Here is a 72,089-nt window from a genome sequence, read left to right as displayed (position 1 = left end):
GACCGAGCACGGCGAAGCGCCCAACCGCAGTGGCGCCATTACTCGCGAAACTGCGCCCAACGTTCCGGCCACCTACTACTCGATGGAGCTCACGCAATAGGAAGAGGAGGGAACAACGAATGTCAAGGGGCATTCTCACCCGAAATTCCAGCGTGGTGATGATGGCACAGGATGACGTGTGGACCCACGACGTCAGTGAGAAATTCCACCGCGACATGGACACCTTTGTGCATGCGGATGCTTCGGTTTGGTTCCTGGCATACCTAAGAAGCTGCCTAGTCCGTGAATGGGGTTTTAGCGACAATGGCCAGGTGAATCCCAATGGCGGTCGCCCTCGGTGGTGGGTGGATCCTCGAATTTTCCCACGAAAGAGAATGTCTGATTCGAACCTTGGAGGTGGTTGTGCTAGGCGGTGCAAGGCGGAAGTCCTAGGGGTCTCGATTTTATCCCAGGGCACGAAGGATTCCGACCCCAGCTCCTCGGACGCTCCGCGCAGACCGTTGCAGCCGCACGACCGGATGAGGAGGACGAGACTGAGTCGGGGTAGTGAGACCCTGTGCTGTGGCGCGTGCGATAAGAGGGTGGCTGGCGTGGAGGTCCAACACGACGACGACACATGCGAGTTCGGCGCGCCCTAGGTAGCTGGCGTTGCGGGCCCACATGTCGGCGCCGAGTTGCGCAGGATATGGGCCACGCGGAAGGATGCCGGCTTTGGGCCCAGTTAGCGCTGGTATTCATTTTCTTTTTTTCTTATATGTTTTCCTTTTCTTTTAAAATTTATGTTTTCAAATTCTATTTTTTTCAAACTTGAACTTGTCTCCCAAATGTGAACACAAAGGCAAAAATACAAGAAACCAGCATGTAGTGCACATTTAATTTATACATTTATTATAATTGTTAGTAGTCCACTTGATCACATTATTTGGACATGCAAAAAGAATAAAACAAAACAAGTGCTCACATAAACCTCTTTTTATAATTCCTTAATACTTGTACATTTTTATAATCCAATTATTTGAGGTATTACAAAAAATCAAAGAAGGTCATGGTACAATATATTTGGAAGAATGGATTTATGCCAGACTATACTTGATGTATCTTCCATGGTGAAGCGCATGGTACGTGAGAGGAGGTGGTGAGATAATGTGTCGAGGATTATGATGTTGATGTCGAGGTAGCGGATATGTTGAACGACTATCATGAGGCACAGTTTGCTAGAGGACGTACGGAGGACGAGCCAGAGCCGACCACAAAGGCATTGTACGACATGTTTGACGCGACACATAAGCCACTTCACGGCCGGACAAAGGTTTCTCAACTGGATGTCATTGGGTGTGTAATGGCGTTCAAGTCGTAGTACAGCATGAGTCGAGACATATTCGATGGTTTGTTGACAGTTATTGGCAGCCTTCTTCCGAAGGATCACATTCTGTCAAAGAGCATGTACAAGACACAGAAACTCCTTTTTGCACTCAAGATGACGTATGAGCATATACATGCTTGTTCAAAGGGCTGCGTGCTATTTAGGAAAGAATGTGTGGAGGCAAAGTACTGCTCGAAGTGTAAATCATCTAGGCTCATGGAGGTAGACTCTACTTATGGACGGAAGAGGCAGCTCGACATCCCCGTGACAATCCTACGCCACCTCCCATTCATACCGAGGATCCAGCGTCTATACATGACCGAGGATGCCGCGAAACAGATGACATGGCACAAAAATGGCAAATGATACAATCCTAACAAGATGGTGCACACATCTGATGGTGAAGCATGGAAACACTTTGATGTCATTCACCGTGAGAAAGCCGAAGAGGCTCGTAATGTACGTGTTGCGCTGGTCACAGATGGGTTCAATCCGTAAGGAATGACTGCTGCCCCGTACACATGTTGGCCCATGTTTGTTATTCCCATCAATCTCCCCCCGGCGTATGCTTTCAAAGATAAAACATATTCGTGTCGTTGATAATTCCTGGACATCTAGGGAATAAAATGGGCGTGTACATGGAGCCTTTGATTGATGAATTGGTCCGTGCTTGGGAGGAAGAGGTATGGACGTATGACCGAGCTAGGAAGACAAACTTCAAAATGCATGTTTGGTACCAGTACTCCATACATGACTTACCGACGTATGGGCTATTTTGTGCCTGGTGTGTTCACAGTAAGTTCCCATGCCCAGTTTGCAAGGAAGCTCTTAGGTTCATTTGGTTGAAGAAGGTTGGCAAATATTCATCGTTCGATAAACATCAACAATTTCTCCCTCCTGACCATCCATTCTGACTAGACATCAAGAACTTCACGAAAGGTGTCGTAGTGACAGACTGCCCACCTGCAATGATGACTGGTGCCAAAGTTCGTCAACAGATAGATGGTCTCGTGGCCAATCCAGAAGGTGGTTTTATTGGATATGGTGAGCACCATATGTGGACACATAAGTTGGGCATGACTCAGATCCCCTATTATGATGACCTGCTCCTTCCACACAACATTGACATGATGCACTCTGAAAAGAATGCTGTCGTGGCACTTTGGGCAACAATTATGGACATTCCTGATATGTCAAAGGATAATGTAAAGGCAAGAGTGGATCCGGCAGTGTTATGTGATAGAAATACTTGAATGAGTTAGAAATACTTGAAGATAATGACATTAATGACAAACTTGAGCCTTCAGATGGTGTTGAGTGTTGACTATGAAATGGTACACTCAGTTTGTTAAAAATATGTGGGGGACGTAATAGACACAAATGAGTTAGTGGTGTAGTGGTAGACAAGCTTATGCATTAGGGGGACGTCACGAGTTTGAGTCTCATGATTTGTGCAAGGCTGCCTAGTATGTCATCATTTTTTTCCTTGGTAGTTCTGCTAGTGACAATGGTTTATAAAAACACGCCAATTCTATAAGTGTTGTTTACCTATAAAAATATGTCCCTAAGATGGTTCTATTAGTGACGAGGTGTTGTTTGTTTATAAAAATACGTCCCTAAGATGGTTCTATTAGTGACATCTTTTACTCGTCACTGATCAGGTTCAATCTGAGACGTGTTTTACACACGTCACTAATTAACCTAAAAATGTTAATAAATGCATGTTTATGACATAGTGTTCTCCGCAATATGCATGGTTGCCCAGGGGCGAAGCTAGCATATAAGGTTGTTGGGGTTAGTAGGCTTGGTCGACAAGGTCAAATAACTTAATGCACAGTGCTAACCAATGATGTTTCATTGTATTTTTCAGAAGTCATTGGGGTCAGCCGACCCCAACAATTGAACGTAGCTACATCCCTGTGGTTGACTAGTAGGGATTATTTTTTTCCTGGGTAGTTTTGCTAGTGATAATGGTTTATAAAAACACGCCAGTTCTATAGATGTTGTTTATTTATAAAAATAAGTCACTAAGATGGTTGTATTAGTAACATCTTTTACTCGTCACTGATCAGGTTCAATAAGAGACATAAAATCTGAGACGTGTTTTACACGTGTCACTAATTAACCTAAAACGTCAATAAATGCATGTTTCTGACATAGTGTTCTCCACCCCCATGCATATGGTAGTTTGAGATGAAATTTTCATAGCTAGGCAGAAGAGATGCTAAAATGAAATTAGTGACCAACTCTTGGTCAAGTGGGAAGCCTAGCTTTTCTAACTTTTGAGTGTAACCAGTCATTTTGATTACTTGTGGCCCAACTGTTGTGCCTTCTAGCAACTTACCTTCGACAAAGGCTTTGGAAATATTGAACATGTTCTAAAATGCCAAGATCATATCATACGCCTCATGGTCTGTCTCAAATTTCTTTTGTAGTTCAGGTTCCATGGGTGCAAGCATAAGGCAACTTACTTTAAGATTCACATCACATGCTTTCTTGTAAGCATTCTTAACTGCAACAGTTGCATCTTCATTAGGTTCCTCTGGTAGTGTGGTGTCTAGAACTTCTTTCTTTTTCTCCGCCCTAAGAACAATTCTCAGGTTACGGATCCAATTCATGTAGTTTGTTCCATTCAACTTATCCTTTTCAAGGATTGATTGCAAAGTCAATGATGGGTTGCTAGGTGCCATTGATCTACAAAAGTAATGCAAAATACTAAGATAAAATATCCATGACAGAGTAAATTATATTAAACATTAATAGAATCTATCCCACTAAAAATCAATATCCCTTCATTGATACTTAGTGGTTCGGAACCCACAACTAACAAGTCTACAAGTGAGCTTTAGCATCACCACTAGAAGACAATGTATATCGATAAGTAACTTCTTGCTAATCATATCACATATGACTCCTATTGTTGGGTGACATCTCTATGTCTTGGCTCCCTACCTTATGCCCTAAAGTTCTAAACCATTAATGTAACACTCCTGGTGTTACGATAACTAAAAGCTTGGCATGTCATCATATGCACTTTCATTAACTTGCTTGATATACATAGAATGCATTCACTAGGTCACAAATTTTCAAAAGTGTGATGATTGTGTATTGATCATAGGACTTAGTTTGAGAACCTGGCTTGAGTTAAATGGGAGTAAATCATCTCTCAATCAAGTGACAAGTTGCTCTGAAGTCTTAAAGTGCTAAAGGCAAGGCCTAGAACCTAGAACAACTTTGCTTTCTAAGGTAGGTCAAGTGGACGAATCATTTGAGGAACTGGATTAACCTCAAAACCCTAAGTGAGATTTGAAAACCTTGCTTGGGATTGTGGATAAACAAAACAACTCCTAAAACAAGGACACTCTGGAATGAGCTTCATATACTAAAGTTGGATTTGCGGTTAAGGAGTCACTTGGCTTTTAGGAGGATGGATTGAGTTGATGAATCACTTGAAGAAAAGGAATCACCTTTGAAACCCTAAACTGTCCCAAAAGTGGAATTCAAAATCTAGAAATAGTTTGGTAAACGTCCATATACCTATTTGGAGATTTCCAAATTGTGTGGAAGAAATTGTAGTAATTTGTAAAAGTTCGATTTTTATTCAAAATTAAAAAGATGAAAATAATAACGATTAGCTAATTTGGGCCATTGTAACTTTTGATCTATAAGCAGTTGGAAGATGATCATTGTAACAAGGTTATAGAGCTACATGAGGAGTATAATTTTGGTTATGTCACCTAGCCCTAAAGCTATTTGGAACTTGAAGAAAAACTAGTCCAACGTAGAGCTAACAAGGTTTCTGAATTTCAGACTTAGTGTAATTTAGGGTCTGAATTTTAGTGTTTGGAGCAAACATTGGGATTTGATAGTTTGGAATCCATGTAGTTTTGGTTAAGGGTCACTATATTAAACTTGTAGAGTAACTATAGGAGAATAATTATTATTAAGTCTAATAGCCCTAAATCCATAGGCTACCAGGTAAAAAGGTGGTCCAAAGTAAGGTTGGCAAATTTCTGAAGTTTCAGATGGTGAACAGTAGGTTAAGTCTAAATTTCAGTGTTAATGCTATTTTTGGGGTTCAATCGTGGCTAATCCAAGAAGCTTTGGACTATGGTTCCTATAGAGAAAATAAAGGCTATATGGTGGTGACCAACTTTATTAAAGTAAGTTTGGTTTGAGCTTACACAAAATTTGGAGTAAAATCTTCTAAAAATGGAATGTCGGGTGGCTGATGACTTGGTTGGTTCAGAGCTAAAACCCTGAAAGTCAGTGTTAAGTGTCTTGTTTAGGGTTGTTTAGTGGCCAATCCATGAATGTTCTGGGTAATGGTTGTGTAGTAAAGTCAAAGACCATCTGATGGAGAACAACCTTCATGTAAGGAGTGTGCCTTGCTACTATATAGGATTTGGAGAAATAAGGTGGTGAAATTTCCCTTGCCAGACTTAAGTTGGGATTGGTGTAGTTAACTGTTGTTGAGGATTTTGGTGTGTTGAGCTCAACTTTGGAGCCTTGTGGTGCCTAATCTGTGTAGTTTTGGATTGTGTCCCTTTAGCAAGTGTAAAGGCCATAGTAAGGGGAGAGCCGAGTAGCATCATGGTAGATATCTTCTGCGAGGTAGGCTTTCCTATCTACCGAGTAGACCTATCATACTAGTGTAGGATCTAGGACACCAGCTAGAGGGGGGGTGAATAGACGGTTTTGACTAAAATCAAAAACACTAGGTAAATTTAATCAATATAACACGATGAATAAATTCTCTAGTGATAACAAGTAAACAATCTATGAGAATCAACTAAGGTGATTGAAAACTTGAGCAACAATATGTAAAACACTAAACACTTGCACGACAATAAGTAATGCAAGAAAGTAAAGACACCGAATTTTATCCCGTGGTATCGGTGATTTGCCGATCACCCCTAATCCACGTTGAGGTGGACTTCAAGCTCTCACTTGCTCCTCTATCAAGACACGACTTGATCTTTTAGCCAAGTGGACAAGAAATCGCTCAATACCTCGATTCCACTAATGTCACCTTTGCCGCTCCGGCGAGGTAGGCGCGAACCCCTCACAATCAACACCGCAGCTCTTCCACAATCTTCTCGGAGAGCTCGACGGAGACAATCACCCAAGCCGTCTAGGAGGCGGCAACCTCTAAGAGTAACAAGCCGATGACGCTTGCTCGGTGTACCACCTAGTGCCTCAAGAATCACCGAAGGATGCAAATGCACTAGGAACCCTCAATCTCTCACTAGAATGCAATCTTAGGCAAAGAGTGTGAGAGAGTGAGTTAGAGGATCACAAATGAGCTCAATGTGTGCAAGGAATGGCCAAGAGAGGTCTCACACACGAGTTACCCTTCTATTTATAGTCCCCCACCAAATTCCAACCGTTATGAGCAAAAAGCACCAGTTCTGCGCACACGCGGACGGTCCGCGCCCTAGGGCCGGACGGTCCGCCGTACGCATAACGGCTATAATTCCCGTTTGAAAACTGTCAGAGTTGTCAGAAAAGGTAGGTCCGGACAGTCCGCCCACCATGACCGGACCGTCCACGACCTGGCAACTTGAAGCACCCGGACCTCTGACCAAGAATAGTTAACACGGGCGGACCGTCCGCCTACAAGGTCGGACGGTCCGAGACCTGAGACAGTACTGTCCGGACTTGTCCTCCGAATAGTCCGTAGTACAAATCGTAAAAATCACATAGTCCCTGTCCAAACCATATTTGGCACTTGCGGACTGTCCGCTCATCAAAGCCGGACGGTCCGCACTATAATTCAGGGACTGTCCCGAAAGCAGCATTCTCTGGTCAGGACTGCGGACGGTCCGGCCCTAAGGCCCGGACTGTCCGCAGTGCAAAGGAACCACATAGGTCCGAAGTGGTCAGACTTCGGACCCCTCTGGTGGATCACGGACGGTCCGCCCTCAAGACCCGGATGGTCCGCGCATCCAAGACTTTCCACTTTTCAAACAAGCTTTTGAAAGAATATTTAACTCGTGAAATTTGAAGCGTTGTTAGTCCTCATGCAAATGCAACCCCTAGATGCTCTATGAGGCACTAAGTTTTACACAGATCAAAGTCATTGACCCCTCTTAATAGTACGGCTATCTAGCCTACTAATCCGGTCAAGTATCTTCTCTAAACTCCTCAAGACCGGCAAAAACGAAACCTATGTTATACCTTTTCCTTCACTTGATCCACAACCAATGCGTATGAATCTCCAATATTTCCTGTTCTATGTGGTCCAACCCTGCATTCTTATTTCTCCAAGAATTGTTAGCCCACAAGAAGTTGTTATTAATTACCAAAACATCACCAAGGGGCCTAGATGATTCACAATCTCCCCCTTTTTGGTAATTGATGACAACACTTCATAATATATTAAAGAGAAGTTTAGTTTTTCCAAATCTCCCTCATACCTTAGGTATAAGATGGATTTTGGAGATGAGTTTCGTAGGACTTATCTTGATTTGAAGTTCTGTCCGAGAGATAGATAAATCCCAATTAAAACTTAGAATGTAAGAAAGGCTCCCCCTATGTGTGTGCAGGATTATTTGAAGCTGAAGATATAACACACATAATAGATCGAAGTTTTGATGGAGACCTTCCTACAGTCATGGTTATCGAGTCGAACAAGAGATATATGTAGAGTAAGCGCAGTAATTATAATCACTCCTCGATAAACCATACATAGCGTAATTTGAACTAAACATAGTTCAATCCACAGAATATTACAAATAATTGTCCACAGGCATGAGACATAGAGTTCAAAGTTCAAATAGTAGTAGCTAGTACCAAGTGCATAAGACATAAAATAAAGCATGCGACATAAAATGGTAAACATGCACATGCACGGTTTCAATGTTCACATAGACCAACTCCCCTTAATACCCTGAATGTGACAACTGCTCTTCTCTTTCTTCACTTCTCTCCCCCTTTGGCATCAATTGCCACAAAGGAGAGGCTTCACTGATCACTCGGTGGAGGATGCATGTTGTAGTAGTGAGTGCTAAAGGTGTCAAAAAGAGAGGAGAACTGGCCAAAGTCTTGCTGGAGTTGTTGCTGCCTTTGACTGATCGCATGCATGCTGTCATTTGTAGAGAGGTTGTCAAATTGACTAGACAGAGCTCCCATGTTATCCTGAAAACTCTGCTGCATATTGTTAAGTCTAGTCATTATAGGATCAATGACATTAGTTTGAATGTGATCACGAAATTCAGAATACTCAGCATTGAGCGCATCCCAGTTACTATCAAAACTGGATTGTATGACATCCAGACGTTGATTCATATGTGTCATCATTCCCTCAAAGCGAGTATCAAGATGGGTCTGAAGCCCTTGCTGCATATTTTGAAAATATGGGTCAAAGTAGCCTGGACCAGGCTGTCAATACTGCTAAGGCTGAGGAGGAGGTGGAGGAGGAGGCATCTGCTCTGCCTCAGCATCATGAGCTGCTGCTGCATCAAAACTAGGGTCTTCCTCATCATCTGGGAAGGGAGTGAGTGGCCTGGTGAGGAACCCAATTTCATTTTTAAAGGGTCTAAATGGTGTATGAACTATCTCGCAGGGCCCCTCAAATCTTGTCTTTGCTTTGATGAGAGCCATAATATATGGTGCATAGGCTAGTGTTGGGGACCATAATTAGGGGTACCCCCAAGACTCCTAATCTCAGCTGGTAACCCCCATCAGCACAAAGCTGCAAAGGCCTTATGGGCACAATTCAGGTCAAGGCTCCATCCACTCAAGGGACACGATCTCGCCTCGCCCGAGCCTAGCCTCGGGCAAAGATAGCCGACCCAGAAGGATCCACGTCCCACCCGAGGGTCTCCTCAAGCAACGGGCGCACCTTCGACTCGCCCGAGGCCCAGCTCGGGCAGGCTTCGCGGAGAAGCAACCTTGGCCAGATCGCCACGCTAATCGACTGTATCGCAGGAGCATTCAATGCAAGGATCGTCTGACACCTTATCCTGACGCGCGCTCCTCAGTCGGCAGGGCCGAAGTGACCGCAGTCACTTCGCCGCTCCACTGACCGACCTGATAGAAAAACAGCGCTGCTTGCCCTACTCCGATAGTTGTGCCACCCACCAGGGTGAGGCTGACAGCAGCCATGTCCAGCCTCGGGCGCCATAGGAAGCTCCGCCTCGCCCGACCCCAGGGCTCGGACTCAACCTCGACTCCGAAAGACGGTCTCCGCCTCGCCCGACCCCAGGGCTCGGACTCAACCTCGACTTCGAAAGACGGTCTCCGCCTCGCCCGACCCCAGGGCTCGGACTCAACCTCGACTCCGGAAGACGGTCTCCGCCTCGCCCGACCCCAGTGCTCGGACTCCACCTCGACCTCGGAGGACGGGCTTACGCACAGGCTCTCTCTCTCTCTCTCTCCCTCACGAACGCTTGTAACCCCCTACTGCAAGCGCATCCGCCCTGGGCGCAGGACAACACGAGGCCGCGATTCCCCTTATTGTTTCCCCCTTGTGCTCCGTCTCGTGCCGACCCATCTGGGCTGGGACACGCAACGACAATTTACTCGTCGGTCCAGGGACCCCCAGGGTCGAAACGCCGACAGTTGGCGCGCCAGGTAGGGGCCTGCTACGTGTTGACGAACAGCTTCCCGTCAAGCTCCAGATGGGTAGTCTCCAGCAACCTCTCCAGCCCTGGACGCTGCTCCGTTTCGGGAGTCTTGAGTTCATGTCCCTCGACGGCAGCTATGACATGATACTCCTTCCTCCACCACGCGACAACGATAATGGCGGTCGTCAGCCCGCCCGCCGGCGGCGGAATCGACGACGTCTTCCCCACGTGGCGGAAGAGCAACATCCGGGTCTGTCCCGTCACCTTCCCCACCGACGGAGGAGGAGGCAGGGCAGCCATGGCCAAGCAGGAGGCGGCACCTCGTCGGCTGTCGAGCGAGTCGACGGCGCCGGCGCCCCAGCGGGGGACACGTCGGGCGTTGACCTCGCGTCTGAGTCGAAGATGAGCGTCGTTTCCCCGCAACACGCCAACCCCAAGCAGACGGACGACGCCAGCACGCTCGCGAAGGGCTTGCTAGGCGTTAGCCTCGTACCGGAGATAACGGTGCACTCCGTCCCTGACGCGACTTCGTCACCATCCGTCGATCAAGAGGTACCATCCGTTTCCCATCCTGTGCCTTTTAGATTCAGCTTCGACCCACCGAGCGATCCCGCTTCGGTGGACGCTTTCATAAAGGCATATCCAAACCTTCTGGGGTACCATATGCGGTCAACCTGGGACCGACTGATGGCTGTCTCGACCTATGGGCCCCCAGGTTCTGAGGAAGATGACGAGCCCGACTCTGGTTGGGATTTCACCAGGCTTGGTGACCCCAGTGCCATACGGGACTTCATGACCACATGTGACTACTGCCTCTCCGATTGCTCCGATGATGGCCACAGCCTTGACGACGAGGACTGTGGCCCAAGTCGTGAATGTTTCCACGTCGATCTAGGGGGACTCGACGAAGGCAACCACCTTGGTATGCCGGAGGACGGCGATCCCCCTAGGCCTGCGCCTCGCGTTGACATCCTTCGGGAGCTAGCTATGGTCCCAGTCCCTGCGGAGGGTCAGGATGCATAGCTCGAGCAAATCCGCGAGATGCAGGCCAGGCTCGACGAGGAAGCAGGACAACTTGTGCAGCTTCGGCAAAATATCGGGCAGGAGTGGGCAGGCCGAGCACCGGCCGGAGAAGTGCGTCATCTGGCCCAGGATGTCCAGCACCGCATCGCCGACAATGCCAGGGCAATGCTGCCCCCAGCTTCCAGTGGGGTCGGCCAGAACCTGGCTGCAGCAGCAATACTACTCCGAGCGATGCCGGAACCATCCACCAACGAGGGGCAGCGTATCCAGGGAGAGCTCAAGAATCTCCTGGAAGATGCCGCGGTCCGACGGGCCGAAAGCTCTGCCTCCCGAAGGCAGGGATACCCCCGGAGCATCACACCGCGACTTCCCGATTCATGCGGGAAGCCTCGGTCCACACCGGGCGCACGCGGAACACAGCGCCTGCGGCCCCGGGTCGCCTCGGCAACGAGCACCACCGCCGCGACCGTCGAGCCCACCTCAATGATAAGGTGCGCCGAGGCTACCACCCCAGGCGCGGGGGATGCTACGACAGCGGGGAGGATCGGAGCCCCTCGCCCGAACCACCCGGTCCGCAAGCTTTCAGCCGGGCCATACGACGGGCGCCATTCCCGACCCGGTTCTGAACCTCGACTACCATCACCAAGTACTCGGGGGAGACAAGGCCGGAACTGTGGCTCGCGGACTACCGGCTGGCCTGCCAGCTGGGTGGAACGGACGATGACAACCTCATTATCCGCAACCTTCCCCTGTTCCTCTCCGACGCCGCCCGAGCCTAGCTGGAGCATCTGCCTCCTGCGCAGATCTCCAACTGGGACGACCTGGTCAAAGCCTTCGCCGGCAACTTTCAGGGCACATACGTGCGCCCTGGGAACTCTTGGGATCTCCGAAGCTGCCGCCAGCAGCCGGGAGAGTCCCTGCGGGACTACATCCGGCGATTTTTGAAGAAGCGCACCGAGCTGCCCAACATCACCGACTCGGATGTCATCGGCGCGTTCCTCGCCGGCACCACTTGCCGCGACCTGGTGAGCAAGCTGGGTCGCAAGACTCCCACCAGGGCGAGCGAGCTGATGGACATTGCCACCAAGTTCGCCTCTGGTCAGGAGGCGGTCGAGGCCATCTTCCGGAAGGACAAGCAACCTTAGGGGCGCCAGCCGGAAGACGTCCCCGAGGCGTCCGCTCAGCGCGGCGCGAGAAAGAAGGGCAAGAAGAAGTCGCAAGCAAAACGCGACGCCGCCGACGCAGACCTTGTCGTCGCCACCGAGCACAGGAACCCTCGGAAGCCTCCCAGAGGCGCCAACCTGTTCGACAAGATGCTCAAGGAGTCGTGCCCCTATCATCAAGGTCCCGTCAAGCACACCCTTGAGGAGTGCGTCATGCTTCGGCGCTACTTCCACAAGGCCGGGCCCCCGGCGGAAGGTAGCAGAGCCCATAACAACGACAAGAAGGAGGATCACAAGGCAGAGGAGTTCCCCGAGGTCCACGACTACTTCATGATCTACGGTGGGCAAGTAGCGAACGCCTCGGCTCGGCACCGCAAGCAAGAGCACCGGGAGGTCTGCTCGGTGAAGGTGGCGGCGCCAGTCTACCTAGACTGGTCTGTTAAGCCCATCACCTTCGACCAGGGCGACCACCCCGACCGCGTGCCGAGCCCGGGAAAGTACCCGCTCGTTGTCGATCCCGTCATTGGCAACGTCAGGCTTACCAAGGTCCTCATGGACGGAGGCAGCAGCCTCAACATCATCTACGCCGAGACCCTCGGGCTCCTGCAGATCGATCTGTCCACGATCCGGGCCGGCGCAGCGCCCTTTCACGGGATCATCCCTGGGAAACGCGTCCAACCCCTTGGGCAACTCGATCTGCCCGTCTGCTTCGGGACTCCCTACAACTTCCGAAAGGAAACCCTCACGTTCGAGGTGGTCGGGTTCCGAGGAACCTACCACGCAGTGCTGGGGAGACCATGCTACGCCAAGTTCATGGTTGTCCCCAACTACACCTACCTCAAGCTCAAGATGCTGGGCCCCAACGGGGTCATCACCGTCGGCTCCACGTACCAACACGCGTACGAATGCAACGTGGAGTGCGTGGAGTACGCCGAGGCCCTCACCGAATCCGAGGCCCTCATCGCTGACCTGGAGAGCCTCTCCAAGGAGGTGCCAGATGCGAAGCGCCACGCCGCCAACTTTGAGCCAGCTGAGGCGGTTAAGTCTGTCCCTCTCGACCCCAGCAACGACGCCTCCAAGCAGATCCGGATCGGCTCCGAGCTCGACCCCAAATAGGAAGCAGTGCTCGTCGACTTTCTCCGCGCGAACGCCGAGGTTTTTGCGTGGAGTCCCTCGGACATGCCTGGCATACCGAGGGATGTCGCCGAGCACTCGCTGGATATCCGAGCTGGAGCCCGACCCGTGAAGCAGCCTCTGCGCCGATTCGACGAAGAAAAGCGTAGAGCCATAGGCGAGGAGATCCACAAGCTGATGGCTGCAGGGTTCATCAAAGAGGTATTCCATCCCAAATGGCTAGCCAACCCTGTGCTTGTGAGAAAGAAAGGCGGGAAATGGCGGATGTGTGTAGACTACACTGGTCTAAACAAAGCATGTCCGAAAGTTCCCTACCCTCTGCCTCGCATCGATCAAATCGTGGATTCCACTGCTGGGTGTGAAACCCTGTCTTTCCTCGATGCCTACTTAGGGTATCACCAAATCATGATGAAAGAGTCCGACCAGCTCGCGACTTCTTTCATCACACCTTTTGGCATGTACTGCTACGTTACTATGCCATTCGGTTTGAGGAATGCGGGTGCGACATACCAAAGGTGCATGAACCACGTGTTCGGAGAGCACATTGGTCGAACGGTCGAGGCTTACGTCGATGACATCGTAGTCAAGACGAGGAAAGCCTCCGACCTCCTCTCCGACCTTGAAACGACATTCAAGTTTCTTAAGGCGAAAGGCGTAAAACTCAATCCTGAGAAGTGTGTCTTCAGAGTCCCCCGAGGCATGCTCCTGGGGTTCATCGTCTCTGAGAAGGGCATCGAGGCCAACCCGGAGAAAATCACGGCCATCACCAACATGGGGCCCATCAAGGACTTGAAAGGAGTACAAAGGGTCATGGGATGCCTTGCGGCTCAGAGACGTTTCATCTCGCGCCTCGGCGAAAGAGGCCTACCTCTGTACCGCCTCTTAAGGAAGACCGAGCGCTTCACTTGGACCCCCGAGGTCGAGGAAGCCCTTGGGAACCTAAAGGCGCTCCTTACAAGCGCGCCCATCTTGGTGCCCCCCGCTGCCGGAGAAGCCCTCTTGATCTACGTCGCCGCTACCACTCAGGTGGTCAGCGCCGCGATCGTGGTCGAGAGACGAGAAGAGGGGCACGCATTGCCCGTCCAGAGGCCGGTCTACTTCATCAGTGAGGTACTATCCGAGACCAAAATCCGCTACCCGCAAATTCAGAAGCTACTGTACGCGGTAATTCTGACGTGGCGAAAGTTGCGACACTACTTCGAGTCTCATCCGGTGGTTGTGGTGTCATCCTTCCCCCTGGGAGAGATCATCCAGTGCCGAGAGGCCTCGGGTAGGATTGCAAAGTGGGCGGTGGAGATCATGGGCGAGACAATCTCATTCGCCCCTCCAAAGGCCATCAAGTCCCAAGTTTTGGCGGACTTTGTGGCTGAATGGGTCGACACCCAGCTTCTAGCAGCTTCGATCCAACCGGAACTCTGGACCATGTTTTTTGATGGGTCGTTGATGAAAATAGGAACGGGCGCGGGCCTGCTCTTCATCTCACCCCTCGGGAAGCACCTCCGCTACGTGCTGCGCCTCCATTTCCCGGCGTCCAACAATGTGGCCGAGTACGAGGCTCTGGTTAACGGGTTGCGCATCGCCATCGAGCTAGGGGTCCGGCGCCTCGACGCTCGTGGCGACTCGCAGCTTGTCATTGACCAAGTCATGAAAAACTCCCATTACCGCGACCTGAAGATGGAAGCCTACTGCGATGAGGTTCGGCGCCTGGAGGACAAGTTCTACGGGCTCGAGCTCAACCACATCGCTCGATGATACAACGAGACTATGGATGAGCTGGCTAAGATAGCCTCGGGGCGGATGACGGTTCCTCCGAACGTCTTCTCCCGAGACCTACATCAACCCTCAGTCAAGACCGACGACACGCCCGAGCCCGAGAAGGTCTCGGCCTAGCCCGAGGCGCCCTCGGCTCAGCCCGAGGCACCCTCGGCCCAAGAGGGTGAGGCACTGCGCGTCGAGGAAGAGCGGAATGGGGTCCCGCATAATTGAAACTGGCAGACCCCGTACCTATAATATCTCCACCGAGGAGAGCTACCCCTCGACAGAGCCGAAGCTCGGCGACTGGCACGGCGCGCCAAGTCGTTCGTCTTGCTAGGTGACGGAAAGGAGCTCTACCACCGCAGCCCCTCAGGCATCCTCCAGTGATGCATATCCATCACCGAAGGTTAGGAACTATTGCAAGAAATACACTCGGGGGCTTGCGGTCATCACGCAGCGCCTCGAGTCCTTGTTGGAAATGCTTTCCGACAGGGTTTCTACTGGCCAACTGCGGTGGCCGACGCCACTAGGATTGTACACACCTGCCAAGGGTGTCAATTCTACGCAAGGCAGATGCACCTGCCCGCTCAGGCCCTGCAAACAATACCCATCACCTGGCGTTTGTTGTGTGGGGTCTGGACCTCGTCGGTCCCTTGCAGAAGGCACCCGGGGGCTACACACACCTGCTGGTCGCCATCGACAAATTCTCCAAGTGGATCGAGGTCAGACCTCTAAACAGCATCGGGTCCGAACAGGTGGTGGCGTTCTTCACCAACATCATCCATCGCTTTGGGGTCCCGAACTCCATCATCACCGACAATGGCACCCAGTTCACTGGCAGAAAGTTCCTGGACTTCTGCGAGGACCACCACATCCGGGTGGACTGGGCCGCCGTAGCCCACCCCATGACGAATGGGCAGGTAGAACGTGCCAACGTCATGATTCTGCAGGGACTCAAGCCAAGGATCTACAACGACCTCAACAAGTTCGGCAGGCGATGGATGAAGGAACTCCCCTCGGTGGTCTGGAGTCTGAGGACGACGCCAAGCCGAGCCACGGGCTTCATGCCGTTCTTTCTAGTCTATGGGGCCGAGGCTATCTTGCCCACAGACTTAGAATACGGTTCCCCGAGGACGAGGGTGTACGACGACCGAAGCAACCAGTCCAGCCGAGAAGACTCACTGGACCAGCTGGAAGAGGATCGGGACATAGCCTTACTACACTCGGCGCGGTATCAGCAGTCCCTGCGACGCTACCACGCCCGAGGGGTTCGGTCCCGAGACCTCTAGGTGGGCGATTTGGTGCTTCGGCTACGACAAGACGCCCAAGGGCGCCACAAGCTCACACCTCCCTGGGAAGGGCCGTTCATCATCGCCAAGATTTTGAAGCCCGGAACATTGTAACACCCTGAATTTGGGGGTATAAAATTTCTTTGCTCATATTCACAAATTCAGGTGTTACTTCTCTTTTCACACCCTTCCCAATCCCCTCTTTCTCTTTTCTATAGAAGAAAAGGGGCTATTTACTTTGTGTAATTATAGTCTATTAGACTAAAACTCCAAGGAGTATGTATTGTGGCATCATGTCAAACCCTAAATTCTACTTCTGTTTGGTGCATAATTCTTAGAAATGCTAATTTGAATTTGTGGCTTATTTGGATTTGAATCAAATAGAGTAAATAAAAAGAAAAGGGAAATCAAATGCCAGAATAAAAGAAAAAGGAAAGAAGCCCGCTTCCCCCGCCCCCTCGGCCCATCTAGCCCATCCCCGCGCGCGCGCCCTCCTTCCCCCTCTTCTCTCTCTGCCCTGGCGGGCCCGCCCGTCAGCGCGACCGTCTTCCCCGCGCCCGCGCCCGTTTTCCCCGCTCTCTCTGCTCGCGGGCCCGAGCTGTCAGCTCTTCCGTCTCCGCGTAACCGCCGCCCCGAGCCGCGCGTGCCGCGGACTCCGCGCCCACGTCGCGCGTGGAGCTCGCAACCACCTCGCCTCGGCCACTTGAGCCTAGAACCTCGCTCGCCCTCTCCCCCTCCCTCATTTGCGCACCTGCAGACCCCCCTTCCACCTCCCCCACGCTGCGCACACGCCAAAGCTCCGACACCATTAAACCACCGCCGCCCGAGCTCGTTTCTCCGTCGCCGTTGGAGCCCCGCCGTGCCCTCTGCCACGGTGAGCTTCGCCCCGACGTCCGCAACCCGGGACGTGCCCCAATTTCCCCTCTCCCTCCCCGAATCCCTCTGCCCGCGCTCACCGCCGTTCTCTGCGCAGCCGCCGAGGTCCGCCACCGTCGACTCGGGCTGCCGCCGTGTCTCCGTCGCCATCGAGGGGTCCCCGAAGTTCGCCTTGAGGTAAGGAACCTCTCCCGCCCCCCTCCCATCCTTTTTATTGCCCCCCGTCGCGTTTAATTGCTCGCCGGAGTCCTTTAGCGCCACCGCCGAGCCGCTTCGCCGTGGGCCGCCCCCCTCCGGTGCCCCTGCCCCGACCCAGTCCCCACCGGAAGGTTCCCCGCGCCCTCCCCAACCTCCTCGGCCGCCCAGGTCGCCCCAGGGACCCGCAGAGCCCCCGCGCCCCTCGTCTCCGACAAGTTCTCCGCCGCGGGGACGGGCGCCGCCGCCTCTGCTAGCCGGAGGAGAAGACAGAAGCCGGCCACCCAATCCCCGCCGTCCATCCCAGATCGAACGGCCCTGTTTCAAATAGCCCGAGCCCAGCCCTAGCCGTCCGCCTGAGATCCAACGGTCCAGGGCCGTTTCCCCCCCCCTGCACTCCGCCTTCCTCCCATTTGGGCCCCGCCTGTCAGCCGTCTGCCCCGCGCTGCCCGCCCGGCCCCGCCTGTCAGCTGCTCGTGCGCCCGCGCTGCCCGCCCGGCCCCGCCTGTCAGCCGCTCGCGCGCCCGCGCTGCCCGCCCGGCCCCGCCTGTCAGCCGTCTGCCCCGCGCTGCCCGCCCGGCCCCGCATGTCAGCCGCTCCCACCGCCGCGCGCTCGCCCGCCCGCCCGCAGATCTAATCTTGGGCGTTGATCCGAGATCCAACGGCTATAAGAGCCCGATACCCCTTCGCCCGCGCATTTTCTTAAAGAGACCCCCGGCTTTCTGCAAATTAACCCGCCGTCCCTGGATCTTCGCAGTTAGGTCCTCAGACCTTTTATTTAATCCAAAATAAGTATTTAAGGCATATTTTTAATCCCTAATCTTGTAAAATTCATAACTTTGTCATATGAACTCCAAATTAGGTGCTTCAAATTGCAAAATGCTCACAGTATTTTTATCTATCTATTTAAACAATGTTTCCATGCTGTTTTTATGTCCCAATTAATAGTTGATCATTAGGGTAAAACTAATGTTATTGGAACCCCTATTTGAGATAAATAAAAGATAGAAGACTTTAATAAAAGTTGGAGCACCTAAGTTTATGGACTTAACACCATGTAATGATTTAACCCCACCACTGACTTAGATCTGATTAGTGGATCATTTTGTATAGTCATCTACCTTAGACCTAGGGAACACCAGATTTCCAATCCTTTTCTCCTGTGAACTTGTGATCTCTCTGCTGCATATGTGTGGTTTATTGCTTTTGTTTGTTATTTCCCAAGTGCATAGAATGAATGATTACTTTACGTAGACAACGGGCAGTCTGTGTTTCCCGAGGAAGTTGCAGAAGAAGTTCCTGATCAGCAGTTTGGTGAAGGCAAGTGCCCTCTGACCCATTATGTCCTATTCACTTATAACTTACTATCCCGCATTACTTACTTGAAACCTAAGGATTTACTAGCTTTACACTTTACTTTATCCTTGATGACCTTCTGGGTTGTTATGGTTAGCATTTTGCTATTGCCTTAACTTAATCAATGAACATGATGTGACTATTTATGATACGATACTGTTATCCTGATGATATTGATGATCTTGTGATACTCTAGGGGGCTCAGGTTGTTTCCTGAGTACCTCTCCGTAAGGACCTGTTCGTTGAGAGACCACCCGGGATAACAGTGCAACCATGAGGGTGAAATGGGATGCCCTTAGCTAATTAATTAGAGGAACTAGAGGTGTAGTTGCTTCGCCGTCGTGCCGTCAATGGGGTCCAGGCACAGTGCTTGCTCTGCCGAGGCTGAGTGCCGAGGTTCTTTCGTTTTGCTTTTGTTAGTCACTCTCCTACGGGGAGGGGTACTGTGTTTATCAAACTGGAGAAACCTAACGGGCAGCTATGATCTCTAGGGAATCTTTGTAACAACTACGTAGTGATACCCTGCCGGACCACCTAGGTAGTGGTCAATGGGGATTAGCTCTCCCTGGGTAGAAAGGGAATCATGACTCATGGGTAAAGTGTGCAACCTCTGCAGAGGGTAGTAAAACTGATATGTCAGCCGTGCTCACGGTTAAGAGCAGCCTTGGGATCCTCTTTGATTAGGGATACTCCGGATACACTTCAGATGATGACTCTAATGATGATGGTTAACGATGGTGACTTTAGTTATGTATTCTAGTATTCCTTCTTGGAGGAAGTACTTTTTGGGATTATAACTTGGGTTTTATGATAAAACCTGGCTCCTACTAATAATAAATACCTGACCAACTAAAAGCAACTGCTTGAGCCTAACCCCACATAAAGCTAGTCCACTTCAGCCAAACGGGGCATTTGCTGAGTACGTTGATGTGTACTCATCCTTGCTTTACCACAAAATACCAGGTTGTCCACATTGTAACCACTGCTCAGGGGAAGACGAAGCCGTGGAGGGAGACTTCCAGGAGTTCCAAGACTATGACGAATTCTAGGTGTGGGTTGGCGGCAACCCCCAGTCAGCTGCCTGTGAAGGCCTTATCTTTACTGTGTTTCGCTAGCACTTTGATTTATCTGTTAAGTTGATGACTATGTGGATGTCTATGACTCTGTGATGTAATAAGTTAATACTCTTTTATGTTATTATTCGAGCACTGTGCGATGATGTTCATTTATGTAATCGTTGTGTACGTGAGTTCTGATCCTGGCACGTACATGGTTCGCATTCGGTTTACCTTCCAAAACCGGGTGTGACATAAGTGGTATCAAAGGCAGGTTGACTGTAGGACCGCTAACCTAGAGTAGCACTGGTCGAACTAAGGACTATTGACCTTCTCTCTCACCTTGACCTCTGATGTTACTTCAAAAGTCGGTCACCTCGACCAACCCTATGTTTTACCACATATATATACTACATTATACCTTGTTAAAATTTTATTTTGTTCTGTCTATGGTTTATTCACTTGTCATATTAGTTCTGTTCTTACTCTTGTGCTTACGGTGTCTTTTGTAGATGGCTCGTCTTAGACACACTGCACGTAAGTCGGTGATTCCTTTCCTGCCGTCTCGACTTGCGGAGCGTCCTCTGCGCCACACCGTGTCCGGTCAGTCGAGTCACCTGGATAGACTGCACCACCGCCTGCGTGAGGAGCAGGAACGCCGACGTCAGCACAGAGAGCAGCAGGGCTCTTCCTCCCCACCTCAGCAGGAGGTGGAGTCCGTGAGGCGCCGCTCCTCTGCTCCCCAGCTGGAGGCGCCCCCTGCACCACCGCGGGACGCCCCGGCTGCTGGAGGAGGTCCTGGAGGAGACCCCGACGACGACAACTCAGACCACAGCACGGAGTCCTCTGAGCCGCAGGAGGCGGAAGGATGGGTCGCCCGACCCATCACCCGTGACGCCGCTCGCGGTTGTCACTTCCACGACGCACTCGACATCTTGTTGCGCCAGGCTTTCGACCGGCACACCTGGTCGATCGAGTATCGTTGTGTAGTCTACCAGCACAGTCGCGGGAGGTACCCGGACCGCTGGGAGGCTACCTGCCTAGTTCGTCGTCCGGAGGATGACCTCCGGGGTGCCGAGGCCGTTTCGGAGCACTACTCCATCTCCGAGAGGGACACTGCAGAGGCAGCTATGCAGGATGCAGCACGGCGTGCACTCTCCTAGTACTGTTCTTTGTTCGGTGGGGTGGCCGACGGTCTTAACCTTAGGTACTACCCCCACCGTCCGACTGGTAACACAGAGAGTGTGGTTGTCTCACCTGTTGGTGAGGATAACCCTAGGTTGAGCAGCACAGTCAACCTAGTCGTGGTGCTTAACACCGAGCTGGATCACTCTCTGGACGAGCTAAGCAGGGCTCGAACGGAGATTGCTGAGTTGCGTGCTGAGCTGGCAGAGCGCCGCCACCAGGAGGGTGGTTCCCCCGCTCCTGTTGGGACTCAGCACCCATACCGCTCGCCACCACGTGGTCACCACACTTATGGTTCCCCTGCCTGTAAGACCAGGATAGATCTGGATCCTTAGATTGTTAGCGTCGGAGTTTGTAATAATTCTTAAGTCAGATGTCTTAGTCTTAGTTAGTCAGTTTAGTTTGCTTACCAGGTGATTCCATTTAGTTTAGTTTGCTTATCAGTTGCTTACATGCTTGTTATGGTGAACTTGTGCTGGATTTGAATCTTTGTAATGACTGTCGCCAACCTGTGGGTTTCCCCTGCAGTTTGGCTTAGCTAGTGACATTAATGAAATCAGTTATTTAGTTGGGAAACCATTTACTTCTACTTTCCTTTCTATCTGAGAAGCTGTGTTGAATCATAATGAGGATCAGTGAAGCTCTCTGTTCACTCAGTGTCATGAGGAATTCTGTATTCCCTTTTCTTATGCTGAAGGATTGTAAGATCAATGCTGATGTATGAATGTCTTCCACAGATGTCTGACAATAGGCGCCGATGCAACAGGCGTGCTCAGCAAGAGCAGCGTGCCCAGCAGGAGGAACATCAGAGGCAGCCTCCCCCACCACCCCCGATGACTGTGGAGCATATGTTCTTGATGTAGACTCAGGCAGTGCAGGCTATTGGGCAGACTCTGGCAGCCATGCAACAGGCTCAACAGCAACCTCAACCCCAGATGCAGGTGCAGATGTCCCAGATGCCACAGGATAAGCGTGGCGAGTTCATGAGAGGGCACCCTCCTACCTTCGCCCATTCTGCTGACCCCATGGATGCAGAAGACTGGCTGCGCGCAGTGGAAAGGGAACTGCGCACCGCCCAATGTGACGACAGGGAGAAGGTTCTGTACGGTCCCCGTCAGCTAAGGGGAGCAGCCCAGTCCTGGTGGGAGTCCTACCTCGCCACACATGCTGACCCCGAAGCCATTACCTGGGAAGAATTCAGCGAGAGTTTCCGCAGATACCATGTGCCAGAGGGACTGATGATCGTGAAAAAGGAGGAGTTTCTGGCTCTGAAGCAGGGACCCCTGTCTGTTAGTGAATACAGAGACAAGTTTCTGCAGCTGTCTCGTTATGCACCTGAAGATGTCAACACTGATGCTAAAAGCCAGTACAGGTTCATGAGGGGTTTGGTGGATCCCCTGCACTACCAGCTGATGAATCACACCTTCCCCACCTTCCAGCACCTGATCGATAGCGCAGTTATGACTGAGAAGAAGCGCAAGGATATGGAAGATCGGAAGCGCAAGATGAGTGGACCACAGTCCGGGAGCATCAGCCGCCCCCGCTTCGCAGGCAGTTCATCTCAGCAAGGCAGGCCTAGTCACCCACAGGGATATCAGCATCAGAATCAGCGTCTGCATCAGCAGCAGTTTCAGAGGCAGTACCCACAACACTAGCAGTATCGTCAGAACAGCCAGTAAGGAGGGAATCAGTATCAGAAGCAGAACAACCAGGCACCTCGCCTTCCTGCCCCCGCAGCAAATCAGAGCAACCAAGCAGCCCCAGCACAAGGAGGAGGCAGAGGATGTTTCCACCATGGAGAACAAGGCCACTGGGCGATGCAGTGCCCGAAGAAGATGGCACAGCAGCAGACCAACCCCAATGCTCCAACAAGGCAAGGTGTACTGCAGCAGGCAGCAGGCAATCGTGGCCAAGCGTACAACCGTGGAAAGGTGAACCACTTGGAGGCCGAAGTGATCCAGGATGCACCAGATGTGGCAGTAGGTATGTTCTCAATCAAATCTCATTCCGCAAAAGTGCTATTTGATACTGGTGCAACTCATTCATTTGTCACTGCAACCTGGGTAGAAATGCATAACATCTCAGTAGAGGCAATGATGCCGCCCATGAGGATTAATTCGGTTGGTGGCAAAGTGCAAACAGATAAAATATGCTCAAATATAAGGGTGGAAATAAGGGGGATAGGATTCCCCAGTGACCTAATAGTAATAGACACCCCTGGGATAGATGTCATCCTAGGGATGAATTGGTTAATGAAATATGAAGCGAATGTTACCTGTGACAAGAGGACCGTAACATTGAAGTCCCCGTCCGGAGAGGAGGTAGTGGCTGAGCTAAAGATGCCTAAATCAGCGGAGGGAGTTTGTCACCAGATTTCAGTTGATAGTAAGGAGACCAACCCGCTCGAGGCTATCAAGGTTGTGTCGGACTTTCCGGATGTGTTTCCCGAGGAGCTAACGGGCATGCCACCCGAGAGAAAAGTCGAATTTGCCATAGAGCTTATCCCTGGTACCGCCCCCATTTCCAAAAGAGCCTATCGAGTATCTGGACCAGAATTGGTGGAACTCAAGAAGCAGATAGATGAGATGTTAGAGAAGGGTTACATCAGACCAAGCACCTCGCCTTGGGCCGCTCCAGTGTTGTTTTTAGAGAAGAAAGATGGTACCAAAAGGATGTGCATAGATTACAGAGCTCTGAATGAAGTCACTGTTAAGAACAAGTACCCCCTGCCAAGGATAGAAGATCTGTTTGACCAGCTTAGAGGTGCCAGCGTATTCTCGAAGATAGATCTGAGATCAGGTTACCATCAACTTAGAATCCGACCCTCGGACATACCGAAGACAGCATTCATCACCAAGTATGGGTTATATGAGTTCACAGTTATGTCCTTTGGTTTGACAAATGCGCCAGCCTTCTTTATGTATCTGATGAACAGCGTGTTCATGGACTATCTAGACAAGTTTGTGGTAGTGTTCATCGATGATATTCTCATATACTCTCAAAGTGAGGAAGATCATGTGGAGTATTTGAAGATGGTATTGCAAAGGCTTCGAGAACATCAGTTGTATGCCAAGCTGAGTAAATGCGAGTTCTAGATTCATGAAGTCTTGTTTCTGGGTCACATCATAAACCAAGATGGGTTAGCAGTGGATCCAAAGAAAGTAGCAGATATCCTGAACTGGAAAGCACCAAAGGATGTTCGTGGGATCAAGAGCTTCATTGGAATGGCCGGATACTATAGGCGTTTCATTGAAGGCTTTTCAAAGATTGCTAGACCAATGACAGCGTTGCTAGCGAAGAAAGTTGAGTTTAAGTGGACCCAAAGGTGCCAAGAGGCATTTGAAGAACTGAAGAATAGATTGACTACAGCACCTGTGTTAGTCGTGCCTGATGTTCACAAGCCATTCTCGGTGTATTGCGATGCTTCTTACACCGGATTGGGATGTGTGCTAATGCAAGAAGGAAGAGTTGTGGCATACTCATCTTGACAACTGAAGATCCATGAGAAAAATTACCCCACACACGACCTGGAGTTGGCAGCAGTGGTTCATGCGTTAAAGACATGGAGACATTACCTGTATGGGCAGAAGTGCGACATCTACACAGATCATAAAAGTCTGAAGTACATATTCACCCAGTCAGAGTTAAACATGAGGCAGCGAAGATGGTTGGAATTGATTAAAGACTATGAGTTGGAGATACATTACCATCTAGGCAAAGCCAATGTTGTTGCAGATGCTCTAAGCAGGAAGAGTCAAGTTAAAATGATGGCCACGTACCCAATGTCATATGAGTTAGCCAAGGAGTTCGACAGACTGAGCCTCGGTTTCCTGAATAGTACGCAAGGAGTAACAGTGGAATTAGAGCCCACTCTAGAGTGGGAGATCAAAGAAGGGCAGAAGGATGATGAAAACATCAACAAGATCCGGTAGCTGATCTTAGAAGGAAGAGGCAAAGACTTTCGAGAGGATGAAGAAGGAGTAATATGGTTCAAAAACCGATTGTGTGTTCCCGACCTCAAACCTATTTGGGAGCTGATCCTCAAGGAGGCTCATGAGACAGCCTACTCCATACACCCTGGAAGTGAAAAGATGTATCAAGATTTAAAAAGGAGGTTTTGGTGGTATGGCATGAAAAGAGAGATCACAGAATATGTCGCCATCTGTGATAGCTGTCAAAGAACCAAAGCAGAGCATCAGAGGCCCGCCGGATTGTTGCAGCCATTGCGGATTCCTCAATGGAAGTGGGATGAGATCGGGATGGATTTTATAGTTGGCCTACCTCGTACCTGGGCCGGCTATGATTCCATCTGGGTGGTCGTGGACCGCTTAACAAAGGTGGCCCATTTCATACCCGTGAAGACAACATACACCGGAGCAACGTTAGCTGAGTTATACATGTCTCGGATAGTCTGCCTTCATGGTGTGCCGAAGAAGATAGTGTCAGATCGGGGAACGCAGTTCACCTCTCATTTTTGGCAGCAGCTACAAGAAGCTTTGGGCACACATTTGAACTTCAGCTCGGCTTATCACCCACAGACAGACGGTCAGACTGAAAGAACTAATCAGATCCTAGAAGATATGCTGAGAGCCTGTGCGTTGCAAGACAAGTCAGGATGGGACAAAAGGTTACCTTATGCAGAATTTTCCTACAACAATAGTTACCAGGCCAGCTTGAAGATGTCACCATTTCAGGCGCTCTATGGACGGAGTTGTAGGACTCCGCTGCATTGGGACCAGCCTGGAGAGAGACAGGTGTTTGGCCCCGACATTTTGCTTGAAGCCGAAGAGAATATCAAAATGGTTCGGGAGAACCTGAAGATAGCACAATCAAGACAGCGAAGCTATGCTGACAGAAGAAGAAGGGAATTGAGTTTCGAAGTGGGAGACTACGTCTATCTGAAGGTGTCACCTATCAGAGGAGTCAGAAGGTTCGGAGTTAAAGGCAAGTTAGCACCCCGATACGTTGGACCATATCAGATTCAAGCAAAGCGTGGAGAAGTGGCCTATCAGCTCAACCTACCAGAAAGTTTGTCGGCAGTGCACAATTTGTTCCACGTGTCGCAATTGAAGAAGTGTCTGCGAGTACCAGAAGAACAGTTGCCAGTGGAGGGTTTGGAAGTCCAAGAGGATCTGACATACATAGAGAAACCAACGCAGATTCTAGAGTTTGCAGACAGAGTCACCCGGAGGAACACCATCAGAATGTGCAAAGTCAGATGGGGTCACCACTCTGAGGAAGAAGCAACCTGGGAACGGGAAGATGATCTGAAGGCCAAATACCCTGAACTCTTTGCTGACCAACCTTGAATCTCGGGGCGAGATTCTTTTAAGGGGGATAGGTTTGTAACACCCTGAATTTGGGGGTATAAAATTTCTTTGCTCATATTCACAAATTCAGGTGTTACTTCTCTTTTCACACCCTTCCCAATCCCCTCTTTCTCTTTTCTATAGAAGAAAAGGGGCTATTTACTTTGTGTAATTATAGTCTATTAGACTAAAACTCCAAGGAGTATGTATTGTGGCATCATGTCAAACCCTAAATTCTACTTTTGTTTGGTGCATAATTCTTAGAAATGCTAATTTGAATTTGTGGCTTATTTGGATTTGAATCAAATAGAGTAAATAAAAAGAAAAGGGAAATCAAATGCCAGAATAAAAGAAAAAAGAAAGAAGCCCGCTTCCCCCGCCCCCTCAGCCCATCTGGCCCATCCCCGCGCGCGCGCCCTCCTTCCCCCTCTTCTCTCTCTGCCCTGGCGGGCCCGCCCGTCAGCGCGACCGTCTTCCCCACGCCCGCGCCTGTTTTCCCCGCTCTCTCTGCTCGCGGGCCCAAGCTGTCAGCTCTTTCGTCTCCGCGTAACCGCCGCCCCGAGCCGCGCGTGCCGCGGACTCCGCGCCCACGTCGCGCGTGGAGCTCGCAACCACCTCGCCTCGTCCACTTGAGCCCAGAACTTCGCTCGCCCTCTCCCCCTCCCTCATTTGTGCACCTGCAGACCCCCCTTCCACCTCCCCCACGCTGCGCACACGCCAAAGCGCCGCCGCCATTAAACCACCGCCGCCCGAGCTCGTTTCTCCGTCGCCGTTGGAGCCCCGCCGTGCCTTCTGCCACGGTGAGCTTCGCCCCGACGTCCGCAACCCGGGACGCGCCCCAATTTCCCCTCTCCCTCCCCGAATCCCTCTGCCCACGCTCACCGCCGTTCTCTGCGTAGCCACCGAGGTCCGCCACCGTCGACTCGGGCTGCCGCCTCGTCTCCGTCGCCATCGAGGGGTCCCCGGAGTTCGCCTTGAGGTAAGGAACCTCTCCCGCCCCTTCCCGTCCTTTTTATTGCCCCCCGTCGCGTTTAATTGCTCGCCGGAGTCCTTTAGCGCCACCGCCGAGCCGCTTCGCCGTGGGCCGCCCCCCTCCGGTGCCCCTGCCCCGACCCAGTCCCCACCGGAAGGTTCCACACGCCCTCCCCAACCTCCCCGGCCGCCCAGGTCGCCCCAGGGACCCGCAGAGCCCCCGCGCCCCTCGTCTCCGGCGAGTTCTCCGCCGCGGGGACGGGCGCCGCCGCCTCTGCTAGCCGGAGGAGAAGACAGAAGCCGGCCACCCAATCCCCGCCGTCCATCCCAGATCGAACGGCCCTGTTTCAAATAGCTCGAGCCCAGCCCTAGCCGTCCGCCTGAGATCCAACGGTCCAGGGCCGTCCCCCCCCCCCCCCCCCCCGCACTCCGCCTTCCTGCCATTTGGGCCCCGCCTGTCAACCGTCTGCCCCGCGCTGCCCGCCCAGCCCCGCCTGTCAGCTGCTCATGCGCCCGCGCTGCCCGCCCGGCCCCGCCTGTCAGTCGCTCGCGCGCCCGCGCTGCCCGCCCGGCCCCGCCTGTCAGCCGCTCGCGCGCCCGCGCTGCCCGCCCGGCCCCGCCTGTCAGCCGTCTGCCCCGCGCTGCCCGCCCGGCCCTGCATGTCAGCCGCTCCCACCGCCGCGCGCTCGCTCGCCCGCCCGCGGATCTAATCTCGGGCGTTGATCCGAGATCCAACGGCTATAAGAGCCCGATACCCCTTCGCCCGCGCATTTTCTTAAAGAGACCCCCGGCTTTCTGCAAATTAACCCGCCGTCCCTGGATCTTCGCAGTTAGGTCCTCAGACCTTTTATTTAATCCAAAATAAGTATTTAAGGCATATTTTTAATCCCTAATCTTGTAAAATTCATAACTTTGTCATATGAACTCCAAATTAGGTGCTTCAAATTGCAAAATGCTCACAGTATTTTTATCTATCTATTTAAACAATGTTTCCCTGCTGTTTTTATGTCCCAATTAATAGTTGATCATTAGGGTAAAACTAATGTTATTGGAACCCCTATTTGAGATAAATAAAAGATAGAAGACTTTAATAAAAGTTGGAGCACCTAAGTTTATGGACTTAACACCATGTAATGATTTAACCCCACCACTGACTTAGATCTGATTAGTGGATCATTTTGTATAGTCATCTACCCTAGACCTAGGGAACACCAGATTTCCAATCCTTTTCTCCTGTGAACTTGTGATCTCTCTGCTGCATATGTTTGGTTTATTGCTTTTGTTTGTTATTTCCCAAGTGCATAGAATGAATGATTACTTTACGTAGACAACGGGCAGTCTGTGTTTCCCGAGGAAGTTGCAGAAGAAGTTCCTGATCAGCAGTTTGGTGAAGGCAAGTGCCCTCTGACCCATTATGTCCTATTCACTTATAACTTACTATCCCGCATTACTTACTTGAAACCTAAGGATTTACTAGCTTTACACTTTACTTCATCCTTGATGACCTTCTGGGTTGTTATGGTTAGCATTTTGCTATTGCCTTAACTTAATCAATGAACATGATGTGACTATTTATGATACGATACTGTTATCCTGATGATATTGATGATCTTGTGATACTTTAGGGGGCTCAGGCTGTTTCCCGAATACCTCTCCGTAAGGACCTGTTCGTTGAGAGACCACCCGGGATAACAGTGCAACCATGAGGGTGAAATGGGATGCCCTTAGCTAATTAATTAGAGGAACTAGAGGTGTAGTTGCTTCGCCGTCGTGCCGTCAATGGGGTCCAGGCACAGTGCTTGCTCTGCCGAGGCTGAGTGCTGAGGTTCTTTCGTTTTGCTTTTGTTAGTCACTCTCCTGCGGGGAGGAGTACTGTGTTTATCAAACTGGAGAAACCTAACGGGCAGCTATGATCTCTAGGGAATCTTTGTAACAGCTACGTAGTGATACCCTGCCGGACCACCTAGGTAGTGGTCAATGGGGATTAGCTCTCCCCGGGTAGAAAGGGAATCATGACTCATGGGTAAAGTGTGCAACCTCTGTAGAGGGTAGTAAAACTGATATATCAGCCGTGCTCACGGTTAAGAGCAGCCTTGGGATCCTCTTTGATTAGGGATACTCCGGATACACTTCAGATGATGACTCTAATGATGATGGTTAACGATGGTGACTTTAGTTATGTATTCTAGTATTCCTTCTTGGAGGAAGTACTTTTTGGGATTATAACTTGGGTTTTATGATAAAACCTGGCTCCTACTAATAATAAATACCTGACCAACTAAAAGCAACTGCTTGAGCCTAACCCCACATAAAGCTAGTCCACTTCAGCCAAACGGGGCATTTGCTGAGTACGTTGATGTGTACTCATCCTTGCTTTACCACAAAATACCAGGTTGTCCACATTGTAACCACTGCTTAGGGGAAGACGAAGCCGTGGAAGGAGACTTCCAGGAGTTCCAAGACTATGACGAATTCTAGGTGTGGGTTGGCGGCAACCCCCAGTCAGCTGCCTGTGAAGGCCTTATCTTTACTGTGTTTCGCTAGCACTTTGATTTATCTGTTAAGTTGATGACTATGTGGATGTCTATGACTCTGTGATGTAATAAGTTAATACTCTTTTATGTTATTATTCGAGCACTGTGCGATGATGTTCATTTATGTAATCGTTGTGTACGTGAGTTCTGATCCTGGCACGTACATGGTTCGCATTCGGTTTACCTTCAAAAACTAGGTGTGACAAACATACAAGCTGGCCAACAGTCAAGGCGAGGTCTACAGCAACGCTTGGAACATCCGACAGCTATGTCGCTTCTACCCTTAAGATGTTTTTAAGTCGTTCATACACCTCGTTTACATACGCAAATAAAGTCTAACCATTAAGGAAGGGTCAGCCTTGCCTCGGCAAAGCCCGACCCTCCCTCGGGGGCTAGAAGGGGGGAACCCCCTCTACGTCAAAATTTTCCTCGGAAAAAGTCTTTCTGCCAGAACATCTTTCGTGCTTTTCGACTACTTCGATAGTGGGATCCTGAAAACGACGGAGTACACGTAAGCGGCAAGGTCGACCGAGCCGAGGGACTCCTACGCCTCCGGGATACGGATACCTCACTCATCACCTTCTGCGATAAGTAACTCACGCTCGGATAAGCGATTCAGCTGGCCGAACAAGTCTTAACGCTCGAAAACTTTTCTGCCGAAACGATTTTTCGTGCCTTCTCGACTATATCGATAACAGAATCCTACGGACGAGTAAGAGTACACGTAAGCGGCAAGGTCGACCGAGCCGAGGGACTCCTACGCCTCCAGGATACGAATACCTCACTCATCACCTTCCATGAAAAGTAACTCTCGCTCGGATAAACGATTCTGCTACCGACGAACAAGTCCTGATACTCGAAACAAGGGGAAAAGAAACGCAGCTTTACAACACGACGACAGTATGTTTGGGCCTCAGCGGCCGCAAAAAACATACGCACACTACAGATAAATTGTTCCTGCAGGATCAGACATCAGTAGGGGGAGCAGCAGCACCCTCGCCGTCGACTCCACCTTTGGCGGAATCCGACCCGGCCTCGGACGACGACACGATCGGAGGATCTCCAACTCGAAGGAAGATGTCGGCACCACGCCTAAGCCATCGCCGTCAGGGCCTCCTCCAGGAACCCGGCCCAAGCAGACGGCCAGACTGGCCGCTCCGTAGCCTCAGCCAGCTGTCCCCCGGGGACACCGGCCCGGCTCATGGCCTCAGCAGCCCGACTCCAGGGTGGGTCCTGCCAATGAACGACCTGGCCAGGTTCTAGCCGCCGCTGCTACGCCTCCTCGGCCTGGGAAGTCCCCTGCTCCTGGGCCGACGAAGTTTCTCCTCCAGCCAATTCTGCCTCTGTCCATGCTGACACCGCTGCCTCCGGCTTTGGCTCATCGTAGAGCAGCCAAGGGTTCCTTCACTGAGCAAGAGAAGCCTCGGGCGGCAAGGCCGACCGAGCCGAGGGACTCCTACGCCTCCGGGATACGAATACCTCACTCATCACCTTCCGCACGAGGCAACTCACACTTAGTTAAGCGGTCCAGCTAGCCGACAGGCGAGTCTGGTGCTCGAAAGGAGGAAGAAACACGGCTTTACGCCCAAATACACAGATGTTCAGGCCCCGACAGCCGCAATGAACAAGACACCGGCACTCAAGGTGCCATTACAAACGGAACTCCGGTTCCACTCCTGCGGGTATGAACAACCTCCACATCGGAGAGCCTGCGGGACGACAAACTCCGGGCGACTCGCCAGCGACCTCTGCAGTAGCAGCGATGGTCCCAGGACGGACGCTGCCGCCGGAAGGCTCTCGTTCGCGTCCCCACTCAAGGGACGAGAACCAGATATTAAAGCCAAAGAGCCGGAGGTCGGTCCGCGAGTGGCGCTGATGGTCTCGTCGGCGGAGAAGCTTTCTCCAGCTGCCACCACCTCAGCACCGACGGCGGCATCCACCTGCCCACCAACACCGCACCAGCGGGCGCCGGCCGCCCCAAAGCGCACCGGCAGGTCCTCACTCCCATCCTCGCCACGAAAACGAGAATGGGACCGTCCCAAAACACGAGTACCGCCCTCGCGGCGTACGACGTGTTGGGAGACCCCCCGGTGCGGCTGGCCACCGTCACCCGGACAAAGGACGGAATGTTGCACCCTGGCTGGGCAGCAGTAGTTCGCTTTCCCCGGCATGGCTGGAGGGCGCCTCCTCCGTAGAGCTGGAGGATGGTTTCCACCCCCAGAAGCTGGAGGAAGAAGCGGGACGCCAGCCCACGCGAAGGCAGGCCCCGGCTCGCCTCACCCTCCTCCCCAGCAAGGATGATGAAGATCCTTGAAGCTGAGGGCGGGGCAAAGGCCGCAACCCGGCTTGCTTCTCCCCACCATCAAACTGGTGGTCACCGTCTTGGGTGACCATCGGCGAGGGGATGCAGATGGGCTGCTTGATGAAAATCCTTGAAGCCGAGCGATGGCTGAAAGGTACCAACTTCCGCGAAGTTGTGCTCCTCCAACAATAGCAGCAAGACAAAAGCAACGCGGGCGCTCCCCCATCCGGGGGCTCAGAAGGTGGAAGGGCGCAATGCATGAGGGGAGTGTGAAGGCATGGCTGCCATCCAACGGGGTCGCCCCCTTTTTAAAGGCGACTCTCCCCACTTGCGTTCTCAGCCGTCGCGGACTGAGTCTTCACCAACACGCTCCAAGGTCCTCCCCCTACGACACGGGGGCTGGGTCCCACGCGTCATGCAAGCTGGCCCAGGACAGAAGGAGCCAAACCACCGCGAGCGGAGCGCATAACTACCCAGCTGTTACAAGCACTCCTCCACTTTTGCCCAAACCAGTGGGTGAAAAGGTGGACCGCCATGCAGGTGGCATGCAACTGCACCAAGGGGACGCACCCTTTCGACTTCGATGCGTCCAGCATGGGGCCCAGGCCCACACGTCATGTAACTAGCGCGCCGGTTACTACGTGCGAGAAACTGCACCGCCACTTGCGCCAGTACCACGTCTTCTCGACTGCGGAACCGGTGCTGCGACTCGAGGCAACCCTGCGCATGGCCCAACAGTGCCAACCGAGCACGTCGGTCATGGGTCAGTCCGCCGTGGGAGAAGGCGCGGCGGTCGATATGGCCAAAAGTGGGCCGACAGTAATAGCGGCGGCAGGCGAGCGGAAGCAGCAGTCAAATCGTTTGTAGGATCACGTCCCCTCCTGGGACAGCGAGAGAGCCCTCTCCCACGGCGTGAAGACGACGCGCCCGTGTTCCGTTCCTCGAACGGCCCGCGCACGCACAACTGCTGCCCCGCCAACCACTCATCCCGTCGCATTAACTCTGCGGCAGGGCAGGCGACACCTTTGGCAGTCAAAGCGGGCTACGCTTCACCTCCGCCATGATGACCACGTCAAAAAAGGTGCGCCACGTCGTTCAATTTCGTATCCTTTTCCTCTTCCCCTTTCTCTCTCTTGCTACAGGGACCGGGAAAGGGGATACTCCGATAGGGATCCTTCTCCGCGAAGGAAGCAGGCCCCGAGCCCCCCTACTGATCAGAGGTTCGAAGGCTAGCCCCTCGGAAGGGTTCGACAGCCGCCTCAGAGCACTCGGGCTTCGTGCCCACTACTGGTCAGAGGTTCGAAGGTTGGCCCCTCGGAAGGGTTCAACAGCCGCCTCAGGCCACTCGGGCTTCGCGCCCACTACTGATCAGGGGTTCGAAGGCTGGCCCCCCGAAGGGTTCGACAGCCGCCTCAGAACACGCAGAGCGAGGGATGACTCTGGGTACGTCCGATACATGGCCGAGGCTCGGGCTACGCTCCCGAGGTACCCTAGGACATTTCCGAGACCAACAGGAGCGATTCTGTAACGGAATCCCATCAGAGGGAGGCATCGAGCCCTCGGACCCTATCAAACGAGACCGGGTCTGGCAAATCACCTGCAGGTACTTTTGGAGCGCGCCTCTGGGCCACTAGCCGACCCTTATCGAACGGGGCACGGGCGTCCACTCGGATCACCCGTTAGCAACTCACTGGAGACACCATGTTCGGCGCCCTCCGAGGGCAACATGGCGCTTTTCCCCCCTCCTCCTTGCGGAAAGGCGACGAAGGGGCGTATGATAAAAGCCGAGTCAGTCCTTGACCATCCTCTCGCTCTGTGCGGAGGCTCGAGGGCTGCTCTCGCAAACCCGGCTCCGGCCAAACCATTGACAGCGTCAACATACCAGCCCGAGAACTCGGAACCTGACTATGCACCCGGGCAACGACCAGTTCTCATGAGGGAACAACCAGACCGGCCGAGGCATCACGAAACGTGCTAAGACCTCGGAGGAGTCAAACCACTCCTCCGAGGCCTTGGGGGCTACACCCGGCGGGTGCGCTCACGCGCACCCACCGGAACGAAATGCAACCGAGAAAGGCCGATCCCCTTGCAAAAAGTGCGACAAAAGCCTCCAAGAGAGTACCAACACTCCCTTCGAGACTCGGGGGCTACTGTCGGGGACCATAATTAGGGGTACCCACAAGACTCCTAATCTCAGCTGGTAACCCCCATCAGCACAAAGCTGCAAAGGCCTGATGGGCGCAATTCAGGTCAAGGCTCCGTCCACTCAAGGGACACGACCTCGCCTCGCCCGAGCCCAACCTCGGGCAAAGATCGCCGACCCAGGAGGATCCACGTATCGCCCGAGGGTCTCCTCAAGCAACAGGTGTGGCAGAACCACCCGAATTATTCCAGCTTAAGTGCCTAAGTCACGCCTCGGGGGCCGTAACACACTTAAATCGGAATAATCCGTCAGTCCTTCAGATCTAGTCTGATAGAGCCACTTAACCAGGATCAAATTCCACAATCTCACTCGAAGGTGAGTCACAGAAGAAATACAATAAAATAGGAAACCTCAAATTAAGTACTGAGTTATTACATAAATCGGAGTTTTTGAGTAGCAAATAAAGTTCACAAAATGAAGTGCAGCGGATAATCGATGTCGTCGGTAATGAGGAAATGGGCAAGGCCTAGCCCACTATCCCTCATGCTCCTCTCCTGCCGGAGCAACATCCCACTCGAATGTCCAACCCGGTGGCAGGGTGGTAGGCCAAGTCACACCATCAACCATTTCCTGCATGGTACCTGCAAAAATGGTGCCACAAGCAAGGCTGAGTATACTAATACTCAGCTAAACTTAACCAGTGTGAGGAGTCTACTCCTCTACCTCTAGACTATGCAGCTGTTTGGCTGAGGGGTTTGGTTTGCCAAAATCACTAGCTGTTTCTAAAATCAATTTTTAGCTTTTCAATTTCTACCATCATTAACTTAGCTAGATTTGCTCCTTCTAAGCATACATGGTAACAAGCATTTAGTTCAATCAACAAGTTATCTCATGTAACCACATTTCACTTCTTACTCGATGCAGTACAAGGAATCAAGCAGTCTCATTAGCTGCGAGAAGCAGACGATTCGAATCGAGTTTTAACCTTGTAAGGTAAACCTAAACACACGGCATGTCAGGGTACTCCGACCCCACACATGACAACCGTCCCCATCGATTCCCCGTTCGCGTCCAGGCCTCACCGCCTTGGCATACAATGCTCCACTGACCCCGGCTGCCGCCGTGCAGTGACCGCACTTGTACCCACCATAGCTAGCATGGGAGACCCAGTCTCAGGTCGCATGAGGGATAAAGTCCGCGCCCGGCTTCACTCAGGTACTAGGTTTACCGGTTACCATTTTTCCCGGCATGTGCTTAGTACGTTCAAAAGCTTGACTCAGGTATCCACACATTAATCCTTAATTCATTTCTCCCGTCTCATGGACAAGGCATCCTCCCTGGATCCAAATCCATAGACTAACATATATCCCATTATCAAGATGAATACAATCAATTCCTGACCTCGCGCGAGCGCTAGAAAAATCACTCGACTTCTACCGAGATCCTGATTAGCAAGCAGCTACTCGACCTAGCATACTAGTATTCATCTCATAAAGGAATCCTAAGTTCATGCAACTAGAGGTTTCAAGCAACTCCTACACTTAAGTGCACATTGCAATCCTACAAGCATTAAGTGTAGTAAAGTAGCATATAATAATACGGTTATGCATAAAACCGGGGCTTGCCTTCAATTGCTGGGGCTGCGGGGAGATCCTCAATAGCAGCCTCTGAAGCCTGCTCTTGGTCCTCCTCTTGGACAGGTCCTTGCTCGGGGATGAGCATGTACTCTCCGTCGGCAAGATTACAATCTAATGAATGAAATGCGTAAGATATATGCATGATATGACATGTGCTTTTAGAAATTACAACTTTAAAGGTGTATGATCTTTTGAGTTTAAACAAGTTAACTTTACTTATGTAAGACCCTTAGTGGTATACTTGGTAAATTGGGTTAGACTTAGCTAAGGTAAGTAGATTAAATTTTTGGGGTTCCACTGAATTCTTTTAAGTCTTGGTGAGAGTTGATTAAGTTCTCAAGTTAGACTTATTGGGGTGAGGTTTATTTCTTCTTCTCTTTTCTTTTATTCTCTTAAGGTTTTGGAGTAGGTTTGAACTACAAGTTGCTTTTATAAAATTCCAAAAATTCTGCAAACATTACAGTGGCTTTTTACTGGTGTGTGTTTCTCTGTCTCAAAATTTGGGGATCAGAAAGTGAATAGTTTTCTCTGGATAAAATTATTAAATTCTAGGGCAGAAGGGGTGCTTTGAACTACAACTATTATTTAACAGTGGGTAATTCTCCAAAACTTATTTTTGCTGGCTTTTAGGTGTTATAACATGACTTCATACAGATTTCTAATCATTAATACCTTTTAATTATTTTTCTATGGTTTTCTCAAGTTTCTAGCCAAATGGGTGCTTTCTACTACCACTATATTTGAAAAACATCAAACAACAGGGTTCTTATTTTTCTTGGTTATTATTTTGTGCAAGAGCAATCATTCTGAAGTTTGGCATCTTTTTGCTTAAGGGAAGAGGTGGTATGCATTATTTGAATTAAGTGGCCTTTCTCTTAAATTATTAACAATAGGTATGAGTTTGCTTCTTTTTCATGGGTTTGCATTTTTCTCTGGTAGTTTATCTCATCATGGACTTAGCAAAATTTTGGTTGCCCATTATCATATTATTTGGGGTTGTTCAAGAATTATTGGGAAAATGCCTTATTATCACTTTGTATTTATTTTCCTTACTTAAAGAGTTGGGCTGAGGTGCTCTTTATTTTTGTAGTGGGGCTCTGGTGGTTGTAAGTCCACTGGATTTTTATTAAGCATTTTGGTTATAGTTTTGCCTCTTTAATAATTGATTTTCAGTCTATATAAGGCTAAATAAATCATTTTAATTTAAAACTGGTCCAAATTAATGGTCTCTGGATTTTTCCTAGGTTCTCTGTTACATAAGTAAACTAGGAAAAATAATATTAATCACTGTTCATTAATCTCTAATGCCTTTCTGATTTTCTCTAAGTTTTGGACAAAATAGCTTTAAATGAAAAACTACATCATAATTTCTAATGCTGGGGTTCCTACTATTTTTAAACAGTGTCTAAATGAGGTTTAAACATCTATAAATTTTCTTAAGTTCAGCACAGAAGAAAAACTAATTTTCCTTAATTAAACAAGGTTTAGTGGGTTTCTGTTTTTAATTTTAAACTCTAAAATTTAGAACAGAAGGCATAGGGTTTACTATTTTTAAATGACAGTTCATAATATTTAGGATCTAGCAAAATTAGTTTGACAACTTTTGATTAAGAATTCATCAAGTTATGGATTTTCTAAGCTCTCTGGTTATTTTAAAAAGAATAACAGAATTGATTAAATGGAAATCCACTTTGCACTGGGGTCCCTGGCGGGTTTTTAAGTTTTCTTCACGGATCAGTCCTTAGGCTACTATTCACATGAGTCACTGACGTTACAGAAAACCCCTCGGGTTCTACGAATCCTAACCCGAGGTCCTTCTTCTACCTTAAACAGTAACTGCGGCGGAAGAAAGGGCGGAGGGGCTTACCGGCGGCGAGGTTGCTCTGGTGAAGTAGTCGAGGACGAAGGGGAGGTCTCGGGGATCACAACGGTGTGCGGGACGCCGTCGGAGATGGCCGGAGTCGGTCGGTCCACGCGCGCAGGCGGGGATGCTCGTCGGCGGCGAGTAGACCGGCCTGGTCACGGCGAGATAGTTCAATCAGATGGGTCAGGGAGGTCCACGGAATGCCAGAGAAGACATGAGCGCAAGGAATTGGGCGGAGACTCACTGGATAGCTTGGTCCACGCGCGGCGGTGGAAGACCGAAGTCCGGTGAGGTCGATCTCGGGCCTCCGGCAAGTTCGGGCGGAGCTAGCCGAAGCACTGGCTCGACTTGAGGGTGGCTGGAGTGGGCTGGCCACGGTGGCCGAAGCTCTGGCGGCAATGGCGGGCGGAATTGAGCTCGCCGGAGCTAAGGAAAGGTGGCTGGCCGGTGAGGGTGAGTGCGGGGCGAAGTGAGGTGCGCCCGGGGAGGCTTTATAGGTGCGGGCGGGCATGACCAAGGGCGTGGGCGCGTGGCAGACTTGACCGGACGCCGGGGTGAGCGCGCGTGCGGGTTGGGCGAGCTCTGGCGTGCCGACCAGGGTCGAACACGTGTGCTCGTGCGTTCTGCCCAAGTTCTGGCGCGTGTGGTCGCTCATCCGAGCCTGCTCTCGCCTTGGTCAGTGCACAAAACCTCTTCTCCTCCCTACAAGCTACCATTCTTGTGTGGGGGTCATAGGATTTTGCCTACTGGTTGCAGAGATATGGAGCCATGAAATCCGGTCTGTCTCCCTGTCCAAACCCGAGGCAAATCCAAGGTTTTGTCGTGTCTAGGGCTCGCGTCCCAATGCCATCTTATGGCACACGACAGAGGGGTTAGTTAGACACAATTTTGTCAATGGGGCCATTAGGATTCGAGTTAGGGATCAAGGTGAACATCCCTGATCTTTGGCTCAAGGTCTGAATTTCAGAATTCTGAAATTCAGAAATCCCATTAAGTCCCCACATGAGAAGCTTGATTTGGGGCTTTATTTGAGTTATTGTGGCTAAGCTTTCTCAACCTTTCTTGTTTCTTATTAAATATACTTTAATTTTTATAATTGGCTCAAGTCATAATTTTAAACTTTTCATCCCCTTTTTCTTATTTTCTTGAATTTTGCTCATGGGACTCACTTAGGGTTTTTATCAGGGTTGCACATTCTTACCTTTTTAAAAGACTTAATTGTTTTGATCATGATACTTTTAAGTATATACTTGGTGAATTCTTTCTCACTTATATTAATTTGATGCTCATGCTTACTATGGTTCACATAAAATTAATGGTTCTTGGGTTGGCATTTGAGAGAAACCCTAGGTGACACTGGGGTGTCACAGCCTTCCCCCCTTAAAGGAACCTCGTCCCGAGATTCGGGCCAGAGTCCTCCCAGGGTGAAGCGAAGGGTGAGACTTATAGGAAATGGGTGATTATTGTTATTATTAGGGTGAAACTGCTCTTCGAATGTCATTCTCTTTGCAACTTCAGAAGGAAGTCCTTTTAAGTTTTACTTCACAGTTACTTCATTATGAATTAAGATCATATTTTTGGAAATTAGATTCGAAGGGCAGGAGGAGGGGTTGGGGGTGATTGCGTACCAGCTTCCTTAGGTAGGCAATCGGGGAAATTGGATCTTAAGAATTCCTCGGTTTCCCAAGTAGCTTCCTCCTCTGAGTGATTACTCCACTGGACCTTGAACATCTTGATCGATTTAGCCCGAGTTGATCTTTCTTTGCAATCCAGAATCTTGGAGGGGTACTCTTGGTACGATAGATCTGGCTCTATCTCCAATTCTGGCTCTGCTAGGATCTCTGTCTGCAATTGAACACACTTCTTCAGCTGAGATACATGGAATACACTGTGAATGGCAGACATCTTTGAAGGTAACTTCAGTTTATATGCCACGGGTCCACATGCTTCTATGATCTCATAAGGTCCAATGTAACGAGGGGCTAGCTTGCCTTTGATCCCAAACCTCTGCACTCCTTTGGTGGGTGATACCTTGAGGTACACAAAACTTCCCACCTTGAACTAGAGAGGTTTCCTTCTTTTATCATGATAGCTCTTCTACCTGGCCTGAGCAGCTTCTAGATTCTTCCTGATTAGCTTGACCTTCCTTTCGGCTTCAGTCACTAAATCAGGTCCAAAAAACTTCTCTCTCACCAGGTTGAGACCAATTGAGTGGTGTCCTGCACCTTCTTCCATAGAGAGCTTCAAAAGGTGCCATCTTTAGGCTGGATTGATAACTATTGTTATAAGCAAACTCTGCCAAGGAGAGGTGCTTATCCCAGTTCTTGCCACAATCGATCGCACAAGCTCTCAGCATATCCTCCAGGATTTGGTTTACCCTTTCCGTCTGACCATCAATCTGTGGGTGGTAAGCTGAACTCCTGATTAGCTTGGTTCCCAAAGACTCTTGCAATTGTTCCCAAAATCTGGCAACAAATTGGGCTCCTCGGTCAGAAACAATGGTCCGAGGTAATCCGTGCAAACACACGATCCGGTCAATATACAATTCTGCATATTTCTGAGCCTTATCAGTGGTGTGCACAGGAAGAAAATGTGCCACTTTCGTCAATCGGTCCACAATAACCCAAATGGAATCATGATGACGAGAGGTGTTGGGCAGACCCACAATGAAATCCATGCTGATGTCATCCCACTTCCACGAAGGTACGGACAGTGGTTGCAAAGCTCCAGCTGACTTCAAGTGGCTTGCCTTTATCCTCTGACAGGTGTCACACTCTGATACATACTGGGCTATCTCCCTCTTCATTCTGGTCCACCAGTACAAAAGCTTCAAATCATGGTACATCTTGGTGCTTCCCGGATGCATAGAGAATTTGGAGAGATGAGCCTCATCCAAAATTTTCCTCTTGAGCTCCTGGTCCTTAGGAATTACCAATCTGCTTTTGAACCATAGCACACCTTTCTCATCCTGGCGGAAACAATTATACTTCTCAACCTTCTGATGGAGATTCTTCTTGATAATCTGCACTCCCTTGTCTCTGAGCTGGGCCATGATAATCTAGTCTTGCAAAGCTGGCTCAACAGAAATGTGAGACAAAGAACCAGAAGGAATCACTTCAATTTGCATCTTGCTCAACTCATCACACAAGGTGTTTATGCGAGAATCCATCAGAATACAGTTGCACCGCAACTTCTGACTCAAGGCATCTGCTACCACATTAGCTTTTCCTGGGTGATAATGTACCTCCAGGTCAAAATCCTTGATCAGCTCTAGCCATCTTCTCTGCCTCATGTTGAGATCAGCCTGAGTAAAAATGTACTTAAGGCTCTTATGATCAGTGAAAATGTTGCAGTGGGTTCCCATTAGATAGTGCCTCCACATCTTCAATGCATGAACCACTGCTGCTAGCTTGAGGTCATGAGTGGGATAGTTTTGCTCATGAGGCCTGAGTGCTCTTGAGGCATAAGCAATGACTCGGTTGTCTTGCATCAAGACACAACCTAGCCCGGTGCCAGAGGCATCGCAATACACATCAAAAGGCTTGCTGCTGTCGGGTTGCGCCAATACTGGTGCTGTGGTCAGATGCTGCCTTAATGCATGGAAAGCATCTTCGCACTTCTGACTCCACACAAACTTGACTTCTTTCTTCAGCAACTCAGTAATAGGCTTTGCAATTCGAGAGAAGTCCGGAATAAATCTTCGGTAATAACCAGCTAATCCCGAAAACTCCGAATCTGGCGAACAGTTGTTGGTGGCCTCCAGTTCATCACCTCTTGCACTTTATCAGGATCAACAACTATTCCAGCCTGAGAGATAGTGTGACCCAAGAATTTGATTTCCTTTAGCCAAAAATCACACTTGGATAACTTGGCATAAAGGTGGTGCTCTCGCAGACGTTGAAGCACTACATGCAAATGTCCGGCATGTTCTTCTTCGTTCTTTGAGTACACCAGAATATCATCGATGAAAACCACCACGAACTTGTCCAATTCCGGCATGAAAACAGAATTCATCAGATACATGAAATATGCTGGTGCATTTGTCAGCCCGAATGACATCACCAAGAATTCATATAGCCCATATCTGGTTGAGAATGTCGTCTTCGGAATATCACTTGCTCGTATTTTGATCTGATGGTAGCCAGAGCGAAGGTCTATCTTGGAAAACACCTTGGCCCCGACCAACTGGTCAAAGAGAACATCAATACGAGGCAAAGGATACTTGTTCTTGATAGTTACCGCATTAAGAGGGCGGTAATCTATACACAGCCTCAAACTTTCATCTTTCTTCTTCACAAACAGTGCTGGACATCCCCAACGCGAAGTGCTTGGGCGAATGAAACCCTTATCCAGCAATTCTTGCAACTGCTTCTTCAACTCTACCAACTCAGCGAGTGGCATTCGGTAGGGCCTCTTGGAAATTGGGGCCGTTCCCGGTTGCAACTCGATGGCGAATTCAATATCCCGGTCCGGTGGCATCCCTGGCAATTCATCAGGAAAGACATCTGCATACTCACAGACCACTGGGATCTTTTTCAGGGGTAACTCCATCATAGAGAAAGCACATGACTGAGAAGAACCCTGACTAGGCAGAATTAAAGTGAAATTCCCGCAGAATGGAGAATTAATTTCCACGGTATGACTGGCTACATCCAGCACAACTTGGTGCAAGGTCATCCAATTTGCCCCTAGAATAATGTCCACATTTTCCAATCCCAACACAAGAAGAGTGGTTTTGACAATGTGGCTTCCCAGTTGAATAGGCACACTTTGGTTTAATTGATTAGTTGCAATTTTACCCCCAGGTGTGACTATCATGAATGACCCTTTTGAGTGAGAGAATGGCAGTTTGCATTTAGCACTGAACTTTTGGCTAATGAAACTATGAGATGCACCAGAATCAAACAGAATTAAAGCAGGTTGATTATAAACTGAAAAGATACCGGTCATGATAGGGGCTCCTTCTGGTACTTCCTCCAGAGTGGTGAAGTTGAGCTTCCCTTGCCTGACTTGCACCTTCTGCTTTCTTCCCTTGTCTTGATTTGGTGCTGGCATCTGCCTCTGCTGGTTCCTTGGACAACATAGTGGCCCACATTGCCACAAGTGAAACACTTGTTTCCATTGCCCTGGCGGAACTGCTGCTGCTGCGAAGGCTGATTGTTCCTTGGGGCGGGAGCTGGGTAGCGGTTGGGTGCCGGCTGCTGCTGCTGCTGAGGTGGCCTGATCACCCATCTGCCTGCCTGCTGCTGAAAACCCCTGCTCTGATTGTGAGAAACAATCCGGAACCTCTGAGCCTGAGCGGATAGTGCTGCCATTGGTGCCTTCCTCTTCTTCTCTGTCCGGTGAGCAACAATGCAATCTTCCTGGGAGATGGCCATGTTGACCAACTCATTGAAGCTATCAGCCCGGACAGTGTTAAGTCGTTCCCGCAGCTTGGTATTGAGACCCCTGCGGAAGCGATCCCTCTTCTTTTCATCAGAATCAGCATGATACCCTGCATACTGGCATAAGTCGTTGAAGGCTTGTGCATACTGCAGTACCGTGCGGGTTCCTTGATTAAGGGCCAGAAATTCATTCAACTTCCGATCAAGAATGCCAGCTGGGATGTGGTGTCCTCTGAAGGCAGTCTTGAATTCCTCCCAAGATACTTCACGATCAGCGGGGAGCATAGCACGGAAGTGATCCCACCAAGTCCGAGCAGGGCCGCGAAGCTGCTGTGCGGCGAAGCGAGCCTTGGCCTCATCAGGGCAGTCTCCCGTGAGGAGGGGAAACTTGGACTCGATGACGCGAAGCCATACGTCGGCGTCCAATGGATCCTCTGCCTTGGTGAACAAGGGCGGCTGCGTGCTCAGAAACTCCTGGTAAGTTGCCATGGCCGGAGGTCGCTGATGCTGGCCTCCACCATGTTGCTGTTGGTGGGGCTGGCGCTGCAAGAGCTGTCGTAGAATCTCATTCTGCTGGGCCATCAGCTCCTGCACTGTGGGAGCTGGAGGAGGTGGTGGGGGAGCTTGCTCGTTCTGCCCACGACGCTGCCTAGCTGCCATCTGAAAACAGAGATTGTCGCCATTGTTATCCCAACTCACAGTTTCGAGCGGCAAGATATCATCTCATATGGAAGGAAAAATGCCATAATCATAATATTAGGTTCCAAATGAAGGTAACATGGTGACAAATATCCCACAGATTTCAAAAGTTTACAGGGTTACATCAATCAGGGGAAGGTACCCATAAGCCTAGTCCAAAATGTGATACTACTAAGCTCGCATAGGTTTCTATCCGCCTGAAAAAGTCAAAGCGACTGCTTAACCCTGAGCGGTGGAAGCGACACTGGACACGGGCGAACGAGGCATCGCGGAGGTAGTCCCATTGGCACCAGGGGCTGGTCCTAGCTCCTCGGGAGCCTCTTCTCCCTCGCTTCCTGCTTCATTGGCCTCCATCTCCAGGTGGTGCATGTCCAAGTGGTCATTTGCTTCCTCGAGTTCCCTCTGCACATCGTGAAGCTGGTTCTCCAAGACATCGATAGTGTTGTCTCGGATCTCCACTTGCTGCTCCAGGGTGGTGATGCGCTGGCTCAGCCTTTCCACCTGCAGATCCTTTTCCACCAACTCTGTGGATAGGTCGACCACAAAATCTTCCCGACTGTCGAGAGTGAGCTTGGCAGTCTGAGCGGTGTTAGCAAGAAGTGTCATAGCATCGCTCTGAAGGGCCTGAAGGCGGTACAGCGCACTCATGCACTAAACAGTGACCCTCCCAACCAAGTCAGGATACATCGCCCACACATCCTTCACATGCCTCACGCGGTTACACCACATGGGATCATCCTTCTTCTCAGCAGGGAAGAGTCCCAAAGGGTGCATCACCATCTCCAGGGGATGGTAGCCACAAAAAGTCGTCAGAGTCTTCATGGCTGCTGCCTCAATGGTGTCGTCTGTCCTGAGTCCAATTGTCTCATAGTCAAGAGAACGCCAACCCGGCTGAAGGGGATGAGCCTCCAAAGCCAGCCAGACCCGACAACGAGGTACCCGATGCTCCTCATACAACTGCACCGTGTACAAAGGGGGCGTAGGGTAACCGGCGGAGTTAAGCACTTCCCACAAGATGGAAGGAAAGCCATCGCGAGAAAGGAAGTCAGAACTGAAACGAGAGTCTCCTCCACTGGCGGGGGTGGGTGAATTCATCTGCGGAAGGGAATCAAAGATAAAGATTATGGTGGAAGGAAAAAGAAAAAGAGAGCCCGGACGGTTTTAAAGAAAAGGGGGTTAGCTCAAAATTTTAATTCCTCTTTGTGTTTTATAATGCATGCATGCTGGAAGAAACGTTGCCTCTCAAAAAGAAAATAGGGTGCCTTTTTAGGGCATCCTTAAAATATAAGTACTGGCCCACGGGGCCTAATTAGTTAGCCATCTATTTCTCCCTCTATGCCTAAGGCCTTTCGTCCTAGGTCTAGCGGTCTAGTCCTGACGATCCGTAACAGTTTCTAGGCAAGTTTTAGATTTTGAAAAGTGGTATTCATGGTTTATCGTCCTTCTCTGTGGTGGAATTTGCTCCGATACCAGCTGTGGCAGAACCACCCGAATTATTCCAGCTTAAGTGCCTAAGTCACGCCTCGGGGGCCGTAACACACTTAAATCGGAATAATCCGTCAGTCCTTCAGATCTAGTCTGATAGAGCCACTTAACCAGGATCAAATTCCACAATCTCACTCGAAGGTGAGTCACAGAAGAAATACAATAAAACAGGAAACCTCAAATTAAGTACTGAGTTATTACATAAATCGGAGTTTTTGAGTAGCAAATAAAGTTCACAAAATGAAGTGCAGCGGATAATCGATGTTGTCGGTAATGAGGAAATGGGCAAGGCCTAGCCCACTATCCCTCATGCTCCTCTCCTGCCGGAGCAACATCCCACTCGACCGTCCAACCCGGTGGCAGGGTGGTTGTAACACCCGGTTTTAAAGGACAAAGCCGGGTGCATCTCATACATGCGCCAAGAAGACAACATATATAATAACAGAGTGTATAGAGATAAATGTCATAAAACATCAGAGTATTTATTACATAGCGGAAGACTTATTACAAAAGAAAACAATAAGTATAAAATGAACTAAGGATCGTCGGCGCCAATGTCGACTGAGAAACGCCACCTAGATCAGATCATACTCCTCGCCTTGTGGCTCCTCCTGAACCACCTGTTCTTCTCCTGTGGGGGGGGTGTGAGACAGCAAGAGTGAGCTCACATACGTTCATCGCTCAACAAGTTGTGGGGAATAATGTGGCATGAACTCACCAAAGGTGGGAGTTCATGTAGTGTAAGGCTGATCAATGAAATAAAGGCTGAGGCTGAGCATTGCTTTTATAAGTTGGTCAAAATTTTATTAGCAATTACTAAGTGTAAGTAAATACCAAACCTTAATAATAATAAAGAACAGTAATAGTAAAATAATCCCAAATGCGATGCAAATGTCAAATTGAATTTAAGTTCCATAATTAATCATGTGAGGGTCCGAGCCGCTCTTGACCGTGAGCACGGCTAGTATACTAGTTTTACACTCTGCAGAGGTTGCGCATCTTTACCCACAAGTCGTGTATCCCATGTTGCCTGGGTTTGCAAGGCCCTTAGACACTACCGAGGTGAATGGCTAGGGATCCACTACGAGGCCTTTACAAAGTTCCACTAGCTTCCGAAAACCCGCTACAGTTTATAGGAAGATCCAGTACAGGGTTCCTGGCTGACAGCCATCGCAGCAAAATCAACCAGGGACCTCCCCGCACTGACCTCTCCCCTACTGCCCTTGCCCCTTTCGGGTAAGGTAGTCTTCCACTAGCTTTCCTAATTAGTCAGCCAAGGGCGTCCCATTATACCCTTGTGGTAGCACTGTTTTCCCGGGTGGTCGCTCCATGTTCCCATTAATTTAATGATCTTAACATGAACAATAATAATAACAAGTTAATAACAGAATAATCATGAATAGTGTATCTCCATACCCAATCCACATAAAGCAATAGCAAGTACTACCCAAAAATATTTCAGGGGTGAACAAGGTATAGAGGTAATCAAAACTGGGGTAACATAAAGGCTCCCATCAAAATTATCCTATGCAGATCATTAAAATTAATAAGAACATGGCTGGGAAAGTAAGTGATCAAGGGCACAACTTGCCTGGCACTTGAGATTCCAGGTACCAACTTGCTTTTCAGATGACATGTGTCCTCGCGCTAGTCGTAGCAATACAAACAAACATGGTATAGACAAAATTAACATCACACCAAACATAAGAACAAACTAAATAATAATGATCTACGCGTTGCTACGAGACTAACGCAACTTGAATGGATCAAATCGGTGTTAAAACGGAGGAGTTATGATTTTCTGAAGATTCTATGTGTTTCGTACAAGATTAAATGGGATATAAATTTTTAATGTGACTTTCATGTCAAAACAGTGGTACTAGGTGATAGACCATAATATTACAAAATCATAGGAATTGGAACGGATTAATTTGGGCTTAATATGAATTTTCTATGAATTTAACAAGTTTATGTAATTATTTTTACTCTAAAAAGTATTTTCCAATTGTATTTATTTGGTTTTATGTTTCTCTGGCCGAGTACATCATTATCAAAAACCCTAGAGACTAAACCATAAAATCCTCCCAGACTCAGACTGCACCTGGCCTGGTCCGTGGGTTGGTTTCTGTATTTCACGGGGACTCTTTAGCAAAGTTGCCAAGCCGAAAGGGTATCGGCTTATTTCAGCCACACGATCGAGAATCGAGGGTTCTGATTAGATCTGATCTTAAAATACACCGTATCAGGTAGCGACCGTTAGATCCTAGGTTAACGGCTGGATGGATCTCTACGCTACCCTACACACTCGGCCATCCAGGGCCGCTAGATTGTGCATCCACGGTCAAGATTGAACCCAGCACTTTAATGAACCACTATCTACCCTCAGCCATCCGATGACATCTCAATGGTCGCGATCAAATTGAGTGAAAGAGGTACCTTGCAACAAATCTGGGCCTTCAAACTGACGATCGATGGTCCACCTTGGACTAACCCCAGATCTATCCCCATCCGCACGATCCGGATCGGACGTTCACGAGATCGTCTTCCTTCCAAGGCTCTGAGTACGACGGCACCCGCACAGACGGCGGTGCGCTGACCAGCGGCGCCCTGGCGAACCAGCACAAAAGCGACGCCGCCCTGGAGGAAGATTTCGAGGTACACGGCGGTGCGGTCCGCCGCGGCCCGGTCCACGACTTGTAGCGGCGCGATCGCGGCGGGAAAGCCACAGGTTGGCGCAATGGATAAACTCCTTCACCAATTCGTTGAGGGAGAAGGCGATCCCACTCCGTATGCCCTGCAGTGGTAGGCCAAGTCACACCATCAACCATTTCCTGCATGGTACCTGCAAAAATGGTGCCACAAGCAAGGCTGAGTATACTAATACTCAGCTAGACTTAACCGGTGTGAGGAGTCTACTCCTCTACCTCTAGACTATGCAGCTGTTTGGCTGAGGGGTTTGGTTTGCCAAAAGCACTAGCTGTTTCTAAAATCAATTTTTAGCTTTTCAATTTCTACCATCATTAACTTAGCTAGATTTGCTCCTTCTAAGCATACATGGTAACAAGTATTTAGTTCAATCAACAAGTTATCTCATGTAACCACATTTCACTTCTTACTCGATGCAGTACAAGGAATCAAGCAGTCTCATTAGCTGCGAGAAGCAGACGATTCGAATCGAGTTTTAACCTTGCAAGGTAAACCTAAACACACGGCATGTCAGGGTACTCCGACCCCACACATGATAACCGTCCCCATCGATTCCCCGTTCGCGTCCAGGCCTCACCGCCTTGGCATACAATGCTCCACTGACCCCGGCTGCCGCCGTGCAGTGACCGCACTTGTACCCACCATAGCTAGCATGGGAGACCCAGTCTCAGGTCGCATGAGGGATAAAGTCCGCGCCCGGCTTCACTCAGGTACTAGGTTTACCGGTTACCATTTTTCCCGGCATGTGCTTAGTACGTTCAAAAGCTTGACTCAGGTATCCACACATTAATCCTTAATTCATTTCTCCCGTCTCATGGACAAGGCATCCTCCCTAGATCCAAATCCATAGACTAACATATATCCCATTATCAAGATAAATACAATCAATTCCTGACCTCGCACGAGCGCTAGAAAAATCACTCGACTTCTACCGAGATCCTGATTAGCAAGCAGCTACTCGACCTAGCATACTAGTATTCATCTCATAAAGGAATCCTAAGTTCATGCAACTAGAGGTTTCAAGCAACTCCTACACTTAAGTGCACATTGCAATCCTACAAGCATTAAGTGTAGTAAAGTAGCATATAATAATACGGTTATGCATAAAACCGGGGCTTGCCTTCAATTGCTGGGGCTGCGGGGAGATCCTCAATAGCAGCCTCTGAAGCCTGCTCCTGGTCCTCCTCTTGGACAGGTCCTTGCTCGGGGATGAGCACGTACTCTCCGTCGGCAAGATTACAATCTAATGAATGAAATGTGTAAGATATATGCATGATATGACATGTGCTTTTAGAAATTACAACTTTAAAGGTGTATGATCTTTTGAGTTTAAACAAGTTAACTTTACTTATGTAAGACCCTTAGTGGTATACTTGGTAAATTGGGTTAGACTTAGCTAAGGTAAGTAGATTAAATTTTTGGGGTTCCACTGAATTCTTTTAAGTCTTGGTAAGAGTTGATTAAGTTCTCAAGTTAGACTTATTGGGGTGAGGTTTATTTCTTCTTCTCTTTTCTTTTATTCTCTTAAGGTTTTGGAGTAGGTTTGAACTACAAGTTGCTTTTATAAAATTCCAAAAATTCTGCAAAAATTACAGTGGCTTTTTACTGGTGTGTGTTTCTCTGTCTCAAAATTTGGGGATCAGAAAGTGAATAGTTTTCTCTGGATAAAATTATTAAATTCTAGGGCAGAAGGGGTGCTTTGAACTACAACTATTATTTAACAGTGGGTAATTCTCCAAAACTTATTTTTGCTGGCTTTTAGGTGTTATAACATGACTTGATACAGATTTCTAATCATTAATACCTTTTAATTATTTTTCTATGGTTTTCTCAAGTTTCTAGCCAAATGGGTGCTTTCTACTACCACTATATTTGAAATACATCAAACAACAGGGTTCTTATTTTTCTTGGTTATTATTTTGTGCAAGAGCAATTATTCTGAAGTTTGGCATCTTTTTGCTTAAGGGAAGGGGTGGTATGCATTATTTGAATTAAGTGGCCTTTCTCTTAAATTATTAACAATAGGTATGAGTTTGCTTCTTTTTCATGGGTTTGCATTTTTCTCTGGTAGTTTATCTCATCATGGACTTAGCAAAATTTTGGTTGCCCATTATCATATTATTTGGGGTTGTTCAAGAATTATTGGGAAAATGCCTTATTATCACTTTGTATTTATTTTCCTTACTTAAAGAGTTGGGCTGAGGTGCTCTTTATTTTTGTAGTGGGGCTCTGGTGGTTGTAAGTCCACTGGATTTTTATTAAGCATTTTGGTTATAGTTTTGCCTCTTTAATAATTGATTTTCAGTCTATATAAGGCTAAATAAATCATTTTAATTTAAAACTGGTCCAAATTAATGGTCTCTGGATTTTTCCTAGGTTCTCTGTTACATAAGTAAACTAGGAAAAATAATATTAATCACTGTTCATTAATTTCTAATGCCTTTCTGATTTTCTCTAAGTTTTGGACAAAAATAGCTTTAAATGAAAAACTACATCATAATTTCTAATGCTGGGGTTCCTACTATTTTTAAACAGTGTCTAAATGAGGTTTAAACATCTATAAATTTTCTTAAGTTCAGCACAGAAGAAAAACTAATTTTCCTTAATTAAACAAGGTTTAGTGGGTTTCTGTTTTTAATTTTAAACTCTAAAATTTAGAACATAAGGCATAAGGTTTACTATTTTTAAATGACAGTTCATAATATTTAGGATCTAGCAAAATTAGTTTGACAACTTTTGATTAAGAATTCATCAAGTTATGGATTTTCTAAGCTATCTGGTTATTTTAAAAAGAATAACAGAATTGATTAAATGGAAATCCACTTTGCACTGGGGTCCATGGCGGGTTTTTAAGTTTTCTTCGCGGATTAGTCCTTAGGCTACTATTCACATGAGTCACTGACGTTACAGAAAACCCCTCGGGTTCTACGAATCCTAACCCGAGGTCCTTCTTCTACCTTAAACAGTAACCGCGGCGGAAGAAAGGGCGGAGGGGCTTACCGGCGGCGAGGTTGCTCCGGTGAAGTAGTCGAGGACGAAGGGGAGGTCTCGGGGATCACAACGGTGTGCGGGACGCCGTCGGAGATGGCCGGAGTCGGTCGGTCCACGCGCGCAGGCGGGGATGCTCGTCGGCGGCGAGTAGACCGGCCTGGTCACGGCGAGATAGTTCAATCAGATGGGTCAGGGAGGTCCACGAAATGCCAGAGAAGACATGAGCGCAAGGAATTGGGCGGAGACTCACTGGATAGCTTGGTCCACGCGCGGCGGCGGAAGACCGAAGTCCGGTGAGGTCGATCTCGGGCCTCCGGTGAAGTTCGGCCGGGTCCAAGGGCTTGGCAAGCTTCACAGGCTACTGGCGGAGCTAGCCGAAGCACTGGCTCGACTTGAGGGTGGCTGGAGTGGGCTGGCCACGGTGGCCGAAGCTCTGGCGGCAATGGCGGGCGGAATTGAGCTCGCCGGAGCTAAGGAAAGGTGGCTGGCCGGTGAGGGTGAGTGCGAGGCGAAGTGAGGTGCGCCCGGGGAGGCTTTATAGGCGCGGGCGGGCATGGCCGAGGGCGTGGGCGCGCGGCGGACTTGACCGGACGCCAGGGTGAGCGCGCGCGCGGGTTGGGCGAGCTCTGGCGTGCCGACCAGGGTCGAACACGTGTGCCCGTGCGTTCTACCCAAGTTCTGGCGCGTGTGGTCGCTCATCCGAGTCTGCTCTCGCCTTGGTCAGTGCACAAAACCTCTTCTCCTCCCTACAAGCTACCATTCTTGTGTGGGGGTCATAGGATTTTGCCTACTGGTTGCAGAGATATGGAGCCAGGAAATCCGGTCTGTCTCCCTGTCCAAACCGGAGGCAAATCCAAGGTTTTGTCGTGTCTAGGGCTCGCGTCCCAATGCCATCTTCTGGCACACGACAGAGGGGTTAGTTAGACACAATTTTGTCAATGGGGCCATTAGGATTCGAGTTAGGGATCAAGGTGAACATCCCTGATCTTTGGCTCAAGGTCTGAATTTCAGAATTCTGAAATTCAGAAATCCCATTAAGTCCCCACATGAGAAGCTTGATTTGGGGCTTTATTTGAGTTATTTTGGCTAAGCTTTCTCAACCTTTCTTGTTGCTTATTAAATATACTTTAATTTTTATAATTGGCTCAAGTCATAATTTTAAACTTTTCATCCCCTTTTTCTTATTTTCTTGAATTTTGCTCATGGGACTCACTTAGGGTTTTTATCAGGGTTGCACATTCTTACCTTTTTAAAAGACTTAATTGTTTTGATCATAAAACTTTTAAGTATATACTTGGTGAATTCTTTCTCACTTATATTAATTTGATGCTCATGCTTACTTTGGTTCACATAAAATAATGGTTCTTGGGTTGGCATTTGAGAGAAACCCTAGGTGACACTGGGGTGTCACAACAGGCGCACCTTCGACTCACCCGAGGCCCAGCTCGGGCAGGCTTCGCGGAGAAGCAACCTTGGCCAGATCGCCACGCCAACCGACCGTATCGCAGGAGCATTCAATGCAAGGATCGTCTGACACCTTATCCTGACGCGCGCTCCTCAGTCGGCAGGGCCGAAGTGACCGCAGTCACTTCGCCGCTCCACTGACCGACCTGACAGGAAAACAGTGCCGCCTGCCCTGCTCCGACTGCTGTGCCACCCGCCAGGGTGAGGCTGACAGCAGCCAAGTCCAGCCTCGGGCGCCATAGGAAGCTCTGCCTCACCCGACCCCAGGGCTCGGACTCAACCTCGACTCCGTAAGATGGTCTCCGCCTCGCCAGACCCCAGGGCTCAGACTCAACCTCGACTTTGGAAGACGGTCTCCGCCTCGCCCGACCCCAGGGCTCGGACTCAACCTCGACTCCAGAAGACGGTCTCCGCCTCGCCCGACCCCAGGGCTCGGACTCCACCTCGACCTCGGAAGATGGTCTCCGCCTCGCCCGACCCCAGGGCTCAGACTCAGCCTCGACCTCGGAGGAGTCACCACCTCGCCCGACCTCGGGCTCAGACCGACCACGTCATAGGGGGGCCATCATTACCCTACCCCTAGCTAGCTCAGGCTATGGGGAACAAGACCGGCGTCCCATCTGGCTCGCCCCGATAAAACAAGTAATGATGGCACCCCACGTGCTCCATGACGACGGCGGTTCTCAGCCCCTTACGGAAGCAAGGAGACGTCAGCAAGGATCCGACAGCCCCGACAGCTGTGCTTCCACAGGGCTCAAGCACTCCTCCGACGGCCACGACATCACATGAACAGGGCACCAACCCTCTCCGACAGCCACGTCGGCATGTACATAGGACTCTGGCTCCTCTCCGCTAGACACGTTAGCACATTGCTACGCTCCCCATTGTACACCTAGACCCTCTCCTTACATCTATAAAAGGAAGGTCCAGGGCCCTCATACAAAAAAGATGGCCGCGTGGGAGGACGGGCTGACACACATGCTCTCTCTCTCCCTCACGAACGCTTGTAACCCCCTACTGCAAGCGCATCCGCCCTGGGCGCAGGACAACACGATGCCGCAGTTTCCCCTTACTGTTTTCCCCCTTGTGTTCCGTCTCGCGCCGACCCATCTGGGCTGGGACACACAGCGACAATTTACTCGTCGGTCCAGGGACCCCCCGGGGTCGAAACGCCGACAGCTAGGTTCTGGTTTTTATCCATTTTCAGATCATTGAGCTGTCTCATCATGAAGAGCACAATATTCATTACCTCACCATTCATGACATGGTGGATAATGTTCCAAAATTTGTCTCGAATTTTGCTCTTATCCCCACTCTTGGGAAGAATAGTGACCCTTGCAATCTTGTTGATCACAGCAGGATGATGCCTCAGTCCTGCTGTCTCTCCAAACCTCCTAGGGATGTCTAGCCTTGCTGGCTCATAGAATTGCACAAAGTCCTCAAAATTATCTTCAGTGTAGAGATCTAACCCAGCTGAAATGATGCCATAATTCAGACTGTTGGCAGCAGCAAAATCAGCAAAAGTTGCAGAATACCTCTTGAATCCAGTCATCCAAGTGATAGATTCTTCTTCTATATCAATCTCAGTTGCCAGGAATTGCTTGACTGCCATCTCACTGAAGTCAGTTCTCTGTCCCATAAACTGGTACAGACCACATGTCTCAAACTTAGGAATCAGATCCTCCATGACTGATTGTCCCAGCATGAAGGACCAATCAATCACCTGATGTTTATGAAAATTTGTATCCATCAATGTGCCCCAAAAAACATCAAATTGGAGCTGAGTGTGGAAAAATTGAACATTGGTGTCAGATGGCAGAGTGTATTGATTCATAGTGCGCCTTGAGCAGTATTCAGCCATAGAAAACCTCCTCTTTGGAAATGTCCATCCTGTGGTGTCAATTGGTTAGTCAGGATGTATGTGAGGAAAGTCTTCTGTGTCCATAGATTCAGTGCCCCTAGCTGAAGATTGGGCCTCTGAATCAGTAGTTGGAGCGTAGTCAACATCATCTGCGCGAGGGCGCTTTGATTTGAAGCTACCTGCAAGCTTCTTGCGGAGACCACCCAAACCACGTGATGACGACATGTCGGTTGAACTTTTCACAAGCTGTCGGACTGTCCGTGCGTAACTTCCCTTCTCCGTCCGCGCACAATCGACAAAGGAGACCTTTTTGGCGAGTGGAGAGCGAGAGAGGAGTTGCAAGAGTGGAAATAACAAGTCTGCTGCCTCTGCCCGACTTTTACTGCCTGTCGCGGACGGTCCGCGCAGGGGCGGCGGACGGTCCGCGCAGGGGCGGCGGACGGTCCGCGGCCTGATGAATTCAGACAGTCTGCATTCCTAACCGGACTGTCCAGTTCCTGATACGGCGGACGGTCCGCGGTCCATGGGCGGACGGTCCGCGGCCTGATACTCAGTTTTCCAATGTTTGTGCATTTTCTGATTTTGATTTTCAAATCCGAATTGGAGCTCATATATGGACATTTCGACCAATCCAAGGGTTAGTATGCATGCATATACACATTATGTAATTGAGTGATGCAATTTTTTCATATCAAACTACTTAGATCAATTTAAGATGAAAAATGCATCAAAAATACCAAATAAATAGCGTAGAGAGCATATTGAGAACCGAAATGCAATACTACACATGTGCGATCAACTTCAAGCCACATTTGAGAGATCGATCACATTCATTTCACTTCTTAGAGAAAAAATCTTGTTTCATCCAATGGCTTAGTAAAAATGTCGGCTAATTGATCATCCGTACCAATGGAATAAATAGAGATATCTCCCTTTCCAACATGATCCCTTAAGAAGTGATGCCGTATATCAATATGCTTAGTTCTTGAGTGTTGGACCGGATTTGTAGCCAATTTTACCGTACTCTCATTATCACACATGAGAGGCACATTCTTGAAAATAATCCCATAATCCAATAGAGTTTGTTTCATCCATAATAATTGAGCACAACAATTTCCGGCCGATATATATTCCGCCTCGGCGGTAGAGAGAGCAACCAAATTTTGTTTTTTAGAAGACCATGAAACAAGAGATCTACCAAGAAATTGACAACAACCGGAGGTGCTTTTTCTACCAACTTTACACCCTGCATAGTCCGAGTCCGAATATCCAATTAATTCAAATTGAGCACCTTTGGGATACCATAGACCAATATTGGGAGTATACTTCAAATATTTTAGAGTTCTTTTTGCGACCTTCAAGTGAATCTCTCTAGGTGAAGCTTGAAATCGAGCACACATGCACACACTAAACATAACATCGGGCCTAGATGCGGTAATATAAAGCAAACTACCAATTATTGAACGATAAAGTTTTTGACCAACCATAGTACCTCCTTCATCTAAGTCTAGATGACCATTTGTTGCCATTGGAGTCTTGATAGGCTTTGCATTTTCTAAACCAAACTTCTTGAGCATGTCCTTCAAATATTTTGATTGACTTATAAAAATTCCATCTTTCGATTGTTTGATTTGAAGACCAAGAAAGAAGCTCAGTTCTCCTATCATAGACATTTCAAATTCTTTTGACATCATTTTTCCAAATTCCTCACAAAATAATTCATTAGTAGATCCAAAAATAATATCATCAACATAGATTTGACAAACAAATAAGTCTTTCCCAATTCTTTTAGTGAATAGAGTAGTGTCAACCTTCCCAATTTTAAAGTCTTTGGAAAGCAAGAAATCCCTAAGCCTTTCATACCAAGCGCGTGGAGCTTGCTTAAGCCCATAGAGAGCTTTAGAAAGCTTGAACACATGGTTAGGACTTTTGGGGTCCTCAAACCCGGGAGGTTGTTCAACATACACTAGTTCACTAATCTTACCATTTAGAAAAGCACTCTTTACATCCATTTGGTAGAGCTTTATATTATGTGCACAAGCATAAGCAAGAAGAATCCGGATTGCTTCTAATCTTGCCACGGGAGCAAATGTCTCCCCAAAATCCAATCCCTCAATTTGAGTATATCCTTGTGCCACTAATCTTGCCTTGTTTCTTACTACTACACCATCTTCATTGTGCTTGTTGCGAAACACCCATTTTGTACCAATAACATTGTAGTTCTTTGGTCTCTCAACAAGCTCCCAAACTTCATTTCGAGCGAAGTTATTTAATTCTTCATGCATTGCATTCACCCAATCAACATCAAGTAGAGCTTCATCTACATGGTTAGGTTCCATACAAGATACAAAAGAGAAATGTTCACAAAATGATGCTATGCGAGAGCGAGTTTGAACACCCTTACTAATATCACCTACAATTTGATTAACCGGGTGATCCTTCACAATAGAATGATGAATTCTTGATACCGTTTGATAATTGCTAGTTGAAGCATTAGGAGGAACTGAATGTCTTGAAGTACCTTGATCATGAGTATCCATAGTTTCATCATTTTGTTGGCTTTGGTGATCTTCTTTATTTAGAGTTGAAGATGAAGGAATGACAACCACACTATTTTCATCATCATCTTCCTTTGGCTTTATTTCACCAATGGCCATTGTTTTCATTGCATTTATCAATTGAATTCCACCAACATCATCAAGATTATCACTCTCATCTTGAGACCCATTTGTTTCATCAAACTCAACATCATATGCTTCTTCAATAATACCATGAGTTTTGTTGAAGACTCTATAAGCCTTACTATTCGATGAATATCCAAGAAGAAAACCCTCATCACATTTCTTCTCAAATTTAGAAAGTCGGCTTCCCTTTCTCAAAATATAACATTTGCAACCGAATACTCTAAAATATGAGATATTTGGTTTTCTACCAATGAGCAATTCATATGGAGTTTTCTTCAAAAGCTTGTGACAATATAGTCTATTTGATGAATGACAAGCGGTGTTTATTGCCTCGGCCCAATAAGAATCCGATATATTATATTCTGCTAACATAGACCTAGCCATATCAATGAGAGTCCTATTCTTTCTTTCAACAATACCATTTTGTTCCGGGGTATATTTGGAAGAGAATTCATGTTTAATACCCTTGTCATCACAATATTCATCAATTCTTGCATTTTTGAATTCCGACCCATTATCACTTCTAACTTTCTTGATATCAAAATCAAATTGATTTTGAGCCAATATAGCAAATGACTTGAATGTTTCAAACACATTAGATTTATCTCGAAGAAAATAAACCCAAGTAAATCTTGAATAATCATCCACAATCACAAGACAATAAGAATTACCACCAATACTCACAAAAGATGTGGGCCCAAATAAATCCATGTGAAGTAATTCCAAAGGTCGATGAGTGGACATTTGACTTGTATTTGGATGAGTATTTGCCACTTGCTTCCCGGCTTGACAAGAGCTACACAATTTGTTCTTCTCAAACTTCACATCTTTTAAGCCACGAACTAAGTCATGCTTGGTTAACCGATTGAGTTGCTTCATTCCAACATGACCAAGTCTTCTATGCCATAACCAACCTAGTGAAGCTCTCGAGAATAAGCAGGTTGTGAGCTTTGCCTCATTAGATGAGAAATCAACAAGATAAAGATTTTCATGTCTAAAACCTTTAAATTTAAGATTGCTACCATCAACACTAGAGATAATAACATCTTCAATCGTGAAATTGCAACTAAATCCTAGATCACATAATTGAGCTACAGATAGTAAATTAAAATTCAAAGACTCAACTGTTGGGGACTTGTTCTCAAGTGCTAAGAGTTAAGAACAAGGCAACATAGAAAATGTTAATTGTTAACGTCCTTCGTCCTCCGAAGCATTATTTCCCTTAGGATATAATAACTTGTGGACGAAGGTTATGAAAGACATACCTTCACAAATTCATCAAACAATGACGAAGGATAAAATATAAAGAATGTAAGAGAAAAGATGAACAATCATTTATTATTACTGAACATAAACAAAAATATCATTGAATTATAAGTGTACCTTCAATCGGAAGGAAATGATAGTACAAGCGTGACGCAGGAAGCAAATGCCAAGTCAGCGTAAATAGTACGGGGATACTGTTCACCTATTTATAGACACGGGACACAGCCCTTATAAAATTACATTCATGCCCTTTACATTTGATAATAACTCTATAGTAGTCTATCGAGGTCTGAATAGCCTTTTCATCTTTAAGTCGGTTCCACTCTTTGCTGTTACGCCGAAGCTTTCCTGCTCAACACCTTCGGCTCTGTAGCAAGCTTCGTATTATTCCAGTCTACTGCAATGCCGATTTTAGTCCGAGGGTACCTGTTCACACATTGCACTACAGAAATACTGTTAAATCCTTGTTTTTGAGGACCTTCGGACTCCGAAGGTCCCCAACAGTAGCCCCTCGCAATATTAATTTGTTTGAAATAATAAATTTAGATTGCGATATGGACGAAGGCTTTTACGCCGAAGGTCCGAAAAAACACCTTCCCTTTGCTAGAATAGCAACATTCAATGACAAGTGGGGTCTTTCAATTTTCAACGCACCGAGCGTATATATACGGCCATACCGCAAACTCATTTTGCACGCTTTCTGGCCAACCACTCCCGCTCACTCAATTTTTAGCTCTTGTGCACTGTGTTTTTCTAAGCTTTTAGCTTTAAAGCTTCGGATTTGAAAACAGTTTTTTAGTGCTTCCGAAGATGTCTGAAGCTGCTAAGAAGGCTGCTGCTGAGATGAAGCTGAGTCTTCATGAAGAGAAGAACTTAGGATTTCTTATAGCGATGTCGAAGACCAACACAGAAAAAATCACCAATGAGATTCTGGAAGGACTGTCTGAAGATACTGGTGACAGTGAAAGTTATGATGTAGACAGCGGTGGCGAAGACTCCGAAGATCGCCCCTGGCGACCAAGTCATTCAGTTTATGGTAAATCAACTATCAAAGAGAATCATCTTGCTAATATGAGAGGAAGGTATTTCCGGGATTTGTCCGTTGTGAGGGCCGACGAAGGGGAGAAGACTTGTCCACATCCTGAAGAGAATGAAGTCGTAGTATTCCGAAGCTTTTTGAAGGCTGGGCTGCGATTGCCCCTGAGCAGCTTCGTCGTGGAAGTGCTGAAGATTTTTGAAGTCTATCTTCACCAACTTACCCCCGAGGCCATCATAAGGCTGAACATCTTCGTATGGGCCGTGCGAAGCCAAGGTCTGAAGCCTGATGCAAAAAGTTTCTGCAATATGCACGAATTATCATACGAGACAATACCTTGGGGTAAGGAACAGTATCACAATAACTTTGGCTGCTACAGTTTTGTTTCTCGGTCTGGGTCAAGCTGTCCCGTGCCAACTTTTCGGAAGAGGTGGCCTAGCGGCTGGATGACAGAATGGTTTTATGTAAAAAATGATCTGAAAGCACGGGAAGACATCAAAGGTATAATCATGCGACCTATTTGGCAAAGCTTCGGCCTTCGGAGGCCGAAGGTTGAAATGAATGAAGCCGCCGAAGAGTGCCAAAGAGCCTTCGGCGTTGTCTGCTCTTTTATAGGAACAAGGGACTTAGTACAAGAGCATATCGCCTTCAGGGTGTGGCCGCTTGCGGAGAAATGGGAAATGCCACAAGAAACCATTAAAGAGGCCGACGAAGGTGGACTTATCAGATTTAAGTACACTTTTAAATTTGGAGATAAATTTATTGAGCCAGATGATGAATGGTTGAAAAGCATTGACAATTTAAGTGATGAGCTACTCGGGACCTACTCGAAGGCTGAAGATAACGCAATGTCAGCAGCCTTCGGAGGCCGAAAAAAGAAGAGACTGAATCGGGTATTTGATGCCATCGGGTTTGTCTACCCTGACTATTGCTATCCCATTCGGAGGCAGAAGAGAAAAAACACAACCTCTGCAAAAAAAGAAGAAGCTGCAGCTGCTCCTAGCGAGCCAGAACCGAAAAGGAAAAAGTTAAAGGTTCTTACGCATCGGCCGCGTTATATTGAACCAGCTTCGGTGCCCAAGTTTACCGGAAAAACTTCTTCGGCCACCGAAGCTGAAAAACCAACCGAGCCAGCCTTATTGCCAGAGATCGCAGAAACGGCCGAAGTGCCACCAAAGATAGAATCAGAACAATCAAACATTTTGTTGTCAGAAACAAAAGAGGAAACCGAAGCGCCGTCCACAGAAAAAATTGAAGAGGTAAAAGAAGCAACTGAGGGCTCCAAAACATCAGAAGTTTTGAGTCCTACAGCAATCATTGGGACAGCAAAAAATGAAAAAGTGCCAACCGCAACTCCGAAGAGAAAGAGAATGGCTAATGTGCTAGATGTACTGGAAACGATCAAATCTTCGAGCACACCTCCGAAGAAGGCTGCTGTTACTCCTGAAACAACAGCTGAAATTTCTGGTTCTACAGCTCCAGAGCAAGAAATTGAAGCCGAAGCTGGGCCCTCAGAGCCCGCAAAAACTTTGGAAAGTGAAGCAGAAAAAATAACAAAGCCAACTTTTAAAGAAACTGGTGTTGTTACCCCCGAAGCATCCCCCAAAATTCGTGATTATATTTTTCGTCATGCTTCGGGGAAAAAATTATCAGAAAAAGAAGAACAAGAGGCCCAGCACTATGCCCAAAAGTTGAAATATCCAAAGGGGGCGTTGATATTTAATGGCAGTGGAGAAGAAGATTTCTTGTATTGTCTCCCCGATAGCAAGGAAATTTCTGTCTGTCGGGAGATGAGCAGAAGCTTCGGATTCCCAACTTTAGAAGACGGACTTTCGGTACTGTCGAAGAACGATCTGGCTGACAGCCTAGCTTACAACAGTTTAAAGGTGCGAGAAATGGAATTCTCGTGTTTTTGTTGAGTTCAAAAATTTTTTGTTTGTTTAAAACTATTGACACAGACATATTCCTGTTTGCAGGGCCTGATACTCAGCAATGCCCTCAGGGCACAGAAAGATGCTGAGGACGAAGGATGTACTATAGCCCTGAGCAACCTTCGTTCCGAAGTGATTGAACTGAGGAACGAAGGTCTCGAAAAAGACAAAATATTATACTCATTGATAGATAAAATAAAGGAGAACGAAGCTGCTTTTAAAAGTCAAGCTGAAGCTCAGAAACGCGAAATTGAAGACCTTCGGAAACAACTGGCCAGAGCCAAAGAAGAACGTATACTTCAAGAAACAAAGCGTGAACTCAGCGATCAATGGGCAGATCACCTAGAAGTGACTGTTGAAGAGCTTCGTTCATCCAAAAAGAGATGCTACAACAAATCTATAGATTGTGTTAGAAAATTAAAGGCTAGCTTCGCCAAGGTCGGCGCATTCTCAAGTGAGGAAAACTTTTCGAGAGGCAATCCCGAAGGTGTCATTGAATGGATTGACCACGAAGCTGAAGCCTTCGAAGAAATTTTAAATAGTCGAGGAGATATATGTGCCTTCTCTGGCGCCAGAGGGATTGCCACCATCTTAGAGAAGAAGGGCTGTGAACATGTAAAAATTCTAGCACAGTCTGAAGCTGCCTTGTCCTTTGAAGATACAAGAGATCCTACGGCCGAAGCTAGCATAATTGGTGGAAAGTTTTTTACCGATATCTGGGATAATGGTGGCCGAGAAATGGCCGGAGAAATTATTCGAAGAAGTGAGAAGGGCATTCACGATGCTAGAGCAGTAGCTGAGGCTGCTGACAAGAGCACAGAAGCCGAAGATCAACTAGGTACTAAATAATGGTTTTTATCGTGTTGTAATCTTTAGGCTTTAAGATCTGCTTGCGATTTGTAATAGCAATGTAGCCGTGTCCTGCTTCAGATCCGACTAAAGCGCCTTCGGACCCCCAGCCGAAGGGGGACGACGAAATTAAAAAGATGGCCGAAGATATTATGGATAAAGTCGTGAATCGGCTCCTGAATGAAGCTGCAGAAGTCGTTTTGAGAGAAGATTAAGCATTTTTGTAAAAAACTTCTGAAATGTAATATAATGTAACATTTTGTAACCCTGAATGTAATATATCTATTTTTGTTATTCAATTCTTTACGATGCATGAAACTTTACATACATACCGTTTTTGAGTCTTTGGCGAAAAAACACCTTCCCTTCTTTTCATGCTTCGTGAAGAAGAATTACTATTTATCACAACAATATCCGAAGTATCATGGAAAAGTGCTGAAGCTTCGTAGAAACAATCTTCAAGGCTATACTTCAGAAATCAATATTGTTTCTCCTTATGACTTGGCATGATTTGCCCCTTTTTCAAAGCGTTTTTCCGAAGATTAATGTCATATCTCTTTCTTATGCCACATGCATTATGATGTATGATGCTTATGTTATGCAAGGATGATATGATGATGTTATGCTATGTAAGGTGATATTCCGAAGATACACGCATATTTGCGCGATAAAACACAATCTTTTTGTGAATCAGCATTGTCTTTTCGCTATAAGCCTCCCTTAGGAGCTTCTTCGCCTTTTACTTCAGCGGAATCAGCGTTGACTTTTCGCTGTAAGCTCTGCATTCCCTTAGGAACGTCTTTGGAGCTTCTTCGCCTTTTACTTAGGCGGTATAAGCTCTGCATTCCCTTAGGAACGTCTTTGGAGCTTCTTCGCCTTTTACTTAGGCGGTATCAGCGTTGACTTTTCGCTGTATGCTCTGCATTCCTTTTGGAACGACTTTGGAGCAGAAAACTTACACTGCGCTCGCTTCGGAACGACTTTTTGTGACTTCGTCAAACTTACTCTGCGTTCCGCAGAACGACTTTTTGTTGTTTCGAAGAATTTTTGACAGTCCGAAGGTCCTTTTTATTATCACAAGCCTGTGGAGAAAACATATTTTTCTTGTAGGAATCAACGAAACTAATTACATGAAGCCTAAACAATGTCCTTTATTACAGAAAATAAAACTGAATGAAAAAGATTGCTATTAAGGTAGGATATTTGTCAATAGATGTGCTTTGATTCTGGCACTGTGCTGTTGACCGTGCGAGCTTCGGACTGTTCTCTGAAGTCCCTTTGGTGCGGAGCATATTGGCTCCCTTCTAGCTGCTGGCCTTGTTGCAACGGAGGTGGAGGCGGAGGCTGTTGCCAGGAAGCTTGAGGCTGACTCGCCGAAGCAACAGAGACTGCAGGATGGTTGCCCACATATTCTGGGATGTAGGGCGAATGATACGAAGCTGTGTGCATGACCTGCTTCGGCTGGGCTTGTTGTGCTGCTGCTTCAGCTATTTCCTTTTGCTTCTGTATAGTAACATGGCACATCCTGGTAGTATGGCCTTTGTTCTCACCGCAGAATAAGCAAAAGATTCTTCTCGGTTGATCGCCAAATCTTCCTCCGAAGCCCCTGGCGCCTCTGCCTCTTGGAGCTGGTGGCCGGAAGGAGCTTTGCTGTTGTCCAGAAGCCTGTGAGGAGTATTGTGGCTTTTGCTGTTGGCTTCCTCTGTCATCATTTTGTGTAGAATTGTGAATTGATCGCACATGCCTCGGGTAAAACCTCCCTCCGAAGCCCCTGGTCATTTCAGAAAACCTGAAAGCCTCCTCCCTTCTTTGGCGAAAATCATTGTCGGCCCGAATGTATTCATCCATTTTCTGGAGAAGCTTCTCCAAAGTTTGAGGAGGCTTCCTGGCGAAGTACTGAGCTGACGGACCTGGCCGAAGCCCCTTGATCATGGCCTCGATGACAATTTCATTGGGCACCGTTGGTGCCTGTGCCCTCAGACGCAAGAACCTTCGGACATATGCCTGAAGGTATTCTTCGTGGTCCTGAGTGCACTGGAACAGAGCCTGAGCAGTGACCGGCTTCGTCTGAAATCCTTGAAAACTGGTTAACAACAAATCCTTCAGCTTCTGCCATGAAGTGATCGTGCCTGGTCGAAGGGAGGAATACCAGGTTTGAGCAACACTTCTGACAGCCATAACGAAAGATTTGGCCATGACTGAAGCATTGCCACCATACGAAGAAACTGTTGCTTCGTAGCTCATCAAAAACTGCTTCGGGTCTGAATGGCCATCGAATACAGGGAGCTGAGGCGGCTTGTAGGACGGGGGCCAAGGTGTAGCCTGCAGCTCAGCGGACAGAGGAGAAGCATCATCAAAAACAAAATTCCCATGATGGAAATTGTCATACCAATCATCTTCGTTGGGAAAACCCTCCTGATGAAGATCTTGATGCTGAGGCCTTCGGTGTTGCTCGTCCTGAGCAAGATGACGAACTTCTTCAGAGGCTTCGTCTATCTGCCTCTGCAGTTCAGCTACCCTGGCCATCTTTTCTTTCTTGCGTTGAACCTGTTGCTGAAGGATTTCCAGATTTTGAATCTCCTGATCTAGATCATCCTCCGGAGGTGTTGGACTGGTAGCCTTCCTCTTCTGGCTTCGTGCCTCTCTAAGAGAAAGGACGTCTTGATTAGGGTCCAGCGGCTGCAGCGTGCCAGCCCCTGGTGCTGAAGCCTTCTTCGGCGGCATGACGAAGGTGATGCTTGTCGAAGATGTTGAAAAGCTCAAGAAATGGAAGTGAGTTCACCGGAGGTGGGCGCCAATGTTGGGGACTTGTTCTCAAGTGCTAAGAGTTAAGAACAAGGCAACATAGAAAATGTTAATTGTTAACGTCCTTCGTCCTCCGAAGCATTATTTCCCTTAGGATATAATAACTTGTGGACGAAGGTTATGAAAGACATACCTTCACAAATTCATCAAACAATGACGAAGGATAAAATATAAAGAATGTAAGAGAAAAGATGAACAATCATTTATTATTACTGAACATAAACAAAAATATCATTGAATTATAAGTGTACCTTCAATCGGAAGGAAATGATAGTACAAGCGTGACGCAGGAAGCAAATGCCAAGTCAGCGTAAATAGTACGGGGATACTGTTCACCTATTTATAGACACGGGACACAGCCCTTATAAAATTACATTCATGCCCTTTACATTTGATAATAACTCTATAGTAGTCTATCGAGGTCTGAATAGCCTTTTCATCTTTAAGTCGGTTCCACTCTTTGCTGTTACGCCGAAGCTTTCCTGCTCAACACCTTCGGCTCTGTAGCAAGCTTCGTATTATTCCAGTCTACTGCAATGCCGATTTTAGTCCGAGGGTACCTGTTCACACATTGCACTACAGAAATACTGTTAAATCCTTGTTTTTGAGGACCTTCGGACTCCGAAGGTCCCCAACATCAACCAAGAGCACATTTGATATGGAATGATCATTTGAAATAGCAATTTTACTCAAACCTTTAACCTTTCCTTTGCGATTATCTCCAAATGTGATACTATCATAATTTGAGCAATCTTCCTCACTCATTTGGGTGAACATTTTCATATCCCCTGTCATGTGTTGAGTGCATCCACTATCTAACACCCAATGATTCCCTCCCGCCTTGTAGTTCACCTACAAAAGGAAATCAATCTCTTTTAGGTACCCAAACTTGCTTGGGTCCTTGGATGTTAGTGACCAAGGTCTTTGGCACCCAAATAGCTTTCTTTTTGTTTCTAACAATTGAAGTACCAACAAATTTAGCATGAACACCTTTTGCATTATGAGAAAGAACATAACAATGCTCAAAACAAGTGGAGGATACATTTTTGAGCTTAGGACAATTTTTCTTAACATGTCCCTTCTTGTGACACTTGTGACACACTTTCTTTTGCTTTATAAAAGCATTCTTTCCTTTCTTGGGAACATATCCAAGACCTTCACGGTTAAGTGAGCATCGTTGACTTCCCAATATGAAATCCAATTTAGCCTTTCCACCATAAGCCTTTTCTAGGTCATGAGTTAGAGTATTTACTCTATCTACTAACACTTCATTCTCAACAATAAATTTTGATTCATCAAGAGCAATATTATCATTGAGAGAAATTTTGCATTTATCACAAATAGAGTTAGTAGGTAGTGGTTCACTTGTAAGACTATCAAGTAAGTCACAAGTGACTCCAACATCCTTAGTGACCACCACAACTTCATGCACAATAGACGATTTTTGAGCATCCGCAAGCTTCTCACAATTTTCTTTTAGGTTATTGTGAGAGGTCTTGAGCTCTTCAAAAGAGACTTGGAGGTTTTTATACAATTCCTTCAAGGTCTTAAATTTTTCTTTTTCTTTGTGCATGTAGTCATCGGCCTCACCCAACATTCTAACAAGATCATCATATGAATAGCCATCATCATCAACATCATCGACATCATCATCATCATTTATATCATTTAAATCGGTGATGATTTTTACCTTAGCATCTCCCTTTGCCATGAGACAATGGGGGGATGAGAAGAGTGAGGGAGCTTCCTTGATGGCAATTCCGGCATTAAGCTTAGATGAGGTGTCATCATCAGCATCATCATCATCTGAGCTATCATTCGAGTCCCATTCAACTAAGTAGGCTTTGCCATCTTTCTTCTTGTTGTAGAATTTCTTTTTCTTCTTGTCACTTTCATATTTGCCCTTCTTCTTCTTGCTTGGGCAATTCATGGCAATGTGACCGGGTTCCCCACACTCAAAACACTTTCTATCATTGAAAACATTTCTTCTTGATGTTTGACCTCTTCTAGGTTGACCTCTCTTCATCTTCATGAATTTATTGAATTTCCTTACAAATAGAGCCATATCACCATCACTCTCACTTTCATTTTCTTCATCATTACTATCTTCTTTTTCAATTGCCTTTGAGGCCTTAGCTTTGAGAGCAATTGATTCATTTTTCACTTTCTTTGCCAAACTTAAAGCATCGGCTTGAGACTTCTTAAATATATCTTGAGTAAGAATTTCTCCCAATACTTCGGTTGGAGAAGTTGTAGATAGATCACTCCTTACTAACATTGTCACAATGGTCTCATATTTCTCCGGAAGTGATCTAAGGAACTTGTGAGTGAAATCCACATCCGGTACATTAAAACCAAGTCTTGAGTTCATTCACTATCTCATTTAACCGATTGAACATATCAGATACACTCTCATCTTATTTCATAATAAATTGCTCAAACTTCCATTTGCACACATATAGTTTGGCACTCTTCACAATTGTAGTTCCTTCATGAATTTCCATTAGCTTAATCCAAATCTCACGAGCGGTTGTGAGATTCTTGATGCGATTGAACTCATTTATATCAAGAGCATCATAGAAGACATTCATGGCTTGATCATTTGTGAGGATATTCTCATTGTCACTAACAGATGGTTCATCTTCTTTCAACACAACAAATCCATCCCTGACAATTGGCCAAATTTTTCCACCCATTGCTCTAAGATGCATTGACATTCTTATTTTCCAATAGTCATAGTTATTCCCATCAAAATGCGGTGGCTTCCCAATGTGCACATTGTTGTTACTAGCCATTTTGTCCCACTCTGGGATGATTAGATCCACAAACAATGGAGTCCTTGGCTTTGATACCACTTGTAGGATCTAGGACACCGGCTAGAGGCGGGGTGAATAGACGGTTTTGACTAAAATCAAAAACACTAGGTAAATTTAATCAATATAACAAGAGGAATAAATTCTCTAGTGATAACAAGTAAACAATCTATGAGAATCAACTAAGGTGATTGAATACTTGAGCAACAATATGTAAAACACTAAACACTTGCACGGCAATAAGTAATGCAAGAAAGTAAAGACACCGAATTTTATCCCGTGGTATCGGTGATTTGCCGATCACTCCTAATCCACGTTGAGGTGGACTTCAAGCTCTCACTTGCTCCTCTATCAAGACACGGCTTGATCTTTGAGCCAAGTGGACAAGAAATCGCTCAATACCTCGATTCCACTAATGTCACCTTTGCCGCTCCGGCGAGGTAGGCGCGAACCCCTCACAATCAACATCGCGGCTCTTCCACAATCTTCTCGGAGAGCTCGACGGAGACAATCACCCGAGCCGTCTAGGAGGCGGCAACCTCCAAGAGTAACAAGCCGATGACGCTTGCTCGGTGTATCACCTAGTGCCTCAAGAATCACCGAAGGATGCAAATGCACTAGGAACCCTCAATCTCTCACTAGAATGCAATCTCAGGCAAAGAGTGTGAGAGAGTGAGTTAGAGGATCACAAATGAGCTCAATGTGTGCAAGGAATGGCCAAGAGAGATCTCACACACGAGCTACCCTTCTATTTATAGTCCCCCACCAAATTCCAACCGTTATGAGCAAAAAGCATCAGTTCTGCGCACACGCGGACGGTCAGCGTCCTAGGGCCGAACGGTCCGCCGTACGCATAACGGCTATAATTCCCGTTTGAAAACTGTCAGAGTTGTTAGAAAAGGTAGGTCCAGACAGTCCGCCCACCATGGTCGGACCGTCCGCGACCTGGCAACTTGAAGCACCCGGACCTCTGACCAAGAACAGTTAACACGGGCGGACCGTCCGCCTATAAGGCCGGACGGTCCGAGACCTGAGACAGTACTGTCCGGACTTGTCCTCCGGACAGATCGTAGTACAAATCGTAAAAATCACACAGTCCCTGTCTGTCGGGGACCATAATTAGGGGTACCCCCAAGACTCCTAATCTCAGCTGGTACCCCCATCAGCACAAAGCTGCAAAGGCCTGATGGGCGCGATTAAGGTCAAGGCTCAGTCCACTCAAGGGACACGATCTCGCCTCACCCGAGCCCAGCCTCGGGCAAAGGCAGCCGACCCAGGAGGATTCACGTCTCGCCCGAGGGTCCCCTCAGTCAACGGACGCACCTTCAACTCGCCCGAGGCCTAGCTCGGACAGGCTTCGTGGAGAAGCAACCTTGGCCAGATCGTCACGCCAACCGACCGTATCGCAGGAGCATTTAATGCAAGGATCGACTGACACCTTATCCTGACGCGCGCTCCTCAGTCGACAGGGCCGAAGTGACCGCAGTCACTTCGCCGCTCCACTGACCGACCTGACAGGAAAAGTAGCATCATCTGTGCCGCTCCGACTGTTGTGCCACTCGACAAAGTGAGGCTGACAGTAGCTAAGTCCAGCCTCGGGCGCCATGGGAAGCTCCGCCCCGCCCGACCCCAGGGCTCGGGCTCAACCTCGACGCCGGACGATGGACTCCGCCTCGCCCGACCCCAGGGCTCGGACTCTACCTCGACCTCGGACGACGGACTCCGCCTCGCCCGACCCCAGGGCTCAGACTCAGCCTCGACCTCGGAAGACAGTCTCCGCCTCGCCCGACCCTAGGGCTCGGACTCAGCCTCAACCTCAGAAGACGGTCTCTGCCTCGCCCGACTCCAGGGCTCGGACTCAACCTCAACGCCGGACGATGGACTCCGCCTCGCCCGACCCCAGGGCTCGGACTCAACCTCGACTCCAGACGACGGACTCCGCCTCGCCTGACCCCAGGGCCCGGACTCAGCCTCGACCTCGGAGGAGCCTCCGCCTCGCCCGACCCCGGGCTCGGACCGACCACGTCACAGGTGGGGCCATCATTACCCTACCCCTAGCTAGCTCAGGCTACGGGGAACAAGACCGGCGTCCCACTTGGCTCGCCCCGGTAAACAAGTAATGATGGCACCCCGCGTGCTCCATGACGATGGCGGCTCTCAGCCTTTTACGGAAGCAAGGAGACGTCAGCAAGGATACGACAGAACCGACAGCTGTACTTCCACAGGGCTCAAGCACTCCTCTGACGGCCACGACATCACATGAACAGGGCGCCAAAACCTCTCCGACTGCGACGACGGCATGTACTTAGGGCTCTAGCTCCTCTCTGCTAGACACGTTAGCACACTGCTACACCCCCCATTGTACACCTGGGCCCTCTCCTTACGCCTATAAAAGGAAGGTCCAGGGCTCTCGTACGAGAAGGTTGGCCACGCGGGAGGACGGGCTGGCGGACAGTCTATCTCTCTCTCACTCTCCCTCGCGGACGCTTGTAACCCCCTACTGCAAGCGCACCCGACCTGGGCGCAGCACAACACGGAGGCCGCGGGTTTCCCCTTTGCTGTTTTCTCCCCCCTTCGTGTTCCGTCTCGCGCCGACCCGTCTGGGCTGGGACACGCGGCGACAATTTACTCGTCGGTCCAGGGACCCCCCGGGGTCGAAATGCCGACAGTTGGCGCGCCAGGTAGGGGCTTGCTGCGTGTTGACAAACAGCTTCCCGTCAAGCTCCAGATGGGTAGTCTCCAGCAACCTCTCCAACCCAGAACGGTGCTCTGTTTCGGGAGTCTTGAGTTCATGTCCCTCGACGGCAGCTACGACATGATACTCCTTCCTTCGCCGCGCGACAACGACAATGGCGGCCGTCAGCCCGCCCGCCGGCGGCGGAATCGACGACGTCTTCCCCACGTGGCGGAAGAGCAACATCCGGGTCTGTCCCGTCACCTTCCCCGCCGACGGAGGAGGAGGCGAGGCAGCCATGGCCAAGCAGGAGGCGGCACCTCGTCGGCTGTCGAGCGAGTCGACGACGCCGGCGCCCCAACGGGGGACACGTTGGGCGTTGACCTCGTGTCTGAGACGAAGACAAGCGTCGTTTCCCCGCAACATGCCAACCCCAAGCAGACGGACGACGCCAGCACGCTCGCGAAGGACTTGCTGGGCATTAGCCTCGTACCTGAGACAACGGTGCAGTCCGTCCCTGACGCGACTTCGTCACCACCCGTCGATCAAGAGGTACCGTCCGTTCCCCATCCCATGCCTTTTAGATTCAGCAGCGACCCGCCAAGCGACCCCACTTCGGTGGACGCTTTAATACAGGCATGTCCAAATCCTCCGGGGTATCATATGCGGTCACCCTAGGACCGACTGACGGCCGTCTCAACCTACGGGCCCCTGGGTTCCGAGGAAGATAATGACCCCGACTTTGGTTGGGATTTCTCCGGGCTCGATAATCCCAGTGCCATGCGGGACTTCATGACCGCATGTGACTACTGCCTCTCCGATTGCTCCAATAGTAGCCACAGCCTCGGCGACGAGGACTGTGGCCCAAGTCGCGAATGCTTCCACGTCGATCTACGGGGTCTCGACGAAGGCAACCATCTTGGTATGCCGGAGGACGGTGATCCCCCTAGGCCTGCGCCTCGCGTTGACATCCTTCAGGAGCTAGCTGTGGTCCCGGTCCCTGCGGGGGGGTCAGGACGCACAGCTCAAGCAAATCCGCGAGATGCAGGCCAGGCTCGACGAGGAAGCAGGACAACTTGTGCAGCTTCGGCAAAATATCGGGCAGGAGTGGGCAGGCCGGGCACCGGCCGGAGAAGCGCGTCATCTGGCCCAGGACGTCCAGCACCGCATCACCGACAATGCCAGGGCGAGGCTACCCCCGGCTTCCAGTGGGGTCGGCCAGAACCTGGCTGCAGCAGCGATACTACTCCGAGCGATGCCGGAACAATCCACCACCGAGGGGCGGCGTATCCCGGGAGAGCTCAAGAATCTCCTGGAGGATGACGCGGTCCGACGGGCCGAAAGCTCTGCCTCCCGAAGGCAGGGGTACCCCCCGGAGCATCGCGCCGCGACTTCCCGATTCATACGGGAAGCCTCGGTCCACACCGGGCGCACGCGGAACTCAGCGCCTGCGGCCCCAGGTCGCCTCAGCAACGAGCACCGTCGCGACCGTCGAGCCCACCTCGACGAGAAGGTGCGCCGAGGCTACCACCCCAGGCGTGGGGGACGCTACGACAGCGGGGAAGATCGGAGCCCCTCGCCTGAACCACCCGGTCCGTGAGCTTTCAGCCGGGCCATACGACGGGCGTCGTTCCCGACCCGGTTCCGAACCCCGACTACCATCACCAAGTACTCGGGGGAGTCAAAACCGGAACTGTGGCTCGCGGACTATCGGTT

Source organism: Zea mays, chromosome 3 (genome assembly GCF_902167145.1).
Source record: "Zea mays cultivar B73 chromosome 3, Zm-B73-REFERENCE-NAM-5.0, whole genome shotgun sequence".
Taxonomy (NCBI): Eukaryota; Viridiplantae; Streptophyta; class Magnoliopsida; order Poales; family Poaceae; genus Zea; species Zea mays.
This window is presented reverse-complemented; position numbering follows the sequence as displayed.